General features: G+C 48.3%; 2 protein-coding genes and 1 long non-coding RNA gene across 9 annotated transcripts in view; 2 read left to right on the forward strand and 1 right to left on the reverse strand.

Moving 5' to 3' along the window:
* The window catches only part of LOC118167236, a 20,025-nt gene extending 7,168 nt beyond the window's left edge, over positions 1 to 12,857 (forward strand). Inside the window, exons 2-4 of the long non-coding RNA XR_004751039.1 lie at positions 10,741 to 10,846; positions 11,089 to 11,244; positions 11,406 to 12,857. This is a non-coding gene — a long non-coding RNA (uncharacterized LOC118167236). The remainder of the gene's footprint in view (positions 1 to 10,740; positions 10,847 to 11,088; positions 11,245 to 11,405) is intronic.
* A 4,152-nt stretch (positions 12,858 to 17,009) lies between these two features.
* On the forward strand, positions 17,010 to 34,072 carry LOC118166999 (probable G-protein coupled receptor 83). Of its 5 annotated transcripts, none has more exons than XM_035326178.1 (7): positions 17,010 to 17,388; positions 20,257 to 20,398; positions 20,876 to 21,126; positions 21,898 to 22,023; positions 23,135 to 23,268; positions 27,020 to 27,631; positions 33,614 to 34,072. In XM_035326178.1, exons 3-6 carry the CDS (start codon positions 20,989 to 20,991, stop codon positions 27,615 to 27,617), a joined length of 996 nt encoding a protein of 331 aa, XP_035182069.1. In that variant the 5' UTR covers positions 17,010 to 17,388; positions 20,257 to 20,398; positions 20,876 to 20,988; the 3' UTR covers positions 27,618 to 27,631; positions 33,614 to 34,072. The 5 variants fall into 5 exon arrangements, with proteins under 5 accessions (XP_035182069.1, XP_035182066.1, XP_035182065.1 ...); XM_035326175.1 differs by adding an exon at positions 18,642 to 18,831 and having other exon boundaries at positions 17,068 to 17,388; positions 20,257 to 21,126; XM_035326174.1 differs by having other exon boundaries at positions 17,071 to 17,388; positions 20,257 to 21,126.
* A 10,313-nt stretch (positions 34,073 to 44,385) lies between these two features.
* On the reverse strand, positions 44,386 to 55,465 carry EDA2R (ectodysplasin A2 receptor). 3 transcript variants are annotated; one of them, XM_035325757.1, is made up of 9 exons: positions 55,325 to 55,465; positions 50,208 to 50,317; positions 49,347 to 49,525; positions 48,366 to 48,451; positions 47,903 to 48,067; positions 47,222 to 47,368; positions 46,328 to 46,842; positions 45,505 to 45,553; positions 44,386 to 45,081 (listed from the first exon to the last, which is right to left on the reverse strand). In XM_035325757.1, the coding sequence occupies exons 2-9, from the start codon at positions 50,292 to 50,294 to the stop codon at positions 44,786 to 44,788; spliced, it is 1,524 nt and encodes a 507-aa protein (XP_035181648.1). In that variant the 5' UTR covers positions 50,295 to 50,317; positions 55,325 to 55,465; the 3' UTR covers positions 44,386 to 44,785. The 3 variants fall into 3 exon arrangements, with proteins under 3 accessions (XP_035181648.1, XP_035181649.1, XP_035181650.1); XM_035325758.1 differs by lacking the exon at positions 55,325 to 55,465 and adding an exon at positions 51,523 to 51,717; XM_035325759.1 differs by lacking the exon at positions 47,222 to 47,368.
* Positions 55,466 to 69,740: the final 14,275 nt, after the last annotated feature.

Below are 69,740 nucleotides of genomic sequence, written 5' to 3' on the forward strand. Positions count from 1 at the left end.
CACTTCAGTGTTTTCTGGGCCTGACTGTTATAGACTTGGACTGGGAACACGACCCCAGTCCAGTCTGCTCCTAGTCATTTATGAATCCTAAAGGCTGGAGCAGTCTCATTAAGAGTCCACTCAGCCTTCTGCAATCGGTTAGTCAAGTAACATCATCTTTATGGTGGAGATTTTTTAACTGGTAAAGTCATACCTCAGGCTATGACGAAATTCTTTTAATGGATGCATTTCTTAGAAAAATAAACACACCAAAAAGTGCAAAATTCATTAGAGAAATAAAATCCTCTCTTAAATAAAATGGGAGAAAAAGAAAAGAAAAACTAAGTGGCTTGCTTGTACAATGTGGTATTTTTTTTTTAAGTCTGAATAGAAATTTGTCATTAATGACAGAAGAAAGTGTATCCTAAACTGTTGTGTACACTCTTCTTTGCCGTTGGTTATATTTGCAGGCTGCAGCATCCTATGTGCGTGACAAAATCAATGTGTTGTACAAACAGTTTTTCAGGGTTATTGCACTTCACAGACTGATCTTGTCCAGAGCTTCAGAAATATCTTTACTGACACCTCCTCAAGCTGAGTTCTAGATCTTGGCAATCCAGTCTCCTGTGAGCTGAGATAGGAGTTTCCAGTATATGCAGCATTAAAAACGGATACATGCCAATTGCTGAGAAGCAGCACTTGTTTTGTTCCCGTGTCAAGCATTGTCGGCACGTTCTCTGCGACTCGGCTGCATGACAGCTGGGAACCAGCTAACTGCTCCTATTTGTCAAACATGTCACTCAGCAAAAATAAAAACAGCTGAGAAAGCTCTGGCTTCTGGGAAGCCGGCAGATACCATCTCTGCATGTCAGAGCCGTGACTGTGTCGGGGAACGACATTATCACTGCACCTTGGCATTGTGCACAGGGCTCGCACCAGCCCGCTCCCACAGCGCGCAAAACCCTCGGTGAAGGCAGAGCCACGCAGGTGCTGGGCAGCCCTGCACTGCTCAAGTTGCTCCTGCACCCATCCCGCTTCAGAGATGTCAGAGATGGAGCCTGACAGTGCAGACAGAGCGTGCTCTCACCAAGAAGGGGCATGGTGTCATTCGTCTTCAGACTGATGGAAAGGGGCATTGAATGCAGAAAGTCTCAAGACATTGCTGCCAGTCTGCATGATAGAAGAGGGAGAGAAGGAAGACTTCTCTTACTGTCTTAATGCCTGAAGAATCCCAGAATTTATTTTTAAAAGGGTTGTGTAGAATTATATATATATATGTATATATATATATATATATAAAATGTGAGCATAGTGTGGTGTGGGACTGTGTTGGCTACCTGGAGGACAGCTGGGGCTTGGGATGGTGGCAAGAGGCGGACCTTTGAGCTCATACTCCCATGTGGACTGATTCTCGCTCTTTGCCTTCAGCAAATCACTTTGTTTTTCCACTCTCCCCTTTCTGTAAAGTGAGGTTAACGATAGCAATTTTTGTGCTTCACAGGAGTGCTGGGTACAAATTAACATTTGCCAAATAATGAGACATAAAATACGTGATATTAATGCGGAATAAAATTGCTGCAGAGGAAATGCATTTTTTAAATTGTTGAGATCTCAGGAGTGAAATAGCTGGGCATGATGGGTCTAGACTGAGGAATAAGAATTAGATCTCAGAAACATTTGGGAGTTCATGTAGTCTGGACTGGAATGCCTTTGGCTAAAGCAGTAAGAGTGTGGGGTTGTCTTCAGGGTACAAAAAAATGTAAATTATTTCACTGGAAATAGAAAGGAAATCCTCAAGTTAATGGGATCCTTAGGTAAAGGATCCCAGCAATGAGTGCTTTTTTTGTCTTCCTTTTTGAGTTGGCAAGTTTAATATTAAACCTCATGATTTTAAGATAAAAAGTCATAGTAGCAGACAAAGGTGATCTCCCTTCATCTCTGCCCCCCAGCCATAATGTGGAAAGCCTTGTCCAATTTTTATAACAATGCCAGCACTAAGGAAGATAAAAGAGGAATTTGTATTGTTGGACTAGATTGTGTGTTTGTCAATAATTCCAAAGTAGTTCCTGAATTAGTCTATTACTAATAATCTATTTTCACCATAACTGGGAGGACAAGAAGTTCTAGCAGGCAGTGCATGAGACATACAGGAGAAACTGATTAAAACAAAGCCAGAAATATCATCATACTAGAGTTGTGAGTCAGATCCTGACCTTTCAAATAAGCACTGCAGCGAGACAGCTCATGCGGCTGGGACTCTGGTGACCCAGGTGACACTAACTGGACAGCTTGGCATGGCAAGCTTTTAACAGAGGGGGCAACTGGGAAGGTCACACAGTGACACCTGCATGGAGGAGGCACGAGGGGCTTTGGGGAAGGTTCTCCTGGCCCAGGGCCTGCCTCCTGCCAGGAGGCTCGCTATCCAGCTCCGAGACTGGCACTAGACCCTGCGGGTCCTCCTGTGGGGCTGGGGACCAGTGCCCTCCCCAGCCAGCCCTGGCTTGAGACTGGTCCATGCCTCCGGAGTGCTCGGTAGCAGTCCTACGGGGAAGAGCAGCCCGGGTCAGGCCAGTGCCAGGCACTGCGAGGGGCAGGATGTGTCCAGAGCCTGTCCCCTGTTCCAGCAACAAGTAGCAGAGGCATGCCACGGCAAAGTGTGCATTTGGTATTATCAAAATGCTGCTAATGCCCGTTTGGGTTCTCCTCCTAATTTTGGCTCAGGATCCAGACTTTCACCGAAGTCAGAACTGACTAGTCTGGCGTATGACTCAGGCCATAGGCAGCACAAACTACCAGCCCCTCAGCAAGCAAGGATGTAACCTAAGCCTAACCCTCAGCCTGTGTTTGTCTCAAACTTGTGCCTCTCTTTCATCTCTTTGTGTTTCGTGCCAGCCGTCACCACCAAAGTGCCCGACAGGAGCCAGGGCCAGTGTGTGCTGGGGGTTTTGCCATGCATGCCCTGCCAGGTCCCGCAGCCCCAGAGCAATGCAGCGAGCTCTGCTCCCGGTGCTGCGGCAGACGGGGAAGGAGATTCCAAGCATGTTAATCAGCTGAGCTGGTGACCTTATCCCTTCTGCTGCAGGAAAACATTTTCTATTGCTCCCTCTTAACAACGACGCACCACCTCCCTTGTTCAGTCACAGAGGCAGAGAAGAAAGCTCCATCTTCGCCATGAGCAGAGATCCGTGGGGTCCTGTACATGCTGTGCCGAGGCCTCATTCAGGGAAACTTTGTGGCGCTCGAGTCCCAGCTGCCGCTGCGGGATGCCGTGGGCGCGGGAGAGCTGCCAGCTCCGGCAGCCCTGGCTCTGGCCCCGGGCCCCGGGTGCTGCCCCAGCGTGACGCCCAGGCAGTGGAGGGGGACGCGCCAGCACGGCTGACCCAGCCTCCTGGGGAGTCGCTCGCCTGCCCGCCAGCAGCCCTGGCACGCGAAGAGGGCGAGAGTTTCCACGCCTTGGACCCAGGGCCCAAAGCTGTGTTATCCGTCGCCTCGTCTTCCTGTTCCCCTGGGAGCTGGGCAGAGAGCCGCCTGGCTTACGCACACAAAGCCTTTAAAACACACAGACAGCTGCTGGCAGGAAAACAGCGTTTGTCTGTATTAATTCACTGATAAAAAGCTAAGTCTTTTCTAAGGTCATGGGCAGCGGAGTTGTCATGTCACATCCTGCTGTTTATTCCTCCGCAGCAGCCCTTCACTTTCCGAACATGCAGAGCAGCAATGTCTTTCCAATAGATTAGCTCTGCTCACATCACTGCTTGGTAGCAGCAACAACCAGCAGGCCACACTCTGGCAGCAGGAGCACGAAGAGCAGCAGCACGTGATAAAATGGCGAGGTGGTACCCGGGCAGCCCGTGGTGCTTTGCTCCCCCTGGACTGGGGGAGTTGCTGCCTGTGCAGCTCAGCAGTCAGCAAAACCTAATCAAAAGCTAGGAGATGGAAAGAATAATTAGAAAATTGTCTTGATATTTAGTTTCCAAGCCCAGAGTTACTCACCTTGCCTGGAGTCTGTGGATGTTTGACAGGGATCATGAGTGTTTCATGGGATCATGAGCACATTTTTCTCCCTCCCAGGCAGAAAATAGCCAGATAAAACAAGCAAAAGATACCACTTGTGTTGATTCATGAGGAAACAATTTCCCTTCTATTTTAGCACCATACCAGCAGGAAACTGGAGGGCATATGCCACAGGGGCATAGAAAATGACACTAGGTACAGATTTTCTGGGTGTCAGATAATTCCTTGATGGCCCTAAAATCTGTAAGTAGGTTTACACTGAACAATATGATGTAGATTAAAGTGGCGTGTTATCTACACCACTGGAAAATGGGATGGGAAGGGTAGGGAACAGGAAGGGAAGTGAATCCCCTTGGTGCTCCCTGCTGTCAGCTGTGCTGGGATTTGTGCATGAGATTTCTCCAGGTTTGTATCCGCACCTTGCAAGTGGCTCTGATTTTGAGCCACTCAAGTTTCAGTCCCCACATCTTGAAGCACTTAAGAGTTTTAATAGCTGAGATTTCACTTTGCAACTAAAAGCCTTATTTGCTACCTGTATAATTGCCTATTATCTGCTTCTCAAAGTCACAAAGTGGTTTCTTCCTCCTGTGAATCTTTCTGTAATACCTCACTCCTCTGTCAGTGACAAGGCAGTTTGACAACTCCGTCTTCTCAGAGCATAGCTGCTGTACTCTGAGAATTCAATGGCATTTGGTTATGTTGTGGCAGCTGAAGCCACCCTTTTTGCCTCTGCTTGCCTCAGTAATTACCCCAATAAATGATGTGCAATGCTCAGAAAGGTGCTATGTATTGCTATGTATTTAAAGTGCTGGTTCTGAACTCATGAAAATTCAGCCCTTTGGGTTGAAGGCTCCCACCAGCTCCCATTCATGGAGACAAAGCCTTGTGTTTTCTGGGACTCCTGGTTGAGTCTGGAGTCTGTGGCTCTGGCTTTTAACAGCAGCTGCTCAAATAACCCTGTTCTGTGTTTTGTAAATATTCAGGAAGAAGACAAAAGGTTGTCTAAAAAAACTGAGCAATTTTGCTTTCTCTGAGAATTAAGTAGCTGCTAAACTGCTTTTCCAACAATTTTCCAACAGCTCCAAAATACTTTTCTCCCGTTATGATCTGTTGTCATTATTTCTGAGCTGCTGTGTGGCCAGGAGCATGATGATGCAGCGAGTTAGACCACCCATTTCCTGTTTTCTCCAGCGTTGGGGCCGTACTATTTTGAGTAGAGTGTAGCAGAATGTGTTGCTTTGGTCGTAAGAGTGGAGATAGCACAGGGAAAGGTAGCAGAGAACTATTCAAACTAATCCAACATTAAAGATGTTGATCTGCATTTTAAAAAAATCAATATAATTGTAGGTTGGTATTTGTTTCCTTGTTTCTGCTATGGTTTTGCTTCAGTAGTGAAACAGCTTGCAAACAGAGGTGCGAATTTAACAATTTATTACGCTCCATTGCCTACTGCCCTAAAAGACAATAAAAAATGCTGAGAATATCTTGTTTCTAGCAGCCCTCAAAGGAAATCATATATGGTCTGCAGTCTTGAAGGACATTCTGATGAATACACAGATTAGCTCTCCTGCAGTAACCCTCAATTTTGAAGTTTGAAGTTATGGTCATCAGTCTCTGTGAGCAGTAACTAAGAGAGCAGTAAAAGCAAAATGTGCTCAGACAGAGAAAAAAAATAATGATAAAGTTAGGTTAGAAGGCAAGAAGCATTCATGGCTAAGCTTGAAGGGAACTACCAAAGGATCTGCACTCCCCATCACCAGTAGTTTCCTCCTCCCTTTCCGCACCCTGTCCAGGATGTTCATGCCACTAACAATGCCCACTTGGTCATTGTTGTGAGCTTCTTGCGTATTTTTATAGATTTTTCAAGAAAGCTTTTATTCTTTCTCCTAGGTTGTGAAGAAATGGACAGTCCTTTTTTACAGTTCATGGATGAAACACACAGGAGCTGGGATAGGTTTTTTTTGGGCATTTTAGTGACATGAATATTCAGGCTATCCTGGGACATTCACTGGAAATCTCTTTTCTACCAAAGTTCTGAGCTTCCTAAGAACCCAGAAAGAGTTTACTAGCAGCAACTCAAAAAATGCTTTCATAGCCTTTGAAGAGCCACCTTGTATCCCCTTTTATGCTCGATACTTGTCAGAGCGTTTAGATGAGTATTAATTGCTGAGCCCTGTAGGAAATGGGGGTGTTATGATGTGGTCTATAAAGGAAGATCTCACATATTTCAAAGCACTTGAGAAACAGACAAACAAACCCAGATAACAACATCAAAGCTGACATTGTATTCTTCTGATATACAGCATTTGGTAGAGGAAGAAGATTTCATAATATAGTTGTGTTTCTGAAAGAGAATAAAATACCACTTTGTGAACATTTCTGAGCTGCAAGAGCTGCACTGTTCACAGCCCCCAAGCTCAGTCATCAATCAAAACTTTGGGAGACCAGTTCCAGCAGTCTGATGGGCAAGAGCAGAGAGCAATGAGGAATTACACCTGGGCCAGAGAGGGTAAGCTGGTTCAGCGGGCATTTGCCAGGTGTGTGGGAGGGGAGGAATTTGCAAATGGTTGCCAGGACTGGAGTTGACATTATCTTGAAATAACTTTAAAGTTCTTTGAAGTACAATTACACTTAACAGCTTTTCATTTTAATGCATTGATTTCTCAAAAGGAGGTATGAGCTAACATGGAGAAAAACTAGTGTTTTAGCTAGATTTGAAGTTTTGTCTCTTTATTGTCTATCTCCAGACCAGACCAGGGTCTCCATGATAACATCCAGTAGTGAGAGCTACAGATTGAGTCCCAGGTTTTATTAGAAAACTGGATATTTTGGGGAAAAAATAATAAAAAAAATAGCCTAACAAGTTTGAAGAGCAACCAGTAGAAAGACTCCGTCATGACCTGGCAGCTCATCTCCAGAAAGCAACTGTGTATTGATAGTGTTCATTAAATAAACATTATCCAGCTCTGGTGAAGAAGAAGCAGAAGTCCTGATGGAGAGATAGTACTGGATTACATAGATGAAGACTATCATGAAACAGACACATAAGCAGCATGGATTCATATAGCACGAGAAGTCTACTCTGGCATTACTGATTGCTGCGTCTTTGGCTGTGCAGTCCTAGCAAGCGCTCCACCAAGGCAGTTTTCCTGTGGGTGCAATTGCAGATGAGTCTGGAATAGCTTGGAGCCGGGGGTGAATGCAGTGCTCTGAAGCTGTGATGCTTTGCTGCAGGAAGCTAAGGACTGCTGGTAAGCCACAACTGACCGATAGCCACTCCCGGAGCACAGAGGGCTCTCTGTGTAGCAGATCAGCTGCCAGAAGGTCTGTGGCATCTGGTTCCGAAGCAAAGATAAACTAATATTTTTAAGCCGTAGAATTGTATTTATTTTGCTCTTTCTATTGCCCAAACATTCACTCATCACTCCCTTTCTTTTTGAAGTCTTCTTTTCAAGCTCTTTTTCAGTGTGTAGGATCCCAATCATATACTAAACAGAAAAGAAAGGAAATCACTTGCTGAGCAGCCTTGCAGAAGAATCTCGTGATCTAAGGTGCTCGTCCAGCTTGCAGCGGTAAGGGAAGTACCCAGGTGCCTCTGTGGGCCAATTCCATCACTTTATTGCAGTCCTGATGGTTGACTGAAGCAGAAAACTCTGGCTGGCAAGAGTAGGAGAGGTGAAGAGCTGCAGCTGCCTTGGAAGCTACCTGCAGGTTTAGAATATCTTTTCTGACAATGAGCTTCTCACACACGGAGAAGTTGTCAATTCACAATCACTTCAAATGCAGGCAAAGCAGAATATCAGCCGGTCTTTGTTCACAGCCCCATGCAACTGTAACAGCCATTTCTGCACCTTTTCTTTTTTGAAATAAACAAATACTAGTTCCTGAATCAGAACGGGAGAGCTTAGACTGTAAAAATAAGCAGATGGCAATAGCCCAGAGATTTATCTGTGCCCTCATATGAGGTCTCCAATGTTGACAAGAGATGACTATTTCATTACAGAAGGATTTTAGGGTTCAATTCCATAAATCAGTTTAGGCTGGTCTGAGTCAGACTTCCCTCCATCTCAGCAAGCCACATCAGTGACCAGAGTAACTTTTTTTTTCTTTTTTTTTTCTTTTTTTTTTTTTTTTTTCACTTAGATTATACCCTGTTCATTAGCACAAATGAACTGAATGGAAAGAGGAAAATTGCTCCCCAGGCCCTGCATTTGGCAGTGAATTTCCTATATAAAAAGGAAATGCCTGTCTCTTCAGCTTTAATTGTTCATATTCTTAAGCAAACAAAGAGAACATAGTAAAGAGAGGTTCACGGTATTCTTCCTCTGAAGCCATTCATGTGCCTCTGGGAAAGATTTGGCTTCTGTGCTTGCCAAGCTAATCACTGAAACAGAAAACACAGAACATTAATGTGCATTTTAATCCCAGGCACTGCATAGTCACACACACAAAAAAAAAAAAAAAAAAAAGAGAGAGAGAAAGTTTGAAAGATAAATCTACCTGATACCCACGGCCACTTGACACTAAACACCTCGGACTAGAGAGAGAAAAGCAGAAGGGACATTTCTCATTTTAGTACCAGCAAGGACAGGAATAAAAACTGGAAGAAGAATGGATAGGACTCAAGTTCCAGGTTGGACAAGCCCCAAATACCCAAATTAATCCATCATCCGGTGTAATTAAGCATCACTGACATGAGCAGTGGGTTGCCAGAGCGGCCAGATGAACAGACGATGTGGCAGGCTTTGCACAGGTCTCAGTGTTAGCCTTGGCTCTGCTTGAACCGTGGATAGCATAAAGCTTACCAAAGGCTTTGAAATCCTGCTCCACGTTTCCTCTTGGAAAAAGCCTTCATTAGCATCTGTATCTGAATCCTGACATGGCGTGGCTCTCCCTTGCTTTGACATAAAATATTCCGTAGCTGTGGGTTAGGTGTTTGCAGGCATGCACCGTGCAATGCAGCGCACGGCAGGGAAGGTCAGGTTGGAGTGTGGGGCAGCCTCCCCTCCCCAGCCCCTGCGTGTTTCACCCATGCCCCGGGCAGTTTCCCTGGAAATACGGCATGTGCCATGAGCAGCAGCAGAGCTGACTCGACTCTTCTGGTGAGCAGCTTGCAAACTGTTGCAGAAGCAAGAGTTTCCTAAGTTTTGTTCTCACATCTAGAAAAGGAGGAACCCTATAGGACTGATTTAGATCAGTCCCTCAAGTTAGAAAGAGAGATGGAAGCAGGAAATCAGCATTCCTGTGACATCTTTTTGTATCGAGGTTACTCAGCCTCAAACAAGACTAGCAGCCTCTCATTTGCCCAGCACAACACCCAGCAGTTGAGCAAAGCCCCCCCAAAATCCAGAGGAAGATCAGAGAGTTTTGAGAACAATTTTTAAGCTTCATTTGACATTTCCCTGGAGATAACAAATCTGCAGGTGCTGCATGCAGGATCATGCCCACAGTGTCCATCCAGGCTTGAGTGGCCAGGGGCTGGGGTTTGATCCCCAGGACACTCAGGTGTCACTGCAGGCACCCGTGGAGCCGCATGGCCCCAGCTCATGTCAACAGCCCTGGGCAAACTGAGACCGTGTCGGGAACTGGAGATCAGCAGCTGCTTCACCCCTGAAAGGTGGAGAAGCCTCAGCAGTTCTTCTGAGATGAAAGCACTGCGAACAGGTAACAGGCAGTAAACCTTCATGTATTTTCCTTCTGCTTTGCATTTGTTCCACAGTTGTGGTTCCGGAAGATTTAAGATTAACTCCACAGAAGCAGTATTTGAGTTTCCATTTGAGTAAGTTGTAGAATCTACTGCAGATAAAAGAGCCTAAATTTACACATGTAAACATGTTTTGCCCAGTAATTGAAACTTGGAACAGTCTTTACAGAGTATGCTGTCTGGCTACTCCATACAGCCACATGCTAGTTGGGTGGTTTGCCTATTTATTTGTTCCCTGGATTGTTTAGGACACTGGATGATTCTGCATCAGTAAGGAAAAAAAATGGAAAATTACTACTTTGACCACAAAGTATTACAGAAATCAGTCTCCAAATAGCTCTGGAAATCTTTCTGTATTGCTTGGACCAGGTCCAGAGGTCATTTTCCAGTGCTCTCATTTAGCTCCTTAGACCTGAGATTTTGAGGCTGTAATTTTCCCAAGCACTGCATTATGCAAACACACTCAAGCCCCTCGATTCTTTGCCTGCTTAAAGCTGTAGAGATGTGAGCGTGGTGCGGCATCGCTGTATGTCTGAAAGGCAGTATTTTTCAGCAGCTAAAAGCCAGCCCTTCAAGTAAATCCCAGCACTGCTCAGCAAACCTGAGGCTTTCCCTGACGTTGAAAAATGCCCCTCTTTGCTTTGATCAGTTAAGCCATTCCTTCTTTGCTGTACTCTCCTGGACTGCCCTGGAGAACATTGCGGCCTGCAGCCCTGCTGTCTGCCTGTGTCCTGCACACGCTCTCCTGCATCTTGCCCCGGAGCAGGCAAAGACTCCTGAATTCCTCGCTGCCAGGTTTTTCTGTCCCTGGGCTGGCCGGGCTGTCCTGGGCGCGCCGTCACACAACGGCTTCATTTCTTCAAGAGCCTTTGGTGAGAAATCCAGCACAAATCTTTCTGGGGACCCAATCTGGCTGTACGTAGTGGGTCCTCCTTGTGCACACTGCCTCCTTTAAGCAAGAATGTTTCTCCAAAACCAAGGCATCCAAACGTTTCCTCCAGTCAATCACCTTTCTCCACATGTGTGTTAATCTTGTTTTTCAGGCTGCCTGGAAGGGAAGGTGGATGTGCTGATCTGAGGTGACCAGGATTGCCCCTGGCTCTTGTTTTAGAAAGGATGCCACATTTGCCATTTTGTGTTCCCTTGGTGGTAAGACAGGTTTAATTTACAAGTTAAAAAGCACAATAATTAGTGTTTTTGTATTTGAGCACTTTAGACCTTCTGGGGAAGTACTGTTTGGAGTATGCTCTTCAGATTTCATTATTGTAACTTCATAACCTCTTTTGCCTGAATTAACTGAAAACTAAAAAATAGATGTGTCAGAGTGAGTGACTGACAAAAACAAATGTCCCTTTCTGGTTGTTTTTGCTTCTGCTGCCGCTCGTTTGCAGGCACAGAGAGCTGTACAACTCAGCCCCCCCCCGCTGAATTTCAGACCAGCAGGGGCTTTCAGCTGCCCGTTCTCCCCATGAGTTTGTGGCTGCTTCGGGCATCACCTCCTGTCCAAAGCCCTACTGAGCCACAGCTCCTTGCACAGCTGCCCACAGGTACACTTGTCACCATATTCAGGTACCCAGCTCAGGGGCCCGTGGGGTGCTTTTGCCCAAGCAGAGCTTGGAAGGACACTAATTGCTGCCAGCTTCTCCGTGGGACCATCCTTTGTAAGCTAATGCATTTCTTTCTTTGTCACCTCTCTTCCTTTTCTCAGAGCAGCACAAAGAGACAGAGACCTGAAAGGAGTGCACACTTGGCCACTCCAGCTCGAGCCTCATCTTCCTTCATTCCTCGCTTCCTCAGCATGCGAGTTATCCCAGCAAACCTATCACAACTTCAAATCAATCCAGGAGCAGAAATGATGAGCAAATGCAGGATGCCCTTGTTTAAAGGCAGGAAAATCTACAGCAAATGATAAGGTGCTACTGAAATTTTTCTCACCTTGTCAAATGCATCCAAATCCCAGTTAATCAATTTGACTTCCTAGATGATGAGTGGAGAGGTGTAAATGAGAGGTCTCTGCCGTGTCTCCCAGTCTCTAATGCTTTGAGAAGGGCTCAGGGTGGCAGGATTCCCGTTACAAAGTCTTGTCTGCAGAGTGTCAGCTCTCTGCCCTCAGATCCACAAGACACTTGTTGATAGGCTTGTTTTTAAGACTGAAAAGTGAACAAGTTTTGAACTTCTCATCAAAGGCAACACAACTCCATGTGAATGCAGAGAGAAGTGTGCTTCTAAATGCAGTTTCTGGATGGTCTCAGCTGGACTTGAGGGTCTCCTGCTTACGGTGTCTGTATTTTCACAGACAAAGAGCAATATGCACAGGTTGGTGCACCAAAGAGTAGGCTGCTTTCAGAGGTGAAGAAGCAAATGTGTGCAGTAACAGTATATGTACATGAGACATGAAAAATTGCTTATTTTCTCCATTCATTGACAAGTCATTTTTGTTAGCAGTGAGTTTTCAGTTAAGGAAAAGATAGTTTGGGTTTCTTTTTTCTGTCCTATATTCCAACACAGATTATGAAGAATGACCAGATTTAGCACCTACCAAAGAAGAAAACTTACCCTAAGGAGTGTTAAAGGCTTGGAGGCTTCTGGAGCCAAAAGTCTACCACAGCAAAGGAAACTGCATTCTTCAGAAATGTCAGGGTGGCTGCTCTTCCCAGAAGTGGGGCTGTTCCTGTGTGCTGCAGACTGCCCACCAGCGCAGTGAGCCGCGCTGGCGTACCAAGAGACTCCAACAGGACTTTGCTGTCTGCCAGTGTTATCTGCTGGATTCATACCACAATGGATATCATGTGGCCAGATGTCAGATGGGAACCGAACACACTGTCAGTGGCAGTCTGTGTGATTTTAAGGAGATAAAAAGGAAAAAAATAGAAAAAAGAAAAAAGAAAAAAAAAATAAGGCTCAAGATCCAGACCCAAGAGGACTAACTAAACAATACCCATCAGCTCAGGGAGAGGGAAGATTTACAATGTCATATTGGTTTTCTTTGTTCTGTCACCCAAATCTTTCAGCTGAAAATTCAAGGACTATCAAACCCATTTTAAAGCCTTTCTTTTCCAGCCACTCTGAAGTTCCATTATTAGTAGCTATTACGTACTTGCCATTTGTGTTTTGAATAATAAAGTCTAAATTGTAACAGTCCACAGAAAATCAAATGCAATTGCTATTGCATTGTTGGTCTTTTCTTGTTTTCTTTTTTCCCTTTTTTTTTTCTTTTTTTTTTTTTTCTTTTCCTATTGAAGCCCTTTTTATAAGACTTATCTCTCCACCCACTTGCTTATGATGAATGTAAGTGCTATTTAAAATATATGCTAATGGGAGATTTTAATCTGAAATAATGTGTATGAAAGCACTGTTCCCATTTATATGGACAGCTAATGCTGGATCATACTCTGACCCTGGGGAAACTGTGCCTGAATATCACTGGAAGTTAAATTACAGTTCCTGCCACCTGAATTTTAATTTGGCTTAAGACAGCAAATGAATTTAAAATTTGGTTATAGTTTCTGTTTTCAATTTGAAATATCGGTTGTTTAGATATCTGACATTTTTATCCCAGGTAGCCAAAGCCTCCAGACAGCTCCGTCTGGAGGGAGGCGTGAAGTCCCCGCTTTGTGAGTTGAGCTCAGATGGAATAGTAATTTGAAGAGAAGTGGTCTGGTGCAGAAGATCTTGTCCTGCAGTTCAGAATTTGTTAATTCCATCCCTGGCTATGCTGCTGTCACCTTATGTAAACCTGAACTGGCTTTTTAAATGCAAGTCTCATGAGAGAGAAGGGGTGAGTGACCTATGTGCTGCCCGTCTGTATACATTAAAAGGTGAATGTAGGTACCATGCATGGTGATAAATATTTCAGGGAATTGCCTATGCCATCCGTGCCTCAAAATATGACAATGATAACAGAGCAGACATCAATATTTGAGGGCAAAAGGAGTCTTCCTGAAGCTGGTAAGTTACAATGCCTCTGTACCTGTGTATCATTAATTCATTGGTCTAGAGGGCATCTAGCCCTCCAGGAGACACAATGACCTTCTGGCATTTAAAAGTAAGACACCAGAAGGAAAAATATTTAATGTCTTTAACATCTTCAGTCTGCAAAGTCTGCACAGAGACAGGCAGGTGACTTGAATTTTGCCCAAGAAAAAATGCAAAACACTCAAAGCAAATTTATTCCACAGCACTCCTGCTCCTAAAATATTTTCTGGTAGGCAAAGAAGCAGACTGGTGTCAGAATGACATGGAAGCAAAGGCTGGCTGCTCCACAGGGTGCCTGAGGGGCAGTGGGGCCAGCAGCTGGAGTGGAGAGGGTGGGCTGCTTCTGGCCAAACCCCTTCCTCTTCCCCCTTCACCAAGCAGGGGCAGTCATCCTGGGCAAGAGTGAAGCCCAGGGAGAGCAGCAAGCATCCTCCAGCTTCTTGCCCATCCTCAGCATAGAAAGCAAACAAGCAGGAAGGCAGAAGTAGAAAATAGCAGGGCCAGGTGCAAAGGGGAAAGTCAGTGTCCCCAGTCAGGAGGGCTAACAAGGATTACTGTTGTAATAGGAATACTGTTGTGCATCAGGTTTTCATTCTTCAGCAAATGAGTGCTAGACCGTTTCAAGAGGTTCTAGCACATACCTGTAATTAAAAAATTTGTACCGGAAGAAAAATAATACGCCTGGGATTCTGCTGGGAATTTGATTGAACTCATAGCTTTCATCTTTGAACACGTTTGCAGTTAGAAAGCAAGTAATAATATGTGTCAGGTAAGACAAGTATGAGAAGATAATGAAATGGCTCTTGAGATGCATGGGAATCCTGCAGTCCTGACAAGCATGATTTCTGTGAAAAAAAAAAAAAAAAGTACAAGGTCATCTTGTTTTAATGATAATAAGTGTACAGAAGGTCCTTTTTACACCCCTCAGGTAAGAAAATATAGTAAATAACAGTCTTCATCCAGCTTTAGCTATAAGCGACTGGGGTTTTGTTACAACCCTGGACTGGAGCAGCACTGAGGCCCTGGGAAGCAATAAATAATAAATTTTGAGCAAAGAGCTGGTTCCCTTCAAACACATACACCCAATATACACATTTTTCCTCTCACAGGAGGAATTCCTATTTTAGCCTAGTGTCTCTCTCTTTTTCTTCTATTTACTAGGAAATTCTTCACCGGTTTCTCAGAAAGTCTCTCAAAAGTCTGCTGCAGCACAAGCTGGCATGCTCACTCTACTTCCCAACAAACAGACATCCAAACTGCAAACAATGTTAAACTTTTTAAATGATCGCCTCTGTTTACTTGCTTTGACAGCTGGCAGTGAGTTAGGTATCATGTCCATGGCCATCTTCCATTGTGTGGTAACACGGAGAAAGCCTGACTTTAGGAAGAGAAAAAGACTGCACTTGGTGCTGGCAGCCTGAGGAGAGGAAGGTCCCTGGAGGGGAAGCAGCAGCCCTGTGGCCAGGGCACCGAGGTGCCATCACCAGCGAAGGACCACAGCGTTGCTAACAACCGCGTAATGCAGACCCCAAGGGGCTTGTCAGGCCTGGCTGGTGTTTGCCTTGTGTTGGGATTATTTCAGCTTCCTTCAGCTGAGACAGCAAAGTTCACCTACAGTTAGGTGGCTGACATCTAACTTAATTTTAGTTTTTGTGTATCTTTATATAACTGAGTGTTTTTTTAACCTAAAGCCATTACACTGTGTATGATAAAAGTCTATTGCAATAGACTTTTGATAAAAGTCTAGTGCAATCAAGGAGGTGTGTCATAATTAAACTTCTGGACCAGAAAGAAAGATGTGTTAACCACAAAATGGTCAGTGATAGCACTAAGGAAACCAAGATGGGAGGAATAGGGAGGTGGACTATGGAAAGGAAAACAGCACAGGTAAGAGGCAAAAGTTGTGCAGAGGGAAAGGAGGGAAAGCAGCCATGGACAGAATCAGATCATAGGGGGGACTGGAAGTGGATAGAAAACTAAACCTTCTTTTTTTCTTTCTTTCTTTCTTTCTTTCTTTCTTTCTTTCTTTCTTTCTTTCTTTCTTTCTTTCTTTCTTTCTTTCTTTCTTTCTTTCTTTTTTTAATAAGATGTGAGCTACACACATATACACAGGGTGGAAAATGAGAAAGTAATCTCTACTTCAGAGATATGTCTTCTAAAATCTTTAACTGAAACCTAAGCTGCCTTTGTGTTTTTGCAAATCTGTGTCAAAATCTGTTAAGAGGGATCCAGGCATGGGAATAAGCACTTACTAAGAAGAATGCATCAGTGCTGCAAATCCACTAAGAGCCCCACTTCAAAAATTGAGACTTGGAGATTTTTGTGATTTTTTTCCCCTTTCCCGTTAATTACTTTACCAGCATTTCTGCACAGCCAGATGCTCCATACTGAAAGGTCAGTGAAGGACCCTGCCCGTGTTCAATGCCCACCCAGGGGCCCCATGCCCACCGCCTCAGCCCGCTGCCAGCAGCCTGGCCGCAGGACCTGCAGTGTCCTCGCCGGGACTGCACGCAGCCTGGCTCCGCGCTTCCCAGCCTGGGGACTTGATCCAGAGCCCCGTGAAGACAACACAAAGATCTTCATTGAGCTCAATGATCTTCCAGTCGAGCTTCTCGGCAATTTCCTTTCAGAAAGGTGCCATAGGCACTAACTTTCTGTGCCAGCTGGTCTGGGAATTAACGTGTGGAGGAGACCAGGCTTTATCCTTGGCATCAGGGTGTGTGTGTGTTCTGGCAGCCCACACAGAGGAGAAACCAAGGCACCATTCTAGCTCCTGTAAATGACTTTTGAGACTGACCAAATCTCTTGGAGTTAGAAGAAAAGAATCTTGTTCTTTTTTTTCCACAAGAACTGATGAATAGCTTCTGTTCAAAAGGAAGTGACAATTTTACTACACGTATCAAGCATCCTATCTGCTTTTTCTTACGCCTTCAAAGTGAAAGAATAGCATGAACCTTGTAAAGCACTCTTCACTCTTCTAAAATGTCATAGAGAAACATGTGAGTTATGATTCCCATAGAGCTCTCTCTATAGGAAACTTCTGTCTTTGGACCTCTCCTTTATGTGCCTGTAAAGCATACGCGAAGCCACAGCATGGAATAAATCAAAGAATCGCTGATCCCCGGCGTTGCTCTCTAACTCCACTGGTACATGCCGGGAGATGGACCGTGTGCCTTGGCGCTCGGGTCCTCCTGGCAGCCACGCTCTGCAGAGCCGGGGGCTGCCGTCAGGGCAAACCTTCGGTAAAAGCTCCGGGAGCGGGGGCAGGGAGCCCCCCAGCTCACGCCCGCTCAGGGAATGGCCGTGGCCGAGGGAGCTGCCCTCGGGCCGCTCCGGGGGGCGTCTCCGAGCCCCATCCAGCCCGGGCACCCCCCGGGCCCCCCCCTGCGCCCCAGGGCTGCGGCCCGGCGGGGCCGGGGAGGGGCCGGGCCGTGGCGGTGGCTGCCCGCGGTGGGGGAGCACCGCCCCCCGCCTGCCGCCGGGGCGGGGGCTCCGGGGCTTCGGCAGCGCCCCCCGCAGCAGCGCCGCGGCTCGCAGCCGGCCCCGCTTCACCTCCAGCCCTCCGCGGCTGCTCGGGGGTGGAGCGGAGCCCCCGGGCCGGCCCAGCCCGCGCCCACCGCGCTCCGGGGGCCGGCAGCAGGACCCCGAGGGGCGCCTGCCGAGCCCCGGGGGCTTCCCGAGGAAAGGATGCGAGCGGGCGGATGGCACGAGGGGAAGTAAGTGGCGGCGAGTTTTATTTTTTTTCCTCCCTGTTGTTTGGGTTTTGTGGGGGAACTGTGCATAACTTGTGCTTGCAACGTGCATGCTCTTCTTTAAAGATTTATCCGGTGCAGGGAGTGAGGCGTTGATTTATATGGAGAATTCAAGTAATTTGACAGACTGTGGTTGGAAAGATGTATTTAAATTCTTTGGAATGAAAGGTTAATGCTTCTGCATCAGGAAAAAATTACTGCTAAAACAGGTAGGTGTATTCAGCCAGCCTCTTGCAGCCAGATAGTAGAAGAGCCAGGAAGAGTTGAACCGAGGTGGGATCTTCCTCTCCAGTCCTTCAGATTATATTAAGTTATATAATTGTATAACTTTGAGTTGAAAGCTGAACTCTCATATTGCATGGAGCCATAGTGTTCCACCTCATCAGGGTAATCTGCATTTAAACACTTTCTCAGGAAGATGGGATGGCCGCCTCTGCTGCACCTGTGGTCTAAAGCAACAGCCAGTGCTGACAGCTTCAACAGTCACCTCAAGTAACATTTTAGTGGATACAGAAAGATCTGAGGAGAAAATTCTATGTCAGAAAATCAAGTTGTAGCTCCATCATCATCTTAAGCTCTACCATTCCCCTTGTCCATTTGTTCCTAGAGCCTTCCTTGGAAAAAATAAGGTTCAGCTATGGAATGGGCCAGGCCAGAAGGCTGATCTGGCTGGAAAAGCTGCTTACCTTATTTTTAGCTAGAACAGCTTCTTGATTTCATTGTACAGGGACCTAGATGTAGGCACAAAAGAAAAGAAGTAACAAAGTCCCCCTTCATAACCCACATTTAAGGCTGTGGCACCTTGATCACTGTGAACTACCTAGAGTGCAAGTCCTGCAGGTAGTCCATGAGAAACAGGGTTCTCAGTCACACGGGCACTTCAGAAAACCTATTTGCACATTTTTAAAATTAAATAATCAGTCCTGAGATTTGTATTGATCTGATTTGACCCATGCGTTGTAGTAGTGTCTTGAAACTCAGCCTCCATTAAAAATCTCTCTCTCTCTTGGTACCAAAGACAATTGTACACATGAGATGCAGGGAAAGCAGTAGATGTTTTCATCTGTCATACCACAGCATCATCTCCGAGGCTCAGTGATGGCATTTCAGTGCAGCATGAATATCCCAGATGTGCTTGTTCAAAGATGAAAGCGGTTCTGCTGGAGCTGACTAAAATTGTCTGTCTTTGTTACACGTACACTGCGCTACCCTTACAGATCACCGTGGCTTCGTTTCATTGCCCAGCCGTGCACTATAAAGAACGATCGCCTCAGCGTATACCACAGCAGACACCAAAGAGGCATGGAGAACCATGTGCACCTTTCCCAGGCGTGATAAACCTCACAGGTCTTTTAACGCCCCAAGTGGAGCAGAGAGGCTGTCTGCTCCCCCCTTGCAGAAGTCCAGGTGAATGTAGTCCTGGACACTCTCGTTTCTGCTGTGAGCATCAAGTCCTTTCTGAGTTGTGCCAAGCTCCTAGTCTCAGAGATGTGTCGCTGCAATGACTCCCCTCTGCCAGCCATCTTCTTCAAACAGGATGAATGATCCCTTTCCTCACTTGCAGCTCTCATTTCAGCTTCATAGCAGCACCCCAGCACCAGGTCTTGTGAGAAAGTCAGATTAGGACCTGCTCTAGGGTTGGGCAGATTCTGAAACAGAGAATAATGAGGTCAGGTATGGAGACTGTGATTTTCTGCCTGTTGCATTAGAGCTGCTTTGCTCTAGCAGAGTCCACGAGCATTTGTCATGCTTCCTGTCCTTTCAGGGTTATTTCATGCATAAATTTGCCAAGGAAAATGCCACTGCCTGTATTCAAAATTTCTTCTTCTCTTTGTCTCCTGAATAATTCCACCCTCCTCCCACCCCAAGTTGTTTCACATCCACTGCTTTTGAGTGCCATCCTCTCGTAGGTCCTCCGTATTCCCAACACTCACCAGCATAAGCAGACAAGCCAAAGGAGAAGTTATTATGGGAATGTATGGGTATGAACACACATGCAGCCCCCTGCAGCTTACTTCTGTAAGAAAACTGTTGATCCCTGATTCTTGCTCGGTGGTATTTGCAGCCAAGGTCCGGAGGCATGAGCAGGCGGTGTGTTAGAGCTCAGGATCTGCTGAAAGCCTGCTTCAGGCCCACCACCTGCTACGCAGTGAGTTCGCTGCCCTCGGCAGCCTGGCAGTTTGCTGTGTGGGGAGGTATTTCAGGGAGCTTTTAGAGATCTGAAAGCACTGATTATTAATCCTGCACTCCATATGAGGTCCATTGATTTGTGCACACAGTCGTGGAGCTTGACGGGAATTGCATGTACCAAACAAACTGGCTCTCCTCTCTGAGAACCTGAAAGAGTTTCTAAACAACTTTCTCCTCCTGTATGCAGCATACCCAGAAATACTGGTGTGTGTGCTTCGTAAGTTCCACCCCACGGCAACAGATCAATGCAATCTAAAATCATCAGAAACGTAAAAACAGTAAAAGGAGGCCTGAAGGTGAGTAAGCAGAGACTTTTTTGTTCAGTGAATTGTTCTGGTGCATGTAGCATTATGTACTGGTTTGTATATGGTATAAGTATGTAGCCTGAGACCTGCATGCCACTTTTATTGCTAAGTCTCACCTTTTGCAGGAGAGACCATTTTCTCACTGAAAATGAAATGCTGTAAGCAGAATTCAGCTGTTGTTTAGAAGAGAAAATGTGAAATAGACCAAAGTCAACTTCTGATGTGATTTCCATATTCTGAACCACTTTGGGATAATTTCTGGGGTTAGATGCAGACAAAAGCTTCTTGTGCTCTTAAAAATGGTATCCCAAATGGCTCTGTCTTTATGTTTCAACAGAAAAGAACCAGGTGTTTTGAAGTAGAGGATGAAAGAACCAACTGAGCAGCCTTCTCTGAAAGTTGGAGGAAAAGTGGACTCAGCTGAGAACAAATTAAAACAAGCTGACATGGAATTAAAGCAACTTCAAGCTCCATCTGAGGTTTTCCTACATTTTCTTCATGTAATAACTAATTATTCTTTTCAGCCAACCTGTGGAGCTATTACTGTTCTTGATACATGAAGGGGTTGAGGGTATGCAGCGCCAAACCAGCCCCTTTCCAGTGTGCCTGTTGAAAATGCTCCCCAGTGCTGCCTCTGCCTCAAGGAACCCATCACACCTTAGAGACTCCCTTTGGCTTTGCACTTAGAGATGTTGTTCATAACGCCAGCTGCATCTTCATCAGCTTCCTAGAGAACCGAGCAGTTGAAGCTGAATAATCACTTGCTATGTCAGCTAGAGCTGTGGTCCCAGCTGCCCTGAGTGATCAGTCTGGCTAACCCGCCATGCCTCGCTCCCTGCTTCGGTCGTACAGGCCACAGATGAGGGGTTTTCTTGAGGAGTTTGACCACTACTCTTCCTTGGTCAAGCTCATGTCAATCTACCAAGCAACTAACAGGACTGCCTTCAATTGGACAGACAGCCGCATTGTGGAGTGGGAGAAATTTGCTGAGCTGGCTAAATATGAGCCAGAGTCCCAGAAGCCAACAGTGAAGGCTCTCCTCATCGTGGCGTACTCGGTGATAATCATCATGTCTCTCTTTGGGAACATGCTGGTGTGCCACGTGGTGCTGAAGAACAAGAGGATGCACTCAGCCACCAGCCTTTTCATCGTCAACCTTGCGGTCTCTGACATTATGATCACGCTGCTCAACACACCTTTTACCTTGGTAAGTGGCATGCTGTGCTGTCCTTTCAGCCAGGAGGGGAGTCTCGTGGAAAGGCTCTGCCTGGTGGTCGCAGGCTCTCTGCGCACACTATTCTAGGACTGAGGCATGAACACAACAGAAATAAGTCTGGTAGCCAGCTCTGCCAGGCAAGTAAAACTCTGGTCATCAAATTGTGCTCCCCTTGCTCTTCTAGACTCTGTATTTCCTAAAACACTCTGAAGTCTCTCCAGGTATGCTGCTGAACTGACACAAATCAGAAGAGCTTGGGGAATGGAGAATAGGTGTCTGGATATGTACGTGATGTTAACATACATACTGGGGAATTACAAGGTCAAAATTAAGACTTACTGGGTCAAAAAAACTTGAGTGCTGGTTGTACGTAGGTAACTGGAAGAAAGAAGGCAAATTCTTCAGATCTACCAGCTGGGTAAAGTCTTTACTGAAAGCTCTTCAGACCTGCAGGGGTGGTTGTGTGAGCAAACCATGGTCCGCTTTTTCCAAATATAATTGTTAGTATAATCAAAAAGTTATTACCTTTGCTCACAAATGATGTTTATGTGATTAAACCAGGAGGGCTGCAACAGGACCACTCATTTCAACTATGTTTTTTAACCTTGTAAACTCTTCTGTAAAGTGTTGGAAATCCAGCATAGCTAGTTGGGTTTCAGGTGAGGCTGCCCAGACAGCCACCCAAAAAGCATGAGCTGGCTCGTGTGCAGTCCAGGGGGTTTCTCTACGGATTTGCTTACTGATGGCTTGCTTTCCCCTCAGGTTCGGTTTGTGAACAGCACGTGGATCTTTGGGAAGGCCATGTGCCACATCAGCCGCTTCGTGCAGTACTGCTCGCTCCACGTTTCCACGCTGACTCTAACAGCCATCGCCCTGGACAGGCACCAGGTGAGGCACTGCTTGTCTGCGCTTCCCTTGCAAGGCTCCTCCCAAGCCCCTGCCAGCCTCCGCTGAGCCGGTGGTTCAGGCTTTATTTTAAATGGGGGCCTTGAAAGACAGCACAGCCTGCCGAATGCAATGCATTTGCTTAGCTATACAGGGACTTTTTTCAAGCGTTTCAGCTTTCTATCCCCAAAACCATAAAACACTGGTCTGTATCATCCTGAGCTTAAATTCTGACCTTGTCACCAGTTTGTTCTTTTGTTCTTCCTTTCCCACTGGGCATTTGCTGCATCATCAAGCTGCAGGGCAGATCGAGTTGGTAGCAGTTCTCATCTCACTGTAGCAGTGAGTAAAAAGCAATTCTGATGTTAAAACTCTAAAGCAGAGGATTAAAATGTAACTGTGGGACTGATGCTGGACCATAAAGGGGAGTGGCAGAGTGAGAAACTTCTGTTGGAAACATTGGGAGGACACGTTGGAGCTGTGGGAAGACTTTACCTGCCACCTGCCTACAGCCAAGCTGCATCAGTTGCTTACTTACTGTAATAAATACTCAATGTACTGCAAGTAGACAAAAGAGGAGGTAGACTGGGCCAGTGCTTATTTCTGGCAGTCACTCTCCTTTCCTGTATTATACATACACCTATCAGGCAAAATGATATTCTTCGGACTTTGAGCTTTTGTAAGCTCATTATCTTTTTTTAATCTAACTCAGGAAATTTCGTAAAAGGTGAGTTAATCCCTCAAAACATGGGAGAAGGGCTCAGCTTGATAGGTTTAGCTAGTACAGAAGACATTTCATTATGTAATTCATATAGAATAAATGAACGTACTCATTACTGAAGAGACTTGTGTAGATTTTTTTTAAAGTAACCTACAATTTAAAGAAAATTAGTCTCACAGAAGAAAATAGAGAAAAAGTTTATTTGAAAGCACTTCTGAAAAGTTGAAGGGTTGCCATTTTCTAGGTCACTCTAATAAGCAGGACATTTTCCTAATCATGGATGTTATTTTCTTAATAGCATTAGATCATGTGAAAAATACCTCTGCTGTGTATACTGGTGGAGGGACTTTGCTTTCCCATGAGATAAGAGTCACTGTGAAGTCTTTATTACAGGTCATTCTGAACCCACTAAAGCAAAGGATGTCACTAACAAAAGGAGCGCTGAGCATTTCTGTTATCTGGCTGATGGCAACCTGTTTCTCCCTGCCACATGCCATCTATCAAAAGCTTTTCCAGTATAACTACAGGTGAGTTCCTCCCTGGCACATCTGACCCCTTCCAAGCAAGAAGTCCTGCAGCCTTCAGCTGCAGTGGTGGTGGCTCTTAGCAGGCAGAGCTCCTGGAGGGGCTCCCAGGTTCGGGGGGGAAGGCAAGAACTTGGTGGAATCAGCGGGAATTTGTGTGTGAATAAAATCTAACTTCCTACAGCAGCGGTGGCTGCTGTGAAGAGCCTCTTGGCTCACTTCAGTGCACGTATGTGCTCAGGACCTCGGCTTGTTTTCATCTCCCCAGAATCAGGACGAGCGGGCTAGCCTCACCTGTGCAGCCTCGTGCTGGTGGTAGGCTGTAGGGCGCGGGTGGGCAGGCGGTGCGGCTCTGCTGGGGCACGGCAGCTTGGTGCCTCCTTGAGTTTCATCACACCTTCAGGGTGGGGTCTGTCCCCGGTCTTTCCCGAGGGCCTTTCCTCTTCCCTCCTCACTCAGCTTTTCGGTCCCAAGAAGACCACGTCTATGCAGCTTGCCCAGTACCCAGACAGGGAGGAAGTGGAGAGCAGGTGCAGGAGTTTGAAAAAGAAAGAAAATAAAACTTATCACGTAAACATCTGGTACTTACTTTAGCAAGACTATACAGAAAACCACCCAAATAACTGTTTCTAGTATGCTTGTCTTCCCTAGCAATGAAGAGGGCTCTTTGCTCGGCTGAACACAACAATAAAAACTATTTAAAGAAGATAAAGTGGAATTTCACACCCACGTGAAGACTTCTGAAGTATCAGAAGAAAGTGAAGGTTCTGCTCTGGAGAAAAAAAAAATAAAAAAAATACGCTTATCTTCTCATCTACCTGTTAGTCTAGTGAGGGCTTTCATTACTAGGAAGTCACCCTTTCTACTAGGGAGAAATAAAGAATCAGAAGTCTTGTTTGGGTTTGCCCTTGCAATCTGTGGTTCCTCCACATTATCTAATCCACTGCGGTCCTCTTGTCCTCACGAGCCTCAAGAGTGCCAAGCTTTAGCCCTGGGTGCGCAACATAGGTCAGGAGAACCCACAACCCACAGCCCGCCTGTGGTGTCACTGCAACCTCCCGGCCACCACGTAGGCCGTAATGCTACCCTGCGTGTGGTTTTCGTGGTGCTGCTTCATTCTGCTGGTGCCTGCGTTTTGCAGGAATGCTGGGCTCGAGGCCAAGGGACTGGAATTTTCAGCTTGAGAGCTGAGTACCTGGGAGCAGAGTGAGAAGACAGCAGGAGAAAGATTTTTATTGTAGATATTGAGCTTCTGTATAAAGGACAAATGTCTTTCTTACCCACAGTACGGCCACTTCTATCAATGTGACAGGGAGACCATTCAACTATTTGCGCAGGCTTTTTATAGCTGTTTGCGTACAGGAGGTTACACGAAATAGGAGAGTAATCAGGGCTTTCACAGCTCTTCCTTGCTTGTGCTTATGATTTATTTGCTGAGAGATGCCTTATGGGGGAACATAAGATCTTCAACTGCTTAGACTTTGTAAACAAAGTGCTGGGTTACTCCAGTGCTTGCATTGCTTCGCAGCTGCGCTCAGGCTATTACTGAACAAATTGCTTATGAATGAACAAATGCCGCTATCTCTTTCACTGCACCTGTCTCTGCTCGTCCTTTAGTGTGCCCAGAGGAAACCTAGCCTCAAGCTGGCATGAGGCAGCTCAGCGATATAAGGACTTCCAGGACATGTTATTCTCATCGCAGTTTTCCATTGAATAAAAATCCCGGTTGTAATATCGCCCATAATAGGCCCTGTGGGGCAGGAGCCCCTGCGACATCCGAGCGGGGAGCTGTTCCTCCCGTGGGAACAGGGATGGGCTCCAGCAGCACCGGACCCCGCTGGCTGCGGCGTGCGGTGGCGCGGCCAAATCCGTGGTGACCCCGGGCTCCACCAACACGCGGCGGCCTCTCCGGCCTCGCTCTCTGCCAGCCGCTGTCCTTGAGCAGGCGGGAGCTGCTTCTCACGCCTGCACCATCTGCAGGCCAGCCGGCAGCCCCAGGGCACGGCCTGGCCTCCCCGTGCCCCCCAGGAGGAAGCGCGGCTGCCCTCCTCTCCCGTGAGCATCCTCGGAGCCCCTCGTGGCTCTGCTCCCCTGCCCCTCGTACTGCCTCTTCGCAGGCACAGCTCCACTCACTGAAGTCCTTTTCCAAGCAATCTTCTATTTGCGGTACAAAAGCCAACTCCGAGGGCTGAAAACAGGATATTAAAGATATTAATCAATACTACAGCAAATAATGTGGCTTGATGGAGGCTAACAAGTGAACAGAGGACAAGGTTTGAAGAGAAAAGGGCAAAATGGAGTAAAAGAAAAAAAGCAGGGAAAAAAAAAAAAAGAAAAGGAGAGAACATCCACAGGAAATAAATTTCTGAGTGCCCCTTCCTCTTAAGGTGTTATTGTTTCCAGTCATCTGCTGTGCAATGTGGAGGAACACTTGGTTCTCTGCAGGAGCTGTTGAGGTTCGTGTGCTGAGAGCAGCAATGCAGTGAGAGAAATGCTAACAGAGCGTGTGTCTGTTGTGCTGAATTTGGCAGGTTAGTTAATTTCTGTTGAATTAAGCTATCGGATGTAGTTAAACTATTTTTAAAAAAATATTTATTTTTTTAATTATTGTTTTTATTTATTTATTTATTTTTGTTAGTTAGCCACCAGAAGCTAAACTGTGGTGTTGAAGTTAAACCCGAGTTAAGCAATCTGATTGTCCAATAATTGTGCCTGTTTTACGAGGCAGCGGCAAGGTCCCCCGGAGGAAACACGACGGGCAGGACGCGAAGCCGTGCTGTCGGGGTGCAGGTGGCTCTGCAGGGGGCACCGGAGCGCTCCCTGGCACAGCCCTTGGCCTCCGGCCCCGGCTGCCCGCAGTGGGGTCCTGGACAGGAGGGCGGCTCAGAGGGGTGGTGGGGCCCTCAGGGTGCCCTGGGCAGCGGCTGCAGGTCCAGTGTGGCAAAGACAAGTGAGAGCTAGGGCAAGCAGGCTGCAGTGATGACCCCTGCGTGTCCTGAAGCTCTGCTGCGTCCCAGGAGTATTGGGTTGGTTGTGCGTGGCCAGACAGCTGTTTGAACAGGCCATCCACAGCAGCAGTAACGCATCCTGGGCTGGATTTCTGGGTGGACAGGTTTAGGGAAACCTGGGCGTCATATGTCCTTTACCTGGGTGTGTAGGAATCACATACAAGCCGGGAGAAGAGCAGGGAGTTCAGTGGTGCTCCCTCACTATCCCCTCTCCTCCTGCATTGGGATTTTCAGGAAGAGAAAGGTGACACTGCTGTGTCTGTGCCCAGGCACACGCAGGGAGGGCGCAGATCTGATCAGTTCAGCGCTTCTTCCACAGGAGCCCATTTTGTAAAAAGGGGCCTTCAGGAGCAACTTCTTGCCATGTTAAGGGGACTCATTCAATTAAAATCCACTGCAGCATCAAAGAAGAAACTCCACATTGTCTTTCTAAGACTTTCGTGTATCAGACAACAGGACAGTTTAGGAGGGAAGGTGATACAAATACACAGTAGCCAGTCTTAGCCTCAGTGAGAAAGATGTGGAGAACATCATGAGAGAAGGCTTTCTGGGGAACAGAAAATAAACAATTTTGAATAAGCTTTGTTTGGTTGAGATTAGCAATATCTGGCCCTCCTCTGTCTGCACTACAAGCCTGAGGATGTGGTTGTGGGTGGTGTGAAAGCCCCACTATGGTTTGCCAAATTAGCAGCAGCCGTTTACAAAGCAATGCCCACATGCTATATACATAATTCTTTGTTTTCAAGGGAAGCCACTGTCCGGAGCTTGTGCGTCCCCGATTTTCCTGAGCCTGCAGAACTGGTCTGGAAGTATCTGGACCTGTCTACCTTTCTCCTCCTCTACCTCCTGCCCCTGCTCATCATCACTGTCACCTACACACGCCTGGCTAAGAAGCTGTGGCTCCGCAATGCCATTGGAGACATCACCACGCAGCAGTATATCACCCACCACAAGAACAAGAAGAAGAGCATCAAGATGCTGGTGCTGGTGGTGGTGGTCTTCGCCGTCTGCTGGTTCCCTCTCAACTGCTACGTGGTGCTCATCTCCAGCCTAGGCATCAAGACGAAGAACTCCCTCTATTTTGCCCTGCACTGGTTTGCCATGAGCAGCACCTGCTACAATCCTTTCATCTACTGCTGGCTGAACGAGAGCTTCCGCTCGGAGCTCAAGTCCTTGCTCTGCATGTGCCAGAAGGTGCCTCCGCCTCGGGACAATGTGCTGCTGCCGCCTGTTATCACGTCCTGCCGGGAGGCATGGATGGAGCAGGCCAGGTGCAGGAAGGGACCTTCCTCCCAGACCATTTGCTCCACTGTCAACGTCCAGACAGCCAACACCGATCTGTGAGCCGAAGGGCAGAGGTGAGTTGGTTGGTGGACATCAAAGGGCATCTCCCTGTTTCTTCTCAGGAATCCGTGTTGCTGCTCTGGTTTATTATTACTGCTTTTTACATATTACTTACTGGTATCACAGTAGTACCCGCTTTACTCGGTGCTGTGGAAACACAGCCTTTTAAACACCCTCCCTCCAAGCCCGCAATTGAAACTGGTCCAAGGAGCAGGCAAGCATGCAGGGGACATGGGAGAACATGGATGGGGTGGTTGCTTTCAGGGGGACTCCCATCATTTTCACAGCACGGGCTGTGGGACCCCAGCTTCCTGCCTTGCTGGTCTGTGTCAGAGCCTGTAATGTGTGCCGTGATACCAGCAGGGCTTTGCAGAGATGCACAAGTGTGCAGGTTTTGACTGTTTGAAGGAAGGACTTTGACATCCAGGTAGACTTTGTCCATAGATGATTTCTCCAGATAATTTATACCAAAGCCTCCCAGCAGAGTCAAGGGTAAGGTAAGTCAGCAGTGGTTTCCATGTGAGGTACAGCTGCTCTTCCTCCCCTTGCTCTTTCCTCCCTGGCACTGTCCTACCCCCTTGCTGCTTTGGGATCTGCAGAGCAAACAGCTGGAAACTGCCCAGGAGTGCTGGTGGAGCTGGGAGCACGCGGCGGTGTGAGCAGGCAGCGGGAGCAGCGCGGGATGGCGCTGCCGGCACTCCCGGGGGCGTAGAGCTCCAGCAGGGCTATGTGGGTAAAGGTAAGGGAAGAACTTAATTTGGCTGCTAGAGCCACGTGAATAACTGTGTTGGAAGGCAGGGCATGGATGCAGGCAACACTGGCTCCGTGGGATTTACAGAGGAACAAGTGGATGGAGCGACGTGCTGTGCCCAGCACACGGAGCTCTGAGCAACCAAACCTCCATCCTCGGCGGCACCAAGGGAGCAGAGCCGGTGAGCAGGAAGAGATTGTCCCCACAACGCGGCTTAGACTGGAGCTGTGCTTCATAATTAGACACAATTTTATTTAGTCCAGTGGGAATTCCTTCTAATTTCTATTATAAATCCATTAATTCATCAAATAAACCTACGCAGGAACTAAAGGCCATTAAATACTGCATCAGGGCTGTAGCATTCACTAACTGAAGAATGAAATTATTCTACATAATTACTAATTGTTGTAAGAGAAATTCATTTAGACAGCTGAATTGACTCAGAGTAAGAGGGAAAGTTTTGTTTACAATCCTGGGGAAAATACAGTTTAATTTAGTTGTGCTTGGGAGGTAGATGAAGAAAATAAGATGGAACAAAGGAAAGAGAGAGGAAAAAAAGAAAAAGACAAGGACAAGAGACAAAGAGGCAGACAGAAACCACATTTGCTATGTGATTTTGTAAGCAGTGTTGAGCAGTGGTTGGGAATTGAGAACAGGATCTGCTTCTGACCTAGCCAGAGCTATCCCCTCCCCATCATGCCACCCCTGTAATAAATTGCACCAAGACTGGAGATCAAGAAAGACTGAAATTGTCCCACAAAATGCACTGCTCTAAAGCAGAGAACCCTTAAACCAAGCCTAAAAATGTGTTCATTGTGCTCTTCGCAAGTTGTTCTCAGGCTGTCTTTTCACAGTCCACTTTACACGTGCACACAAAACACATGGTTTCGAAGAGATCCATCTTTCTACATTTTCTTTCAACGTGCACTTTATATCTCAGGCTTCTATGAAATAACGATAGCAACAATATTAACATGATATATTCCATGAGAAACATGGCTCTCACTGTAATGCTGTATTTTCTTGTGATGTTTGTCCAAGAGTGCTGGTACAGACTGGCTACCCATTTCCCTAGAAAGAACCATGCTTCTGGGGAGCAGCGAGCCAGCCCTGGGGTTGTACCTGCCTGGCATCTTCGCAGTACAAGAAGTGGTCTGGGAGCACCTGTCACTTCTGTTGGCTATGGGAGTATCAGAAGTCTCTCAGAAATCTCTTAAGCTTGTCTCAAGTCCATCTTTAAGATTTATTAGTTTTTTTTTTTTTTTTTTTTTTTTTCTTCTTTCTATCTTTAAATGGCTTCATGATCTTTTTCTGGAGGAATCAAAGACCTCAGTCCAAAGTAGGTCTCTGTTCATGCCTTGGTTTCCTGCCAGTCCCCTGCCACGCATGTAGCTGTCTCTTGCTATGAAAAGTAACTTAGCTTTTTTCCTTAGATCTGTAAACTGTAGCATGTCTTTATTGCTGAGATTCTTCTCCCCTAAATGGGCATGATGTAAGAGCTGTCTGTATTGCATCTTTGTAATGACTTTGCTATCTGGACTGACAATTATCAATGACTGAATGAGATTCAAAACCTCACACACTTTACTCATTACCTAGGGGCTCTCATATCACTCGAGGATGGATGCACTGGCTAATCAGCTTGCAAGCAAAGGTTAGGATGCATGACTTGAAAAAAAAAAAAATAGGAAAAAAAAAAAAGGAGGAAAGCTGAGCTATGTTGTTTGACTTGGGAAGGTACAGTGACTGAGGGGCAAGAGGGTGCACCTCTGCTGAAATGCAGGCACCAGGCTTGCTCCTACCATTAGAAGGTTTACCTGGCCAATGTCCAGAAGAAAAAACTTAAGAAATCTGCTTTTGCTAAAATGCATCAGGGTCTGAGCTTACTCAGCAGGTAAATAGATGCTGAAGTGCTTAACACTTTGTCCTCAGACACACGCTCACACGTGGAATGGCTTCCTGAACGCCCCAGGCAGCTGTGTATCCTGCATCACGGCTGTGGCCAGCCCTTCCCCTGGGTGCTTCTGTCCCCCCCACTGCCCCAGCAGGCTGCCGGGGGGTGGTGGTGGCTGCTGCGGGCACCTGGACGGTACGGTGCTGTGTCCTGTGCCATCAGTTCCCCACAGCCCTTCTGGCCCTGGACGCCCTCAGAGCTGGGGTGGTGGGGTGAGCTGCTGTGGGGTGGGCAGAGCGGTCCCAGGCAGCCTGACTGCCGCACAAGCCCTTGTCCTGTCCCTTGCCAGGCTGAACCGGCCTCTGCCGCCCCGGCTGTGGCCCTTGGCAGCACGCAGGTGCCTCAGACTTATCGCCGCGGGAGGCAGGATCCCGAGGGTGAGCCTGGAGGACACAGTCCTAAGACGGCGACTTACCGGAGCCTGCTCCACAGGAACTACCCGAGCACACGCAAATCAGTATGCAAAGATTCAACGGGGAAATGTCTGGGTGATTAACAACCCAGATTTACTCATGTTAGCTCATGCCAAATGTATCCAACTGCCTTCAGCAGAGTTGCTGATGAAGGCGATAACAGAGAACACAGTGCAGAGGATACCTGAATTCCAGAGACAAATCCCCTTATATAGCCCCACCACATAATGAACAAAGAAACCACAAAATGCCAACTAGATGAGGAAAAGCGAAGCAGAAAAAAAATTGCAATGAGTCAGAAAATTAGCTCAGGAAAGAGAAGCAGAACAGAATTATTAACTGTTAGCTCTTCAAGTTGAAAACTATACAGAAAGTCTGTTCAAAGGAATAAATGGAAATGTTCTCAGTTAGATCCACATCAAGCCCTGAGAAGTGGGAATGCAGCTGGGCCAGCATCAGAGACCATCCTCTTACACTACTATAAAAATTAGCAGATTTGTTCATGCTGATACCCAGAGGGAGAAGAGGGAGAAAAGCCCCCAAACCTCACACAGGAAGTTTGGATGCAAAGTGCACACCTAGAGTTAATTATCAGCCAGAAAATAACGAACAGACAGCTGCTGCCATGGCCAGCAGAGAAGAGTTTCTCCTGCAAGTCAGGGAAGATTGCTCTACCCTCTTACCGACTGAAAAGCAAACACGCCCATTTCCCTCAAGCTATCACCTCCTACATTGCGGTGGGGAGAAAAATTCGTCTGATCTCCCCAGATTTTGGATGAAGCCCAAGCAGGAATACTAAAAGGATAAGGACAGGGTTCTTATGCCCAGCATAGCGCTGCAGCCAGCTCTCATTTTAAAGATTCAAGGCTTTTCACAAAGCTGTCCTGCCCAGCTGCTGCTCAGCAGTAGCCCCTACCCAAATTCCCTGGATGTTTCTGCGTCCTGAGTTCAATCTCCAAGCACTCCCAAAGGCACACACCTTTCCAGTAACAGCTGCTCCATGTAGCTTGTCCTGAGCAGCTTCTGTGCAAAGCAGGTTCACCAGAGGCAATTTCGCTGTTGGCCATTCCGCGTTTCATGTGTCTGCGCAGAACAGAACTGCAGTCCCTGGGGTTGTCAGGATGAGCAGGCGTGCAGGAGCAGATCCCTGGGTGCTGCTGAAGCCCTGGTGAGGGTCTGCCCGAAGCACCAAGCTGCACGAGGAGATGGGGTGGCATGGGGTCAGTGCGGAGGCGGTCACCGTGCCCAGAGGAAGGCGTGCGGGCGGCTGTGCCTGATGTGCTGCACTGCAGCAAGCCCTTCCTAAGGGGCTGCTGGATGTCTCCCTCCAGATCAAAGCCAAAGCATTTCTTGCTTCACCTCCTGTCTGCATTTACTCCTTTGCCCCCAGCAATAGGGGTTAAAGGAACACCTCTGGTCTACACAAAAAAGGTTTTTTTCTCCTGTGAGTCAAGAGTGGCTAATAACGCCTTGTTTGGCAACGCTAACCTGTGTGATGATGCTGCTCGCTGCAACGAGCCGCCGGTGAAGAGCAGCTGTCACTTATCGGAGGTGACAGGGAAAAATATAATAATAATAATAATCAACAGGCTGAAACCCGCAGAAACCAAGTGCTTGGTTTTATAACACAATAGTCTGTCACTTGGAGAGGCCTTTTTTTGTTGTTTCTATGACAGCCCTCATAAAAATCTCCTTGGCAGATACGAACAGACAAATTGCTTTATAAAATTGGATTGATGGACCATCTAATTTGTCTGCTGGAGACAAAAACAATTTATTTATGGGGTACCATAAGAGACAATCATAGGGAGTGTCCCGTTTGATGAAATTCCTGCTTATTGACTTGAAATTAATGCTGCTTTAGTGTATATAAGTTTATATCCTCACCAAGTGTCTTGTCCATCTGACCTATCTGCATGCTTTCCTGGTGCACGTAAGTAGCTAATCCATATCATGTCCTGGCAGGCTGTCGAACCTTGACGATCTCTTGCAGAAAGGATTTCTACTCTGTCAAGGAGCTCCGCTGGGTACTTGTAGCTGAAATCTACAGTGATTTTCGACATTATGGTTGACAGCTTCATGCCGTTCTAGCAGAACTGCACCAGATGCTTCTGCCAGATCTACGAAGTCTTGTGGCTTCTTCTTCTTCTTTTTGATTGGTTGGAAACAGGAGTGATGAGATACTAACAGGCGGACTCCCGTTCTTACCCCTGCCCTCAGAGTGGTTCCAGAGAATGTTTTTCAATGTGGTGATAGGCGCTTTATGTACATAAATGAATTTATATATATAGACTTTTTCCAAATCCCCACTTGTAGCCAGCTTTAGTATGGTAATCAGTGTAATTGCAAGGTTGCCAGACTTTGGATGTTGTTAAGGGGATAATTTATGGTACATTGCAAAAATGATGGTGGGCAAGTGTTTGAGCAACAGATCTTATTCCTTTTCTCAAGACAGAAATGATTGCTGGCTGCCACATCTTGTCCTGGGCAATTTCAAACAGGAGTTAAGTGACCAATGGCCTAAACCTTTTGCAAATTCTTTCTTCCTTCATTGCTCTCAAATCCTGTTTGCCTTGGTTCTGAAGGGGAACAGGGGGGAGTGTGTTGGAGAGGCTTGTCCCCAGCCGCCGTGGCTTTCCTTTGTGCTTTTGCAGGCGTGGCGACACCGAGCTCTGGCAGAGCAGCGTGAGCAGCAGTACGGCCGGCAGCAGCACGTGCTCCTTTCCCTCTTCCAGTCACTGAGGAAGACAAAGACTGAACAAAATAAAATACACTGCAGATGGAAGAGATGTACAAAGCAAGCAAGAAAGAAGTTTCGGTAAAACTTTTTCGCCTTATGAAACAATTTATTTTCTAATTTTCTCCCCCAAGTCTCCAGATAACCATCTAGAATACTGCTGAAGCCTCCCATGGAAGCAGCTCGAGAAAGGATGCTGACAGCTCCTGTGGTCTCCTGAAAAGAGATTTTCTTCCTTCTCCTGCTGCTGTGACTGTGCGTGGTGTTTTCAGGTTATCTGCTAACTCGAGGCACGTGGCGGGGTGGAGCTGCTGTCACAGCAAACATCCACTGCTCCTCAGCCTGCCTGAAATACATCTTCATTGTTACTTCAGGACTTGTGTTTGATTAACCAGCTCTGGTTGCTGCCCGTTGCAGAGAACGTGTAGTAAAACGGGAGCGAGGCAGCCCTGTGCCCCCGCCTGCCTGCTGGCCTCTGCCACCAAACCCTCTCACGAGCCGAGCAGCTCCACTGGGATGGGCACGTTTCCTCCTGATGTTCCCCGGTTTTGCTTTTGGAAATGGGGGTGGATAGGGATTTTGAAATAAACGAGTGCTTATAACTCCTTGTGGCACAGCTCAGTACATGTTTCAGGGGCAGCCCCTGATGAACCCCACAGAGAGCAAACACCCCCTGCCATGGGAAGGCCAGCCTGAACCAAGGCAGCCTTTCCCTCCCCATGATAACAGCTGCGAGACAAATGAAATACTGGGCTGTAACCCTCCTTTACGCGTTGGTTCATTTGGATAACACATTTTTAAGTTCAGAGAAATGGCTGATTCTCAGCTGCACGAGTTGCCCATGGCAAAGCACCTGCTGAAGCGGCAGCAAAGGGAAGCGCCCTTGGCTGCTGCCCGGCTGCTGCTCAGGCAGCCTGGGCTTGGGGACCCCTGCCATCAAGTCCCCCCCCCCAGCACATCCAGAGCACCTGTAGGGAGAAGGAGAGATTTTTAAGTGGGGCTGAGAAAAGGCAGCCACAGGCACTGCAGAGCAGGCAAGCTGCCACTGGGCGCCAGAGGACAAAGGTACCCTCTGAAACTTGGCTTATTTGCAACACCCCTACTCTGCCTGAGCTGCTTGAGCAAAGCAAACAAACCTGAAGTCTATTACATCTGCACTAGTGGGATTTAAAGCTACCTGCACAACACAGTAGAGTTAGCTGCACTGATAGCCTAAGATTCATGTTCTGTAGCCTTAGTCCATCACTCCAAGTAACTTGCCTGCAACAGACACTCTTCAGGCTTGACTCAGTCAAGCATCACTCAGCATGGTTTGTCCTCCCACAGGGAGTACAGGGCGATTTCCTTTTCCCTTGCAGCTGAAATCACTGTTGAAATCGCTCTACAACTGCTGCCAACACTTTTCCCATTGCAAGAAAAATAAGGAAGATAACCCCACACCTCCTGAACCTGCTTGGTGAGCTTGCTTCTGATTGCTAAGCACATTTTATTCCAGCACTTCCCATTTGTTATTTGATTCCAAACTGAAAAACTAGAGCAGGACATCAAATTCAAAAATAAGAAGTAAGAACGGCACCAACCTAAAACCTGGCATCACACGCTTTACCAAGCTGTTGTTTAAAAAGCTCGTTTCCCTACTGGGTACCAGTCTCCCCACCTTCAGTATGTTTACCAGGGGCCAGCACCAGCCTTTGCTGCTCGGCTGAGCTGCCGCCCACAGCCCAGCAGCAGCTCATGCTCAGACGAACAGAGCAGGTGCTCAAGCAGCAGCAGTGGTGTTGTTGGGCTAGCCAGGTGTAGGCAATTACTTGAACAGTGATAAACTGTCAGAAACCTGGAAAAGAGAGAACAACCTTACTACTCCAGCATGGGAGAAAACATGGGTGTTGTGGTGACTGTCCCTGCAGGCTCTGCCCAGGGGGAACCTCGGGGAGCTCCAGTGCCTTCCTTCCCCTCCCAGCCCTGCCTGCTGGCCTCACCCCCCTGCCGCCAGCTCTCTGCCCGGCGGTTGTTGCTGTCCTCCGGGGCCACTCTGCCTGTGCAAGATGAGGGACAGCTGCTGGGGGCAGGCAGGAGGTGATTTACCAACGTTTCCTGAAGCTAAGTTGTCAGTGATTTTCTTTCACCCTTGCATTTCCTCTGTCATTGTGAAGGAAGGAGAGGCTGAGGGTGAAGGTAGGAGGACCTCCAGTGTTTTCCTACTTTTTGCTTTAAGCTTTGATAAAGCATTCTCTGCCCCCCCTCCTGCTATGAACTGGAGGATACGAACCATTCCTCCACTACATTTTATATAATTTTGTTTACATTTTTGTATATACACACACAGTGCCGATGCTGGGCCGACCTCCTCCTTCCTAAACCCACTCCCCAGTGCGTGTGCCAGGACCGGGCACTGTCCGGGCAGCCCCTGGGCACGGCCGGGGCGGGGGGCTGGCGGCAGGGGCCGGCGCTGCTCGCTGCAGCCCTGCTGGGGACCCCGCTCCTGCTCCGTGCTGGGGTGGCTTTTGCCATGGGTGGCCTCTGGGCTCTCAGATGCGGTGTGTGCTTGCTCCTCCTGCTTGCTTCAAATTAACTACAGGAGGTAAGAAATTCTGAAAGCTGGGCCTATTGTTACTGCGTTTGATTGGGGTATTTATTTGTAATCCGGTAATTTCTTAAAAGCAGCTCAGGGGATGAGGTGAGGGGGAGTTTGAAGAGGTACTGAATGGGTTGCAAAAGCACATTATTTATTTTCTAAAACTGTGCTCCCCAACACAGCTGCATTCAGATCCAAAATCAGCCCATTATCCCATCTATTGGCTCCTGTTAAGGTAATAACTCTTGCACAGAAATAGGCTGGCCAGTCTCAAAAAGACTCATTTACCACCAGGACTCGGAGAAGGAATACAGGAATTTCACTGGGATAATAATGTATTTTTTATGAAGAGTAATAATTACTGGCATCGGGCTGTCTCTGAAGAAAAACAGCGTTTATTTTTAATGAGCAGCGCTTTCTGATTGGAGCAGCGATGCTTTCCCCTAAAAATTCACTTCTGCTGCCAACAAAAGGCAGCGTGCCCTCATTTTTAATCTGTTGCTCCCAGCTGGGTTCCAGTGGGGAGGCTTTGCTCTCAGAGCTGTCCCCTGGTGCTCTGAGCCCCCTTCAGACCAGGCTCAGCCCCAGGCCTGCCTGGGGCTTCCCCTGCCCCATGAAGCACCAGCGCTGTGGCTGCGCTCCCGGCCCGGGCAGCACAAAACATCTGGAGAAGCTGCGCCCCAAACACGTAAATCATGAAGCTTTTTGGCTGCCCTTGGAAAGCAGCGTCTGGAGAGTCCCTGTGAGCCAGCCCAGGGGGTTGCAAGGTGAGTTTACCTGAAGCAGAAGAAAAAAGATTTTCTATCTCCTGGCAAGCACAGTCAATAATCCAATAATATGCTATAAAATGTGTGTTTTCATTCACATATAATTGTCCTTATGTCCTGCGGAGAAGTAATGAGAACCACACACACGGGGAAAACTGTGGAAAATATAAAATGGAAAAATCAGAGAATGAACAACAAAAAAATCATCTGCCGGGAAGGAGAGAAAGGAAAGAAACTTGGCCCTGGAAATTCGGTTCTCTCTAATGGGTTTAAGTCTTCATTTTTAGCAACCAAAATTTAACTAACTGTTCTCTAACCTCCCCTGTAGAGAAGACAGGAACACAGAGAAAATGGTGCAGGGTGCATTTGAGAGATTCAGTGCCACAATTACTCTGTCAAGGAGAGCACGGACACGCACAGCTGTGAAAGATGAGCCCAGCAGGAGAAGTGGTTTGTTACTGTGCTAAGTGAGACCAATTCCTACCAGGATGAGTAATTCACATGCAAGGAGTATCGGCAGACAAGAAGAGATGACGAGCATCACTAAGGCCCTGTCCTTCCTGAAATTTAAAAGCACAAGCTGAAATTTAATTACTGGCTTTCTGAATGACTTTTCCCTGTATGAATGCACTGCCCCCCCCACCGTTGCACCCTCACGGCTGGGGAGCGCACAAGCAGCGGGGCCGGCTGCTGCCTCCCCCCTGTGCCCCCCGGGGCCAAGCAGCAGCTCAGTGCTAACGCAGCGATGCTTCACGGGGACATGGGGCTGGCACGGAGGCAGCTGGAGGTGTGTGCCCACCTTCAGGGCTACAGCCAGCCTGGCACGGAGGTCGGAGGGAAACTTCTGCTGGAAGGTGAGCATCTGAGCTCAGGTGTGGTTGGGTGCCCAGCTGCCACGCTTAGTTCTGCCAAATTATCCATGCTCCCTAAGTTGATGCTAATGACTTGGCTGAAGGTGCCTTCAATAGGCATAAAAATCTGATGGACCACTTTTCACTGCCTGAATGTCGGCCAAGCAGGATGGTGCTGCTGTGGTTTGAGCCTAACCGGCACCCACGCGGCGATGGAGGGCACTGGACAATGAGGAATCAGACATGCTAATGGCCAGGACTTGAGGGTCTTGAGAAATACGCTCTGATCATTTATGAAAGCTTGTCGTGACTGTCACATAATTGTGTGTAATCAGGCATCATTGTGTGCTAATGAACAGCTGTGCCATGTTAAACCCCTGCGGAGCCACTGTTCTGCGTACCATGGGTGGTTTTGCTGCTTCTTGTTTGTGCATGCTCCAACAGCTTTGGGAGGCCCCATGTTGCTCCTTGTCCACTTCTACCGCATTTTATAAGCTCCAGCAAGCTAATGGCCTGATACTACTCTTCTACCTGGTCCTATGGTCCCTTTTCCTGCCCTCTCCTCCGTTTGAGCACGGGTTTTTGGTCTGTACTTTCAAGTAGCGTTGTTTTTAATCCAGATCCTCTCAGACCAAAAATGGACAAGCAAACACAGTGTTTGAGGGGCAAAAATTTATTATAAAAGTACTTGCTGGGTGCATGTAGACTGTACACAAGAGAAAACCTTAGGAAGCTCATCTGCCATTACCATTCATAGGCTGGGCAGTCATTGTTCACACCGTAACAACAGGGCTCACTGTGGCTGTAGCTGTATGCTGCCAAGCAGGATCCCAGCACAAGCATTTTGCTGATGGTAACACCTCCTTCAGCCTGACCTGGCCGCTCCCATCAGCAATCCTGTGCCACTCGGCACTTGCTGGGCAGAAGGTTGTGCCCTCAGATACGAGTTCCCTGTGAGAAAGATGCAAAGACACACTCGACTGGCAGGGCCACCTCAGTAGTTCCTAGGTGAAGCACGTTCAGGGTTCCCAGGCCTACACAAGGATGCTGAGAGCCTCTGATCTCCGTGTCTGCAGTTACTTCATCAGAGGATGCAAGTGATGTTTCAACACCCCACGTCTTTCAGCTGGGCTCTCTAAAGCAAACCCCCCTTGGTAAGGAATATTCAGCTGGCAGGATCACTAGCTGTGCACTGGGGCTGTCAGACACAGGATGCACTTTTGCATTCCTGCTTGAGACCAGCTCTGGAGACTGCCCAGTGCACGTGCCTCGCGTGGGTCAAAGGGCATTTACTGGCATCCTCCTCTGGAACTGGAGGCTTGTCAAGCAGTTGGCCCATGCGATTTGAATGCCTTCACAGCAGCTTTGCATCCCAGCCGGAGATGTTCCTCCCAGAGGCAGCTGAGGTGAGGACCCTGTGTACCCCAGCATCTTGATATGCTGCCAGATTCTGCAAGTCACGGCTGATGGGGCACCAGAAAGGCAAAGGTAGGACTCTGTCTTATTCTGAACACCTACCTAGGGGCTGGTTTTCAACCCCCCACTTCTTACACGGAATATTTTCCTCCTGCCCATGCTCATCCTCAGATGTCAACTATTATCACAGTGCTGAGAACAAGAATCCCAAGTACTTAGAGGGGAATGTGGCTTTGCATCACTCCTTAAACATGGCCAGGCATGCTGACTGCCTTTACTGATTCTGTACTTCTGCATTCAGTGTTCTCCTGTGCCTTGATTTCAGAGGCTTCTTTATTGACACCTATTGTACTGCTTCAGTGGTACAGGCTCACGGGACTGCACACGGGTACAATGCGCATGGGTATTCCTTACACCTCAAAGGAGCTGTGCTAGTACAAGACCCTACAAAGCATGAGAGGGTCTGAGCAAGTATAATAGCTTTAAATAGAACAGAAAATCATATCCTACACTCTAGTAATTTTTTTAAAAAACAGACCGAGTTCAGGGGCGTGAACAGACGTAATAAGGACTGTAATTACAAGCTGACAAAACAACTGCTCCTTGTTGAAGCTGCAGGAACAGGGGGCTCCTTGGGCAGCATTTATAGGGTCTCTGCCTCCCCCCCACACCCAGGAGCTGGGTCCACAGACAAACCCCACCCAGGATTTGGCCCTTCTGAGGGAGACCAGGCCTGCAGAACAAGTAACAGCTGCTCTGTGCCACCGAACACAGAAAGGATATGGGCATACATCTCTGCTTCTGCTCCTAGCCTGTGTTTCAGCAGTGTGGGCACTGGGTCAGGCTCCTCCACACCCAGACTGGGACCCATGGGCAGGAAGGACAGAATTGAAACTCATGGCACATCACCTCCAACTCTGGAATTTATTTAACTACAAGCACACAGCATTCAACAGCACTATGTCTGGGTGGAATGTGGGGAACTCAGACACCCCTTGTTTAACAAAACTTAGGAGTTTCAGCCACTGTTTTATTTGAATACAAACTTCACCCCCAAAAAACAATGGAAACAAACTTCAGAATTACAATGCTAATGACACAGGTTTTACAAAAATATAAATAACCTATTCATAACCTTAAAGAACACAGAACATCCACCATAAAAAGTATCATGCATTCCCAGCAGTAAATTATGACTACAGAAAATTTTTAGTTTTAGAAAAGCACCAGAATTCGCATTGTTAAGTAATCTAAAACACATAGGGCATCTCTCCCTAGCACTTGCAGACTTTTCAGAGTGTGCACGTATTGTAAAAAGTTTTCTTCAGTATTGCCTACTCGTGTAAGAGTGTAGTGAATTCTTATAAGCACCCTGTTCAATAATAGCACCCAAGGATGTACAAATTACTTCTTGGTGATTTAAATATATGCCTATTTTTAAGTGTATGCTTAGGAGCTTTCAGAACAGGGCTGGACTGAAACTCATCACAAGTTCTTCTGTAAATCAGACTTCCAGACAGGACTGGTGTCAAAACAATTGCTTGTGAAAAAAAAATATTAAAAAAATCTCACCACCCAAGAGCATTTCCATTGTTCAGTCACAGCTGAAGTTTGCATAGATACTGGATTATTTTATTTCTTTCAACTCTTTTTGAACCATGCCAGCTTGGCTTTGGTGGCTTCCTGAAGCTGAAATGTGAGATCCAGCGCTATGAGAATTTCCTTCCCTTACATTCCATTTATTGTGCTGAAAATACCATTAAGAAAAGGCAGAAAAGTCAAGTACCAAGTCTATTGATTCCCAGCTAAAGAAACTGAAGCTCGCCCACCTGCCCAGTGATGGCCACCGTTTGCCAGTGTCCAAATCGCAGCGCCAGAGCCTGTCTTTCAGACTCTTGTGGTCCCCTTTCTTCTGAGGACTTCAGCTAGACTTCTGAAAAATCAGCCCAAAGGGCCTTGAGCTGGCTAAATTAAAGGCCATGTAAACACAGCTGATTCTGAGACTGCTGACAGCACAGCTGGATGGCGGCTGCTGGCCACGGACATCAGCACGGGTGGGAGCAGCCCTGGGACATGAGCTGCGGTGCCCATTGTCATTAAAAAGCCCACTCCACAATACTACAGTGTGGGACTGAGCACCCATGAAGCACCATCCACAGAAGCTCACACTGAGACTGTGTAAAAGGCTCCGAGCAGGCTTGAGACTTCTCAAGAACAGTTAAAACAGTTAAAACACAGCTACCCACAGACCTGCTGCAGAGGCGGCTGCCCCAGCGCTCCCAGTGCGCCAGGCAGGGCTGGCGGAGCAGCCCCACGTGCCGCCTCCTCAGCACCACGGCGAGGTAGGTTTTGAATGTGAACAACGTTGCTCAAACAGCTAAAATATAAAGTTTCCGTTAAAAACTGTTAGGGGAATGGGGCTGATTCCTTAAAGGAACAACAACAACAAAAAAACAGAACAAATGCAGACCCCACCTACATCAACAGGAACACCCAGCAAGTGCAGGAAGGACAGAGACCACTGGCCCCCAGCGAGGCTCTGCAGCACACAAGTGATGACATCCTTTTTATTCACTCCATTTCTAGTTTACCAGGCTGTTGCTAGCCATTGTTTGCTCACAGTCCCACGGCGTTGCACTGGACAGGAGGAGCCTGCTCTGCCATCCCGCACCCCACTCGATGACGGGCAGGGACACGCAGGACAATCCACCTACACCTGCTTCAAGTTCAAAGCCATACCTGATTAGTTAAGCTGCATGAATGTTTCTACTTATACATCTGTAGGTGAATTAATCTTCATTCCCCTTGGAAGTGTGTCCATAAAGAGATTAAATATTTGATTTTGTTACATGCTTAGTCCAAACACACACACTCTCCCTGCCACAGATAAGCCTCAGATGGAAAAACTTTATCCCCAGGCTGCATTTACACTAGAAATACTTTTTCTGACTGCTCTGTAACAGACCAAGTACATCACCCCAGCCAAAAATGGGTACAAGGTCTAATGTTTCTGGCTCTCACAAAGCAAAGAGCAATAAAACAACCATGACTCTGAAAGAAACAAACAGCGGAGGAGATAAAGTGTCACATCCAGTTGAAGCTGTCCATGCCTCCTGTTATCTGACCACATCCTGAGTGTGTTCAAGTCTTAACAGAATTTAGCAGGAGAAAAGGGGGGGAAAAAAAAACAGAGCAGCTATTAATACTGCTGTTTGGGCAGATCTGAGGAAAGGGCTGTGTTCCCAGAAGGTCGCTTGTTTTTTCCAAGCACTGTGGTCAGATAAAAGGCAAAGCCTGGGGATGCCCTGGTGGCGGTGGGCAGGGTAACAGTGCCGCTTGCTGGCGGCCACCATGCCGCCAGGGTCGGGGACAGCACGGCCAGCCCCGGCGCAGGAGGAAGAAGTGCTCAGAGCCAGAAGAAGTGCTCAGAGCCAGCCGTCAGCTGCAGCCTTTGGTAGGGACACACACACAGCAAGCACCGTAGCTCAAACCCCCTGCAGGTCCTGGGGCACAGGCACTCAGAGCCCGCAGCCACCCAGGGCACCGAGCCCTGCGGGAGCCGCGCTGCATACAGGGGCTGTGTGTGGAGGCCACGAGGGAACAGCAGCACCAGGGAAGGGTGGAAGTGGCATGAGATGTCCAACAGACCCCAAGGACAGGGCAGAAAAAGTTGGGCAGTGAAACTAACTCAGCAGGCACAAAACGGTGTAGAAAGAGGGGAAGAAACAAGACAGGCTTGTTCTCCATGGCACATAGCAGAGGCAGAAACCTGCTCCCGCTGTCCTAAAGGCATCTTTGACTGATGTTCAGTGGGATCAGGCACTGTCCTGGTTGAGTAAGCACTGTGGGTCCATTCCAATGCTCATCTGAGCTCCTCAGAGGAGGGTGTAAAAGGCTTTGGCAGTCCTGGTGCAACAGGCAGGGACAAAGCTGGGGGCTGACGCCTCCTGCCTTCCTCGGCAAGCAACCAGCTCGCACCAGGCCTCCTGCCCCGGCTGCAGAGAGGCAGCAAACACCCGCTGGAGCCAGGCACAGGGCAAAGACGGCTCAGCTGCTCCGCGCCATGACCTCAGTGGGACAGGCATCCCCGTCCCGGGCACGGGAGGCGGCGGCGCAGCGGGGCCAGGCGCGTGCCGGGCGGCCGGGGCAGCTTCCCCAGCTGACGGCAGCCCCGCATTCCCATCCGCCCCCGCAAGGCCGCTCCCTGCGCCTCGCCTGCCGCCCAAGGATTCGCCCCCGACAAAAATCCTGGAGCGGGAGGCTTGCACAGACACTGCTGCCAGCAGGCAGGGCACAGCTTCCCACTGCCAGGTGTTCTCCAGCCTCACGAGCCACTCCACCATGGACCCGCAAGCCCCACTTGTCAGACCACCTGGCAAAACCCTGTGTGACACGGGGAGGCCCTGAAGCTGGTGGCAGGCAGAGGAGAACAACAGCACAGCAGCCACCAGCCCTGCAAGCTGCCCTGCAGCTCCACAACAAAAACTGAGGGGAGCCTCACGCAGGCGAAACTGCTGCAAGCTCTGACAAATCCTCCAGGAACAAATTAAATGCAGAAGGGTGTTCCCTCCATAACAGCTACTCCCCAAAATGAGTAAATTAGCTTGTTTTTAGGCAGGAATAATAATAATAATAAAAAAATCTAAAGCAAGCCTGCTCTGCCACAGGGACTTCAACACTCGCTGCTGCACAGTTGCAGTCTTCAGTGTCCAGCTAACCCCTGTATGCCTGGCACTGGCAGGGCATCAGCTGTTCCCTGCAGAAGGCAGAGGAGGGTCCCTGCCTCTGGCACCCCGTGCTGCACCTCACATCAGCCTGCAATGCCTGGCGCACACCGGGGAGGCTGTCAGGGGATGTACCAACACAGCTGAGTAGAGGCAGTCACCAGCAGACTGGGGAGCAAAAGCTGCCCTGGGCAGGGAGCAACACAGCACTGCACCTAACACAGCTGTACATCAAAGTACCCTGGTGATCAACTTGGAACTTCTTTAAGAAAACTGTACCATTTCAAGTAAAGGAAATGAATTTAAACATGCCACGTGCTGCACTGGCACTGAGACTGACTGCTCAGCTCTCCCTGCCACAGCAGCAATGGTCACAGGTCCTCCTTCAGGAAGAGTGCCTCCAGTACACAGGGAGGAGCAAACAAAATTTCAACTCAAAGTGGCAACAGGAACCCAGAAAAAAACAACACAGTATTGGCCAAAGGAAAATGTTCTGAAAAGCTGGAATGGGAGAGAAGTGATTGTTGGCCCTGTAAGAGAGCGGCACACAACCAAGCCCAAGCCCCTGCACAGCGTGTGGCCAGGGACCTCACAGAATTCATCCCAACGCCAGCAACTCGCAAAGGACAGGGCTTATTACACAGACAGGCAGCACAGCGATTGCGACACCACTCTGCTGCTGGACATGGGTGTAAGTAAAGATGAAGAAAGATGAACTCAGAGGTGCTGAGCACAACCTGCCCCAAAGGGGCAGGAGTGACAGCTGTGAGGATACACAGTACTGTCACCTCCCCAGCTCCTCCACTCTTCTCCAAGGAGGGAGACTCCTCCTCATGTGCTTCTATTCCACAATGCAAAGACCATCTCCACATACTCCCCACATGAATCTTAGAGAAATTGTGTGACCACAGGGCTACCAGATCCTCTCCCGTACCAGTACACACAATGCTTGAAGTTTCCTCCGTCCCTTCCATCTCATCCTAGCACTGGTGGCCCTGAATCTGGCTGAGAGCAAAGTGGTCACACAGCAGGAGCAAGGCGTCAAACCGCTGCAGTTGCTGCAGAGCCTGGGCCAGATGAGGGATTGTGACCGAGTCTCCTGAGTATGTGAGGTGAGCGACGAGCTGCTCAAATCCAGATATCCGTCCCAGCAACTGGGGTGCAACCCCCAGCTCCAGTGCCACGTGGCTGAAGTTCTTCACACCGTTCAAGGACGGGTCTAACAAAAAGGCAAGTGACTGCACCAAGGAATGGGGCAGCTCTGCAACAGGGAGACCTGGGGGTAGCAATACAGCAAAGTGGGGTTAGAAACCATGTCCAGCTGGGGTGAGAATAAACAGTAGCTAGATTCAGCCCCCCATCCCTGCCAAGCTGGTGAAACATCTACTTGTCATGGCAGGGATCTCTTCCAATATTGCTTTCAGAGCTCAGCAACACAGAACTGGATCAGTCCTGAGGAGGCTGCCAACAGGCGATAACTAGGGGTCCATTCACCACCCACCCTCAAGCCACTTAGAGCAGTACTGCAGGAAATCTAACCTGGAAACTAGCACCAAAGGCAGTGAAAGTCACCACATCCCTGTAACGAGTGGCACCTCCACACAGCCAAGGTAGGCTTTTGGAGGAGCTCCTTTTCAAAATCTGCATCTCTGTTACCCCAATACATGGTGAACAAAAATGAGGCTGGGAAGACACTTACCCTTCATCGTGTTACTGATCTGAGTCACGAGGCTCTGGGAATCATTCACCTGGCAAGATAAAGACACCAAGGTTGGGGACTGTCTGACAGCAACGATAGCTGTCAGTCCTCCCAGGGCCACCACAGAGGTTCAAAGCAATGGCACTTGTCATTCCAGCATTACTATCCCAGGAGTTAACCTCCTAGGGCCTCCCAGCAAACTGCTTCCCCGAACAGTGACCTGGAGCTAAGTTAATATATATTATTATTTTACCAGGCATGTTCTGAACCTCAATTATGTTAATGGCTAGGCTCATTATAAGCTAACCTGGGCGGGAGTAGGAATCACTGCCTCCTGGTGCCAGGTCAGCTTTCTAGATGAGCAAGAGTCTAAGAAACACCCGCAGAGTAGCTAAAGGTGGGTTTATATGCTGAATAAACGGACTCCAGTCTCTTTAGCATTTTAAACCATCCCAGCAGGTCCTGTCTGTGGCTGATGGCCCTCTGAGGGCTGGTGACCTTATGCCACCTGCAGTGATGGCCAAATCCTCTTCAAAAAGACACCTCGAGGAAGAGCACTAACCCTTTCCTCTGGGAGATACACTGGACTTGTGCTGGCTCACCAGCTGCTCCAGGGCTCTGACATGACCTATGGAAAATGATCCTCACCTACTCCCACCAAACATGCCATGAAACATCTGGCAAATCATTTTTGGTAGTTACCAGGTCACCCTGGACATTAATGACCCTAACTCTTAGGAATCCGTGTCCTTAGCCTACTAGCCTTCTGTGCCCAAGGCCCAGGACATGCGATGGTGTGTCGGAGCAGCGATGTGAAACTTACCGGCCGCTCGCCGCTCTCAGCAGTGGGCTTCTGGACGGTGGGGGACAGGCCCCTCGCTGGATCCACCACAAGGCTGCTCCCAGCCTCCAGCACCGCGCTGCCCCCCTCCCTGGAGACTCCTCGCACTGCCTGGCTCCCCACCTCCTCCGACCTCTCGCTGCCCACAAACTCCACCTGGGAGGAGAACTTCTGCAGGTCGAGCTCAGTGCACTCCACTGGGGCATGGGGCCACTTGTGCTGCATCTCGGAGGCACAGGAGGAGAGAGGGGCCAGCGCCTCCACCACTCCCCGCTGGCCTGGCCTGAGGTCGGAGGGGGCCACGGCAGTGGCCAGGCGGTCGCTGCAGCCCGAGCTCCTGACCAGGGGCTGGCTCTCCAGGACGCTCCTCACCAGCTGGCCTTTGGAGGCAGGGCTGACCGCCACAGCCGACGGCAGCTCCAGCTCCGGCTGCGTGGGCGGCAGCTGGAGGCTGATGGCTTCTCCCTCTGAAATGAACTGAACCGCTTCCACCGGCCCTGGAATAGGAAAGGGCCACAACTCAGTGCAATGTGGGCCTTGCCCCGTCCCACCTCCCACAGCCTTCTGCCCTTGTCCCAACACCAAGACTCCACAACCCCTCTGCAAAGCTTTGAGTCCCGTCTGTGCCACCCCCACCACAGCAACAGCTAGGACACGGCTGGATGGAGGCTTGAGCCACCAGAGCTGAGTGCAAGTGTTTCTGGTACAAAATCTGCAAGCAGTTGGTAACAGAAGACCCCAAATTTCATTTTGGTGGAACCTGACACTCTCCATCTTCCCTCCTCAGAAAGTCTCAGATTATCTTCAGACTGTGTGAACTGGAGCCCAGCATTGTCCTCCCTTCCCCCCCAAGAGGAAAGTGAGAGGAACGGGTACCTTCCGCCTGCCTGTAGCAGGGGCTCAGGTTCTTCACGCCCAGGCAGCAGGGACCAGACATCTGCTCTTCACACAGAAACCTGCCAGGTGCAGCCGACGTGGGGAACATCGCTCGCTGGCCTGAGAAATTCTGAGTCCTCAGGAAGACTTGGAGGATAGAGAAGAACCAGTCTGAGCAAAGGCTTGGCTTGTGTCCCTAGCATGGCCTCAGCTGCATGGTATGTCTGCTGGCGAGGAGCTGGGAGACAGCAGCTCCTTGGCCTACCGTCTGGTGGATGCCAACGTGAATGCACCCCAGCCCGGGCCATCAAACATACTCCTTCCTACCTCTGCACTTCCAGACCCACTGGTCCTGCACTGCAAAAAGCCACTTAACATCTGCCTGCCCTTGAGAAAACCCAGCAAGAGAGAATGCCAACTTTGACAGCAAAATGACATTCTCCTCCTACTAATTACGGTACTAAGGAGGGGGAGGCTCCTCTGTGTCTTCGTGCAGATACAAAAAAGCAAGAGAAGTCCTGCAGATGTAAAAAGCAGGACAAACCATCTATTCTCTACGAATAGAGGAATGTTTGTTTGACTTTCAATGCTCAGGACAGTGCTCTACCCAGCAACAGAGGGAGCAGAAACGTGTAAATAGCAAAGGGAGAACAGAGAGAAATGCTGCATGCACTGACTCACCTCGCTGGCACTGGCTCTTCCAGAACCGCTTGCAGTAGATGATGGAGAGGGCCAGAAGCACCAGCACAATGATGACTAGGGCACTGCTGGTCAGTGCGAGAAGGGCTGTGTCCTGTGGAGGTACCGTGGGGACTGCTACTTTCACCAGGTTTGTTCTGGATCGACCTGCACACACACAAGACAAAAAGTGTTGGAACGTGACCCAAAGGCCTTGGGCCACCCCTTCCCTGCCCTTTCTCCCTTCACATATAACAAACAAGCTTCTTCCAGCAGGACAGGGGTTCAGCGCTGTGGAGAGAACAAGCAGCAATGGCTGAAGGATGGTGCAACTGCACATCCGAGCACACATCTTTGACACGGTCACAACTTCACACTCACGCCATGAAGCTGCCCTGCCCCATCCCCCGGCTCCCTGCACCCAAGGGCCACGCCACCCGCAGGAGGTGGGCTGTGGGGCACCTACACTGGGGCTCAGAGGAGGGCGTCTGCTTGGTGCACGGGATACACTCCCAGCCCAGCTGCCCGCTGATCCGTGCCTTGCGGTAAAACCTGCAAGAGAGCAGAGAGGGTTCTCAGCAGCGCGGGGCCAGGAGCCAGCCCGCGCCCACCCCGCCGCGATGAGAGGCGCCCGCCTCCCTCAGCCGGCGGCAGCGCAGAGGCAGCCGAGCCTCCTTCGTGCCACAGCACGCCGAGAAGGCACGAGGCACCACGTCTCTCCCAGATGCCGGCTCACGCAGTGCTCAGAGCTACTTTTTCACTTCAGTAGCTGCTTTTGCCAAGGAGTGACATCACCCAGAGGCAGCCTCCCGCCTCCCTCCTCCCCCTTCCCCGGGTCTTGCTAAAGGAGGGCGATGGTGATTAATAGCTCCACAAAACCACAGAAAAACTCCAGCTAGCAACTTGGTCTGGGAAGAGATTCAAAAACCAGAGCTCTGACATTCCTCTGTCACAAACCACACTGCTTGCTAAGAAATGGTCTGCAGCTCTCAGGCATTTCATGGGCTGTATGTAGCAGTCTTCACTTCAGGAACTCCTTAAAAAATAGCTAAAAATCAACAGTTAAAGAAACCACAGCTTCCTCCACATGACTGTGCTTGGAAAGAGGCACCCATCACTCGAGGTATAGTCTCTACCCTCCTCTTCAGGGACTGCTAATTGTAATGGTCTACAGATACTCCTCCTCTGGGGCTTGGCGACCCTGGCGTCCACAGGAAGACCTCAGGCCTGGAAGTCTTCCACTGCTCATTCGTGGGAGCTTTCAGGTTCCCTTCTGATGGCTCTGATTTGTGTTTCCTCAAAGAGGCAGCTCTGGACCACCAGGGCTCATCCTAAGCACCGTGTGAGAAGCGGCCTCAGACGAAGGTCCCTGTAGCCAACCCCTCCCCGCACGCTCCCAGGGGTAACCACCACTGCTGGCCTGGAGCAAGGACCCGGCCCCACTCACCCCGGCAGGCACTCCCCACAGACCGCGTTGGTCGTCGCTGTGCAGTTGGACTTCTGGATGCGGTTGATGAGAGCGCAAGACAGGCAGGGCTTGCAGCTGTGATGGCCCCAGCTATCCTTAAACTTCCTGGGTGGGCAAGGAACGCACTGTGCATCCCCCCCTGTACCATCACCACATTCCTGCAAGACACAAGGTTGGGCTGTGGTGAGAAGCCACTTCAGACTCCGAGGCTATACTGAAAGAAATGACATCTCTTCTTTGGAGGCAAGCAGTGAAAAGGTCCTCCAAACACAGCCAAAAGCAGAGAACCTTAGACCTGACCTCACGAGGAAGCCCTGTTTTGCCCAGCAGCAGCCCACAGGCTGCCTCAGCTGCTGGAGCACATTTTAGATAGGAGACCCCCTGCAGGGCTGTGCTCCAGGAGGGACCACTGGAGATGGGGACCAAGCATGACTGCCATGGCCAAGGCTGGGAAAGACCCAGGTGCTGCAGGAGTGTCCTGTTTGTGCTCGCCCAGCCTGCAGCTTGGCCTGCACAGAGAGCTCAGGAAGGAAAAAAGCTTTCTCAGAAAGGCTACAGTGCTGCAGCTTTACCTAGGGCTACTGACTGGGAGGAAATTCAGATTTCTTTTGGCAAAAAGAGAACTACCTGGGCAGAAACCTGGAATTCCTCCCCACTTTTTACTTCTGTCTTCTCACCCTCCTATGCAAGGTGAGTGAAATCGCTTATCTTCCCTTCCCAATGAGGATCAGCTCTTTCTAATGTACGGGGATCATCCTTAATGACAATTAGCAGAGGATCCATCAAGCACTGTAAAAGCCTTGGTGCTTGATGATTCCTAGTCCTTCCAGAGCAATTTACCTTGGAAAGCTCCTGCCCAGGCATGCAGTTTCTACATGGGGTGCATTTCCTGTGCTCATATGGGTCCTCGCTCTCTTTGCAGTCCATCGAGGCTGGGGAGGTGCCGGAACCTGAAGAAGGAAGACAAAGCACAGAGGTCATAAGTCCCAATACTTAAGAGGAGCAACGTGCCCTTTTCTGGGCAAAAGTTTCCACACTGGCCAGGAAGACAGCCTGCACTTCTTATGCACCAAGAATGTCACTTTGGCAGGAGCCAGACTGCCTGCTCTCACCCACGCGGCAGCCTGTACAGAGAGCTCAGGAAGGAAAGAAGATGCTTTCTCAGAAAGGCTGCAGACAAAGTACCTGATTTTACTGCCATAGAGCAGCCCTCAAGGTGGAAGAAATATTAAGCTAGACACAGCGACCACTCAAGCCACTGGTTCAGTGGGCAGGCAGGGGGTTTTGCTGGCTCCAGCTGTATTTTGGGGCACCCCAGACTGTCAGCCAGAGGGATGAGTCCCAGCTCAGGGATCTGGCAGCCAAGCTCTGGCCAGCACCACGACAGGCAGTCCCAGGCAGGCAGGACATGCGCCCACACCCCACAGCCACAGCCCAGGGCTGTGCGGGCTGCGCGAGCTCCTGCTGCACTGAGCTTCCAGCACGACACGGATTCACTCACAGCTGCCTCGGAGGGCTGGCAAGACAAACACATCTCCCTGCAAAACACCATCCAGAGCCTTTCCGAGGGGAATGAATGGCTCAGCTGAAATTAATGGCAGAACTGCCCCTAGCCTCAGTGGAAACACAATTTCCACCTTTGGTGAGTGTGGCTCATGAGAGAACACAAGACTGAAGATTCACCAAGAACAAGCAACAAAACCCAAAGCTACAAAACCAAGCAACTTGTTTACAGTTTCAGGGTTGTCTGTGCTTTTCTGTATATTCTAGGTGGGTTCTTATCATGACAGAAATGGAATAAAATCCACCCCCACTGCACCACTTCTACTTCTCTCTGAACCTTCTGCAGCCGGCCAGTAGAGAAACAGCATTCATCCTGCCTTGACAGCAAGACCTGTTAACTTCTGAACACCCACCAGGAGCAGGAAACACTTGGAAATGCTCTTTTGAAGAGCACCACTCTGAACAGTCTGAAACACCTGGGAAACTTGGCATTTGAGCCAGAGCTGTCCTGTTCAGGGCCGCAGGAGAAGGCCGGCTCAGCCGGGAGGACAGCACCCTGCCAGACCCCCACGCAGACCAGGGGGACAAGAGGACTGCACAGCCACCGAGCTCTCCCCACCACCCCCTCCTCCGACAGCCCCTCAGAGCCTACCTGCTCCACCAGCAGGCGCGGACACAAGCGTCCCGCAGCACACGCTCGAGTCTCTGCGGGCTTTCTCTGGACTTTGTCTAATCCCCTACCACTCCCATGCAGACTGCCTTTAGGAAGCAGACGTTTGGCCAGGCTCCCCAGTCTCTGAACCATCAGGATTCATTTGAGATGAAGTCTGCCCCGGACAAGCTTAGAAGGTGAGTCACTCACTGCTCACTGCAGCTCACGCACATGGCCAGCAGCTCACTTGCTACAAGGAAAGGCAGCAAAAGCTAGAGAGGATTGGACGTGAAGACATACGGCAATGAGAAGCTAAGGGAGCTAAATTTATCTTGCAAGCATCTCGGGAGGGGCACGATCACAGCCTATTAATAACGTAAAGGTTACTGACACTATAGAATAAATAAAGGAAATTTGTCACCATCTCAGAAGGTGGTGAAGAGGGACCTCTGTGCCATTGTCAAAGGACAAACATTCAAGTTCAGCATTAGGCTCTTGCTACGGGCTGAATGAAGGAGGAGAAATTAAAAGCCAGGAGATGGGCTGAGCACGGGTGATAGCCATCACTTCAGCAGGCTGGCAGGGTGCTGCTCCGGGCTCCAGACCCCCAAGCCTTGGTAGGATCCCACCACACCGGGCTGCCCAGCCAGTGCTGCCGATACTCTGGGGCTGAACTCAGAGAAAAGGAAGCAAGACTTCAGGCTGCCTGCCTATCAGCTCTCTAAAGTGTCCTCGTAACACAAGAAAGAAATACAGGTGACAAAGCAAGTCTTGGTGAAACTGTAGTGCAAACAACTTCTGCTGGCATGACCTCTTTCTCCTGTGAATTTACAGACTTTTCTGCATGTCAGAAGGGTTTGCAGATACGGACACATCCCTTACAGACTGTCTCCCCAGGAGGGGCACAGCTTAAACCAGTTTGCCAAATAGAGAAAGTTACACAGGCAAAAGGAATCTTATGCCAGTGCAAGTACGCGTACATTAGGACACCTGCCAGCATGACGGTATCGCTGAGGGATGGTGGGGGAAACATCACACCACAACCACGCCAGCAGAACTGTGAAGCATAGACCAGGCCTGCGGTTTCTCAAGCCACAATATAATGATAAGTGGAATGAAAGCTTTCTTGAATATCTGGCATGAAATTCAAAGTGATGGTACTGCTTAAACTTTTTATTTTAACAATACCAGAACACCAAGATATTTAATTTGTAAATGAAGCACACATCAAAAACCACATAGCACTGCCCTGGTAAAGCAGCAATTTCTGATTGTCTAATAAACAACGAAAACGACTAGTCCTAATTAGCTGAAGGTAAAAAAAAAACAAAAACAAACAACAAAATCCTCCCACCTCTCTGAAAACTACACAGGATCTTAAGGTGACTGCTAAAGAGGAATATAAACACTGTATGGTATCAACGTCCTTGTCAGCTGGAAGGCAGCAAAACGTACTGCCATTGTTTAAAGATGTGCGAAATCTTCTAACTTAAAAGTCACAACTCATTAATGTACTTTTTTATTGTCTTAACAGGGTAACTTGCCTGAGTTGGGTGAGCAGGGTGTGCTCCCTGCTGTGTTATTACTGAGACAGCAAAAACATGAATTGCTGAATGAGTTTCATCAGATCATCATCATCAGATGAGAAAACACTTCATCAAAGCTACAGTGCGAGTCCCAGATCATTTACCTCAGTGACAGCTCTGGAGCTCTGATTGATTCTCTTTTTCCTATGAAAACTAAGTTTTCAAAAAAATTAATCTATATGGGAATCTGAACTATTTATACACTCCCTTTTATGTCCAGCTAGCAGATTGTGGTAGGGAATAAAAAGGAGAAGGAAATAAATGAAAGGGTACCAAAAAAAGTCAGTGCAAACGATGTTGCTCCTGGTCCCTGCCATGTCACCACCGCGGCAGGTACACAGGGTGGGCACGGCAGGACCTTCAGCGGGAGGTCAGCCCCACGAGACCCCGCCCTGGGCCACCCCTACATGGGCCCACAACACCCTCCCCCCCGAGGCAGGGGTGGGGGTCTCTGCCTGCCCCTGCTGCTGGGAGAGCCCCAGCCAAGACCTCTCCTTTGGGTGCCCTTGTGGCTGTTCACAGGGAACAGCTCCTGGGCACCGCTGCTCGAGCCAAGGGGCCGGCCAAGCAGATCCCTACGGGCAGCTTCATGAATGAAGTTACAGCCTGGCAGAGCCAGGAGGCACCAACAGGACCTCGAAAGGAATGCTGGTATGTACTGAAAAACAAAACTAGAGAACAAATATCCCAAATAAAAACTGCAAATGAAAAGGAGGGAGGAAAAAAGGTTATTTGGAAAATGTGACTGCATGTCTTGCATATGGCAACACCTAACCCCAGCCTCTTGCTCAGTTATTCCTCCACTCCCATTCAGTAACCAGGAATCCTTTTCACCAGGCAGCATTTCTGTGTGACTTCCTACACCAACCAGCATGCGGGGAGTGACCTGCCACCCCTGGGGGACGCCTGGTGGACCAGAAGACTGCTCAGAGAGACAAAATAGGGGGAAAAAAGGACTTATTCTGGATCTTTCCATGCTCTTTTTGGAAATCAGCAGGTTTTCCAACACATCTCTAAGTTCTGCTCACCAGATTGTCCACTAATTACTTGGTGTGGAGTGGCTGGAAACTTCTATTTGCTTTAGGGGAAAGCATCCCAATGGCAGACGAGAACGGGAGGTACTCTAGGAGAAGCTGCATCTCTCTTTACTGCCCTGCAGTGAGTCCCAGGGCAGCAGTGTTCCCTTTTCTGCTCCTTGTATTCCAAGTGCAAAGGGAGATATTTGTAACTCTACCAAAATCACCCACAATAGAGGACACGGTGCATCACTCCTGCTTCTGCTGCTGTTCCCATTCAGTTTTAAGAGTCCCATGAAACACCCACCTGGCCACAGCCTCATCCCTGCCCACAGTGGCTGCTCACCAAAGGCCCCAAGGAAGGGCTGCCCACACCAGCAGGAGCTGCATGAGAAACTGTAGTGGGCAAACGGGGCTTGGAAAAGGAGAATAGAGCATCCTGGAGGAGCAGACACCCCCAGTACCAGGATACCTTCAGTCAAAGGGCCCCCACGTACATATACATAGGTTCATATAAACTGAATGAAATTCTGGTCATCCTTCTTGTGTGCCTGTGACTCATGAGATATCTCAACTAAGACTTCCAAAACTCCTACCGATTTACATGAAACCTTTAATTTTTATCTTTTTTACCCCCCCCCCCCCATCTATTCATTCGTAACTGCTACTGTCTTGCTTGCAATAACAACTCCGCTGATCTATTTTTTCCTCCAATTCTTACTACAATGATGAACACCCTCACACAGGTACAGTGAGAAGGAGAAGGGGCACATAACCCGAGTAACAACTGCTGTGAACTATGCAGTTTGCCATCGGTACTTAATCGCCCACGCGCGGCCGCCCCGACCCGTCCCGAAGACGGGCCCCGCCGGCGCCCCCCGCCGCCCACCCTGGGGAAGGCGGCAGGGCGCGGGGATATGCCCGGGCACGCCTCACCGAGGGGCCCGACAGCTCGCCCCCGGCCCGCCACCGGCTCCCCCCGGCCCGCCACCCCCGCACCAGCCCCCACGGCTGCGGCACCCCCGGCCACGGCCCCACGCGCCCGGGCACGGCACCGTGGGCGGCTGCAACCGCGCGCTGCGCCGCTCCCGGCGCCGCCACCCGCCGGCGGCCCCCGCCCGGCGGTGACACCGGCACCAACGGAGCGCCGGGAGCCGCTGCCGCAGGTGGGCGGGCGGCTGCGTGGGCTCCGCCACTCACCTGTGTCCCGGCGCGCGTGGGGCAGGGCTCCGGGGGCAGGCTGCGAGGCTCCGGGGGCAGGACGCGCAGTGTTCCGCAGGCAGCGCGGGCAAAGCTGCGCGGGCAGAGCTCCGCAGACGGGACACGCTGCGGGCACGGTGCGCGGCGCCGCGGGCGGAACACGCGTGGCTCCCGGACAGGGCGCGCGGCGCCGCGTGGACCGAGGCGCGTCGCGGGCAGCGCGGGGGATCGGCACCCGGCCGGCCCCGCCCCGCCGCCTCCCATTGGCCGCGCGGGCCGCCTGGGCGGGGCTATGCAAATCGCAGATCCCACAAATTCAGGCGCTGTCTTGTGCGGGGACCCTGCCTCCATCCCTCCGCCTCTCCATCCCGAAATTCAGGCGGTCTCTTGTTCCGGGACCCTGCCTCCATCCCTCCGCCTCTCCATCCCGCAGTTCAGGCGATCCCTTGTTCCGGAACCCTTCCTCCGCCTCTCCATCCCGAAATTCAGGCGGTCTCTCTCCAGCGAATGCTTTTGCTGATCTCAGAACTCCCCCCAGGAGGGTGTAAGGAGACTTCAGGCTGGGACAGCCCGAAGGGTTTGTGTGAGATCCCACGCAGCAGCCACCTTCCCCGCTGCGTATTTCCCAGGCCCTCTGATATCCCACAGCTTTGTCCTTCAGCCCGCTTCAAGTTACACTCTCCACAGGGAGAAAGCTCGGCTGTTTTTTTCTGCCGAGAGGTAGGGCTGGCTTCCCTGCTCACGCGGGCAGTTTGCCTCTCGCCGGTCCGTGGCTGTGCAGCCGTCCCGCACCGTGCGGCTGCTGCTGCTCCTCCTGCTGCTCCTGCATCGGTCAGGCAGCAGCGGAGTGCGAGCGGGGTGCTCGGCTGGAGGGGCTGCCTTGCAGCGCGGCTGAAAAACTAAGCAGAGGTCATCCGTAGAATTATTTTCTGCTCAGGAGCTGATTGAATCGAGATGGAAGCTTTGCAGGCAGAGCATCCAGCACACCGCACTGTGCCGAAGGGGTGGGTTATCCGAACAAACCGCTCCTCCTAGTCAGAGCTTCCCGAGCCCACGGGGTTCGTAGTGGTCCTGCCGGCAGCCAACGCACAGCGCTGCTGAGGCGCGGGGAAGGTGCATTTCAGTGGTCAGCGTGGGCCCAGCAGAGCTGGGGCTGAGACTGAAGCATCCCTGTCTCCCAGCTCCTTTCAGTGAGATTATGCTGTCCCCTTTGTGGCCTTATGTGTGCCAGAGCAGAGCGCTGAGAGATCTGGAAATGTTATTACCGTGTTTAACTTTTTCCCCGTTCAGATCACCAACTCGATCCACCTCACAGCCACAGGCACAAGCAGCAGTGCTGCCCCACGCGTCTGCAGAAGCTAACAGCCAGCTGGAGCGGTGCAGCACTGGCCGTCGGGCGGCAGCACAGACTTCGTCTGGCTTTAGTGGCTTATGAAACTGCACACGGGAGTGACTGGCTGTGTGCTGTTGGCCAGACACCTGATATTCCACATGAAGGGATCTGTTGGGTAGGTAAAGCGCTGTACATCCAACAGATTTGGGTGTATTTTGCAGCCTAAGGCCTTTCAGATGTTAGCTTCAGCCTACAGAAACATGTCCTGAGACATTTAGTGTTGTGACTGTAATTACCTGGTATGTTCTGGGTCACGTTCTCTTCATTGAGTTATAGTTATGAAACATAATTGGCAGCATTACTGTATAACAAGTTATCATAACCATGAATCCCGAAGAAGGGAATCTGTTTAACAAGCTTTTCTGATACACTGGGATATTTACAAGAGTAGAGGGCCCTGACTCCAGGCACGAATATATTGTGCGGGCAGTTGCAGACCATAAACACCCCACCTGCATGCGGACACACACAAACACACAACCCCCCAACTGAAACAGCTTAATCATGCACTTGGCACATGATGTGGTGAAGAAATCACAGTCATTTGGACACCTTACACCTTTCCCTCCATTTCAGATCAGCACTCTGCCCAACCCCACCTAAAACTTCACAAATCATATTTTAACCGCACGGTGAGGTCATGAAATGCGATGGGAGCGGCGCAGAATTCCCCTCTTTGCAAATGCTCTGGTGCACCTGGCATCCAGCTGAAACCTGGAGGAGGTGCTCCAAGGGAAATGCCCAGCGCCCAGCCAGCACAGTGTTCAGGTGAAATCTCATCCCTGCCAGGCCAACGTTTCTCCAGTTTTAGTTCTTGTTTCATGGGCAAAGCCACCTTTTCAGAAGCATCTTTGGTTGCTTACCTTGTGAGAGAAGCTGCTTTGGGCTGAGATCTATGACTTTTCTCTATGAGAAATTTTGTGATTGCATAAGATACAGCTGAGCAGTAGAGTTTTGAGGTGATTTGTGACTTATATGTTCTTTGATTCAATGCCTTGTCCATTTACAGTGCTCAAAATAATAGAGCACGTATTCAAAGGAACTTACTCTCTTGCCTGGCTGTGTGCTGTTTCCTGCATCTATCCATCTAGCTCAGTGAGAATGGTTTCTTTTCTCCAAGGCCATTACATGAACTGGGTTTTTTATGTGATCACCCCATGCATGCTATGACTTCTCTGTATGCGTCAGTTACGATTTGTTGCTGGCATTTTTTAAAGGTGCTTAGAAGGCATTTGGATTCTATAATATATGGCATTTTGATTCTCTGGGGCTTGAGTCAGGAAACTAGGTGAGACTTTTTCAAGACATGACTGTGCTTCCCAGCGCTCACAACATGTTCCTAAACCTGGGACACTGTGAGCTGCAAGTCTAACATGAGATGGAAGCTACCTGTGATGTACAAGCCAGAACACAGGTTTCAGGATTCCACCTGAATTCAAGTTCCTCCAAAAGAGACCTATGCCTCCAAACCCACCCAGACTGCCCTGTCTGCATGGGTTGACAATGACAGCTTGACAATGCTTTAACAACTTTGTACCACTCTCAACCCCAATGTAAGCATCCAGCAACCAGGCTTTCTCCTCTTCACATCCGTGGGATTCAACCTCATGGGTGTGCACTGAACCCACCTTACCCATGTGGACGGGTTAGCGTTAGGGTTAGAGGTAGAGGCAGCCATGCTCACTTTCTGCACACAGCCTGAGGGAAAGGGGTTGATGGCACCTGCTTTTACACAAGCACCCGTTGACTAAGTGACTTTCCTGGGAAGCAGAAGAGTCAATTCCCCTCCCAGCATGAGAGGTCACAAAATGCCCTGGGAGCAAGTCTGGCTGGCCAGGAGTCAGCTGGCTGACAGCCTGCCTCTGACAGTGACCACAAGCATAAGGACAAAGCTAACATGATACCTCTCCAAAATAGCCTCTCAGTGAACTGTGGTTCAGGGACAAGAGGTGTATTTGCACTAAACAGTGCAAATAGCTTATTTTCCTTGTGAATTTGTCCAGCACATAAGAGCCATGCAGGTTTTTTATCCCCAACCTACCCAGGAACAGAACCCAAACTCAGCTCGTGGCAGACAGTCAGCTCTCCTTTTGAATCTCTTAGGTATGGGCCAGTAAAAAGTAATATTGCATCTCATTTGCCAATGCTTTAAGTTTTTTCTGTACCCATACCAAATGTCTTTCCAGGGCATTAAAATGTTCACAATCTGTTCATCTTTACATTTGGAAAACAAGCAAGCAAACCAAACCAAAACAAAAACAAACCAAATAACAGCCTCCAAGATAACTAGTGTCATTTCTGTGCCTGAAAATTCATTTGTTTGTTTTTCCCCAGCTATCTTAGACTAACAAAGCAGGGCTTTCTGTAAGCCCTGCCTTTTGTAACCCTCTTATATGACGGTTTCCTTTCCAGTCTCGTGAGGCTGGCTCAGGGTATTTCCACGTGCTCTGGGAGCTGAGGATGCATGTTCACAGGCAGGCACGGGCAGGAAAGAGGAGATTGCCCGCAAGCACTTCGGGGAGGGTCGGACCAGCTTTTATTTCAGCGTTTCTCCAGAGGGCTCCGAGAGTTGGGTTTTCTTGCTGCCAAGGGAATTAAGAGCTTGGGAAGTTGCCGTGCGTTTGCTGCGCTGCCTGCTGCCGAAAGCTCCGGGCTCGCTGCACCAGGCTGGGGTTGCCAGCAGAGGGTGGTCAATGCCTTCCGATCAATCACAGCCGGCATGGGCTGCTCACCTCTGCTGCTCGGAGCAAGTTGAGAGTAAATTATGCTCTCGTTTCCAAGTTTAGTTGATGAAGGTCACGCAACCACAGGCACAGATTTAATTTCACTTTGCCTTAAGTTTTCCATTCCTTTCCTTTTACTCTCTGACCCAGTTTTGCTCACTACCTCCAGCTTTTCCTTACCACTGCTCTGCTACGTTTCTTCCCAGCCATAAAACACAGGGCTTTCTGAGCAGCTGAGGCCCCCTTCCCGGGACTCCACTGACCAGGATTTCACCCCTTTCGGTCCAAGCAGCTTGCCCATGCCATAGCCAGCATGACAGGCTGCTCTGGACCTCCCTGTTTCCTACAGTTACATGCAAAACCCTGCAGTGTTAACTATAAAATAGAAACCAGCAGTACTCCTGACAGAAGAGATGGAGTGTTTGAACTCAGTATTGTGCAACCAAGTGGATCTTGCTTTCAGGCTCTACTTTCAACAGTGAGACAGACCCAAATGAGTTGTGCTCTGCCTCATCCCACTGTTTCCCCTGCATCTCATTGCTGAGTGCCTCGTTTCTCCCAGCAGGTTTGCACCCTTCAGACAGTTAAAAATGATACAAACACCCGTACTTAAAGTCAGTCTGAGGCAAGAAGGGGGACTAAAACCCCTCTGTCCCTACTTGGTTTCACTCATAAGGCAGCATAGAGGAGGCCTGGGGCATGGTCTTGGTCTCACAGATGGAAGACACAGGTTGGACTTTTCCAAAACATTACATATGGTGAGAAGACTGCTGCATCTTCTGGAGAGGGGCTGGGGAGGCTTTGGAGCTCTGGGTGACCCAGGGATGCTGCAGATCTCTCCCCCTACTCCTTCTGAATTCACAGCTCTCCAAGTGGCCCAAGAGAAAAGAGACTGGGATCCCTCTGGGGGACATGGCACTGCCCCTGCAGCCATCCTGCTATTTGAAGTGGGACCCTATCCTGAAAATGTCATCTTTACCTTCTGCCCCTTCATCCCAGTGGCTCCATTTCTAATTTGTTCAGGTTTGGGAGCAAGGGGATCATTTTGGGCTCTGCCTTAGTGCAGGTCACTGCAAAATCATTGTAAGGCCTCAATCATATGGATTACTCTTACCTTGCAGTCACTTTCTGAGCAGCGTAACTTTGCACAGTTTTTCAGTTTGATCCAATTCCAGTGACAACAGTGGAGGTAGGATCAGACCTCTCTGGAACAACGGGAAGGTCTGGATTGTCTTCATGGGCTGAATATATCTGTCCCAGAGCAACACACATGAGCCAATTTCTTGCGTAGAGGTGGTAAGATGAAAATGAACACTCTCAGATGTGAAAGCACTCCTATATGACCCTATTGCCCATGTGAGTCTTGCTGGAATTATGTGCTTGCCTTTGGCTCTTTCCAGTGCTCTTCAGGTGGTCGTTCTTAAAGGAAAGAAGTTAGGAGTACCCAGTGAAGTATTGTACTTTTTTTCATATTATTACAGCCTACAGCAAAACTGAATCTACAGCTGCATAAGAGAAAAAATCACAAATATATGGGCAGTGCACCAACACTGTTTTGGGTGGAATTATTCTTATTTTCATCAGTTGTCTGCCACTCTCCCAAAACAGCAGCATGCTCTGCACCTCCCTGCACTGCCCAGGCTGGAAAAGCCAAGAGGCAGCCAGTCATCCTCGGACATCTCAGCCTCCTCCTGTGCCTCTGCTGCCTTTGTCTGGGGGAACACCATCCTGCAGAGCATGGACAGAGCTGCAGGGGGGCCTGGAGATCTTTGGCAGCAGGGAAGGGAACAAAAAGATACTCTAATTTGAGAGAAAAAGGACAAAAGATGATTTTAGCTTTTTTCACATTGCCAATGGAGAATTGAAGAGCTCTAAAAAGTAGAGATGGCACAACAGCAAGTCAGAGCTCCAGCGAGCTGCATCATGGACCAGCCACAGTGATTAGGAGCGTTAAACATTCAGCTTTTAAACCTGTGCTGCAATTAAGTCTGGAGTTCAGATTCTGAGTCCTCTATTAGCAGCTGACATTTACTTAGGGACCACAGCAAATAAGGGCTCATTCCAGCTACTACTATAAAAGTGCTTGTGCACAGAAAACATGTCTGCAGTTATATTCCCTGAGCATCTCTGGTGGGTCATTGCCAGGATACTCTCAACTATCCAGAATCATAACTGCCTCAGCAGAGGAAAATGTCTAAATAAAAAAACAAATGCAGTGAGTGATCAAAATGAATCAGTGAGCAAGCCCCAAGAAAGAACTTTAACCTGGTGAAACAAGAAGCACAAAATATTCCTTCAACAGGGGATAACTATTCTCACACTGTCTTTCTTTCTTACTTTCTTTATTTCTTTGGTTTTACTTATTTCTTTCTGCTGGGGGTGTGTGGGAGGGCTGTGTATTTTACGTGGCTGCCTGATGTCTGTAATGGAGGAATGCTGTGGAGACTGACTCCCTGCTGGCATACAGAAACAGGGCTTCAGATGGGGATAGGGAGCACCAAAGGACCCTCTAGCCCAGTACCCTGATTCTGATAATAGCCAGATGCGAGGATGGGGAAGGGAATTAAAACAAAGCACATTTCCTTATGAAAACTTGATGGAGTTCTCTTCCTTGAACTCTCTAGTTTGCTCCCAAACCCATGCATAAATGTGGCATCCACAGATTCTTTTGACAAGGGGTTTCACAGCTCATCACCTGTTGTGTAAGGGAGCACTTCCTTTTATTTGCTCAGAACTGGAAATCTATAACTTATTTTACAACAGCCAGTTTTGCATTATAGGGGAAAGTGAGCAATCCATCCCTGGGCATCCTGACCAAAATAAGGAACAAGGAGGAAGAGATTACTTCTTCAGGTACACTTCAGCCTAGCCCCATTTATTTTTCTCGATGTATGACTGGTGCTGCTAGATCGCAGCTGCAAAAACAATATTGCTTTTTATATATGTCTGCTCACAGTAAGAAGAGCTTAAGTTTTCTGCAAGGAAAGATTTCACGTGTTGCCACTGAGTCCATTTGACTCCATCTGTGTAGATGTGTTCAACTCCTCTGGCTTCAGTAACATGCAGTCCATTTGCAGCTGAACAGCAGTCAACCCTAAATGTGTCTATACATCAGGTGCCAAAGCTGGCCGTCCAGAATAAATAAATAAGCAGGAACTCAGCACTGGCAGTAGCAACCTACTGCCAAAAGTACATTTGTAGGCATTAATGCAAATCACATTTTCTTAACTACCTGGTAATAACTATGACTGATAAATAACTAAATATCACGTCAGCCTCTGACAAATGAATATTGCAAAGAACTGTTTCAGAAGGCCAGTCATGGCATGAAGTCAGCTGAAATCAGTCTGATCTTTTAATATATCAACGTCTTTGGGCAACCTTTTGCTTTCACTCGCACACACAACATCATTCTGTATCAATTGATTATATTCTTTGAATTAATTCTTCAAACTTACTTTCAGATCCATGACAAAGCTTTCTCTGTGCAAGAGACTTTGTGGTGTTCCAGGTCTGCAGGCACTACATATTACTGTTTTCCACTAAAATTTAAGTCCTGAGCTTGCATATTAATGTTGACCAATGGAAGATGACCATCTCATTTATGTGTCTTTTCTTTCTCATTTAAAAAGGCACATCCCAGCATGAACATGCCATTTATACTGACCTATAGTACTGGCACACAGACAAAGTACTGCAAGAAGCAGGGGTACATACAGCTGGACATTTTTTGCGAAGGCAGGAAGGGATGGGAGACTCTCCAGTTGGGTGGTATGGGTCAAGCCGCTTCATTACAGAAGACTACGAGTCCACACAAGTAAACAGAAAGCCACCTACAAGCTTTGTTTTTACCAAGCAGCTTTGAGTCATTCTAACGCAGGTATCAGTACTGGTGCTGCCATTCACTGACTGCTCATGGCAGAGATCACTGTTCACCATTTTTCTGAAGGCAGAGATGTTTTGATGAGCTATCTTTAAAATACAACATTTAAGTCAAGAAACACCAAAGCAAGGGCCCTACGAAGTCCACGTTTCCCAGAGAAAAGGAAAATGTGCATAAGGCATCAAAGCTTCCGAGTACAAGAGCTAGTTATAGAGGCAAGCAATTTCAGGGGCTTGGGGAAGGGTCTCTGATTGTAACTTGCATGGATTGCAGATTCCAGTGACGCCCTGCAGTAAGCGCATTCAGCTCCCACTGAGCAAGAGTATTCATTCTCCACCAATGAAAAATTAGACAACATACAGAAAAAAAAAAAAAAAAAAAAAGGTAAAACAGCAGCCAGGCTGAGATTTGCAAACGAGTCTCCTGACTCCAGCTCGTTCCCATATATACCAAGCAATTGCCTTGCAGGAGGACAACCAAAACTCGTGTACAGTAGCACTGGATATAGCACTTCATTTAAGGGTCAGCAGGAGTGCAAGAATTAAGCCCTTTTTTTCTGCTCTTCTTTGTGTTATGCTTCTTAAACAGCTTTGCTGACATTTTTGAACCCAGATGGGTTTGCAGTCTTGACAGCAGTTCTGCTCTTCAGCCCCACATCTGCTGCTGCTGGGACACAGCGGCTGTGCTGAAGCTTCACTGCCCGGGAGCCACAGCTGAATAAAGGATTTATGAAAAGTGAGCTGTGGGTCACCCTCAGGAAGGGGGCCACCAGCACAACAGATGGGTGGTGTAAATCAGCAGCTTTTAGAAGCCACAGTGAGGGGCAAACCTTTTCGTTCTGGACTTAGAGCACAACTGGAGAAAGATTTCCAGAAATGAGATAAAGATCTTCAAAACATCCACAGTCACAACAAGACCTCCTTTCCAAGTTGGATACCATGTGCATGAGAGAAAGCCCGTGGTTATCTACCATCCATCTGCACATTTATAGCCTTTATTTACGGCTGTGTTGTTTGGTGGCCTTTTGTCTTTTTTTGGCAGTGACAATGACTTTTCTGCTGCAATATAAACCAGGAGCTGTGTCCATGAGAGAATTCCAGGTCATTTTCACAGCACAGTGGTCATGAACACTGGGCAGACTGCCTGCCAGGATGTCTCTGCTGGCCCACGGAGGGGCAGGCAGCTCCAGTGCTGCCACGCATGCTGACATCCACGTCTTCAAACACAGAAAGCTGTTCCAAGGATGGGCCTGGGCCATAACTTCTCTCAATGTAGGAAGCTGGAAGAGCACCACTCTCCTCTGAAGGCTGGTGGAGAGTGCTGAAGGGAGACATTTGCACCAGTATCTGGTATACTCACAGCTTAAAATATCTCTCGGTCAGGCTGTCGGAGCTCCCAGAAAAGCTGCATAGGAATCCAGGCAATTTGACATTTTAATTTGTTTCTTCCTGGTCTCATTTTTGTTTGAAAGACAGAAGCAAACCCAACAATCCCCTTTCCCTTCTGCCTCCAGCCTCTCCTCTTGCTAGCTTAAATTCAGTCATTTTTGACACACCTCCTTTTTTTGCTCACTTAACCGCAAAATTCAGCTTTTCCAAGTTCTCTGTTTTCCCCAGAGGATGAAGTCCATCCTTGCACAGCCATGACCTCAAAGACTAGAGCACAAGGATTTGGACAAACCCAGTAAAGCAGAGGCCAGTGGCCAGTGCTGAAAGACTCAGGTGTGTCTAGTTTGGTCCCCATTTTCCAGACCCCATTTTCCTGCCTGAATCACCATGCCAGGGCTGGGGTGGGACCCACATCAGAAGACTCACAGGGAACAGGAACGTAAAGGAAGGAGAGTGCCGGCATTGTCCAGCTCCGCGGGGATGAGCGCGGGGTCCAAAGGAGGGAGCACCGCGACCCGGCGGGAAGGGCGCCGTGGCCCTCGCAGTCCTGGTGCCGGCACGGCTCTGCTGCACGCCGCGGCTCTGCGCTGCAGGAAGGCAGCACTGCGCTTGGCATGTGGAGCAGATGCAGGGGACGTCGGCCTGGGACCCTCGTGCCCAGCTCTGAGGGCTTGTTGCTGGCCACGCAGAGGGAGGCATCCTTCCCTAGCCGGCTTGCATGATCCTGGGCCCTGCCGCCATAAGAGAAAACAATGGATGAATCCATCATGTCATTCATTACAGTCGTTTTTGCCCTTGACTCTGTTGATCTTTTCAAGGCAAATATCAAATAAAACCATTTGGGCCTTTCAGCTGTGGTGAAAACAAACTGCCACAGATTTATGACTTCAGTTCTTAATTGAAGTACTCTTTTGTTACTGCTCACTCACATGCAACATTCCTGGCTCCGAGGTGAACGTAGAGGAAAGTAATAAAAACAGCCTTGCTCTCCTGAAGGGGAATTCTCCCTTCTGGCTATACATAAATAGATATATAAGTATATATACATATATATATATATGTATTGTTTTCTGCTAGAAGGATAAAAGGATAACAGAGGCCATACTGTTCACGACTGCTACTAAGAGTCAGCAGGGTATTTTTAGTCCTTTGATCCTCACTCAGCTGCAGCTCAAGGTTTTCTAGCTTGTTTTGACCTGTGCTACCAAGTGAGTCATGACAGGGAGTCACTGGATGACATCTGTTCAAATGAAGGATATACCCCTTTGCACAACAAATGCCCTCAGCATAAAACTTGCTGGCAAGAAAAGGCAGTCTGGTAGGGACTCTTGTCCAACATGAAGCATTTCTGGTCTCACTAGACTGCATTCAGTTTTAGGAGAAGCACAATTATGAGGTAGTTCAGAGGACACTTGTGGAGCAGCTGTTCACGCCACATTTAATCTGGGTTTTAGCTTTGCACATTTCCTACATGCATTACAAGAAAAAAAATAAAGAATGCCTATGGCCAGACTGCCTTGTCCTGTCACCCTGAAGAGCAGCTCATAGGAGCTTGAGTAACAAGCACAGCAGAGAAAGAAAGAAGTGCAAGCACATTTTTCTTGTCAGCTGCTGCAGAACAAGATCCGGGGCAGACTCAGAATAAATGCCCCAAAGAAATGGAGAAGAACGTAATAGATTCTGAGGGAACAATTCTGACCACCAAATAATTTTTTTCTGTAGAAGTACTCCAAAGTGCTCATAGCTGGGACTGTGTTTTATGACTTGGATATTTCTGTGGTTGAATCTCCTCCCTTTTGTGATTCTAGGCACAGTTTCTCTCCAAGTGGAAACCTCTCAGCATCCCTGAGAACTCCAGCTATTTTCTACACACAGAGATAGCATTGGAGCAGCTAGCTAGCTGGATGAGAAATAAGAAAATGACTTTTGGAGGATAATACATGTTGAAACTGGTTTGATTTCTATGGGTACAACATCATTTAAAAATGACCTCTGTCAATTTTTCACAAAACTCCAGACCATGTATTTCCATAAATGTTCGTGAATCCAAATTTTAATGAGGTGTTTTGTCTTAAAAAAAAATAAAACAAATGACAGCAAAAAACACATAATTACTCATATGTTTAGAGTAATAAACTTTATCTGTGAATTAGTAAAATAATAAATGGAATAAGGAATTTTGAAAAAAAATGTATTTTCAAAGAAAATTTAACAAAATAGGAAAATGCTGTATGCAATACCGCAAACTCCTTTAAGGTAAACAATACCTAAAATATCTGCATTAAAAATGATTTTTCATCCAAAGGAAAAAAAAAAAAAAAAAAAAGGTGTGGAAAAACAGCAACTGCTTCCTATGAGAAGTGTGTTACTGCCTCTTTTTATTGTGATATAGCAACTGAAAATCAGCAGAAAAGATAGCAAAGAAGGAATTTCTCCTTGACATCTATTTTCCCCTGCTATAGGATACACCAAAAGCATATTTTACTTGGTCAAGATTTTCTCTGTTGCCATGATAGTATCTTTTCAGGCTCCTGACTTCATACCTGTATTACTTCAATGCCTCAAAACAGATGCCCTTGCACAGCTGTCCGAAATGCTCTTACCCATATGCAGCACTATTGCGGTTGGAGCGCTTTGGTCCCAGGGTAGTGCAATTATCCTGGTTTACTGTCTGCAAAGGACAACATGCACATCTTGCATTATGCATTGGCTACATTTTGAAGTTCTGCTGCACAGGGAACGGAGGGGAAAAAAATAAGAGGGAAAAGTGCTCAACATGTCTATGTGCAAGATCAAAATGATGTACACAGACATTCACGGAAACATGGAGATGCTGATAGCATTTAGTGGCAGATAATTATTTCAGGTCTATCCTAGCTAGTACCTCGCTAGTCAGGATTTCCATCACGCTTATGATCTTATCCCAGGTTATTTGGTAGTTCATTTCCCCTTCACTATTTCATCTGGCTTGTGTTGACAGCAGCATTCAAATGTATAAGATTATTTTTTTCAGATTAAGAAACCCAGCAAAATAAAATTTCTTTTCTAGAAACCCTTAAGTGCTGGTATCTTTCATTTTTCCACTCTGTCCTGCCTCACACCAGGGAGTATGTGTGGAAAGCAAAGTATGATTTATTAAAGAGAAAAGGAAACAAACCACTGTGTTTGTATAACTAGCAACTAATCTTCATCCCCCTGTAGAGTTTTTCACTGCAGTTCCCCAGCTGTCAGCATAATCCACAAGTAATTAATATCTTTCAAAGGCCACTTTAAATGGCACTCCCTCTCCCCCCATCACACTACAGATTTTCTTGTAGGAAACACAACTTTGCTCAAAGGATGTACCTGGTCTGATAAAATGCTGCCTGCTTTCTCAAAAACCAACCCTACACTGATCCCATTGCCCAGGCAGCATCCAACACCCTGCCCAGCCCACTCAAGAGCGAGGAGCTGCCAGTACAGCCCTCTAATCATCTAGCAGTGTGGCAAGAGCTGTGGCATTGTGCTATCCTCATGCAACAAACTGAAACGAAGCATTACCAGAATGGTCCCTCCGGGAGGGAAGCTGTCAGTCATGCAAAGGAAGGTCTGTTTCTTTCTTTTTATTTCTGCTCTTTAGGTGAGCAATAGCTGGTGATAGGAAGCATGTTCCCTTAAATACTTCTGCCAACTTGTTCTGGCAATGATAACATCTGCATAACAGCAGCAGTTATAGGAGGAAGGTTAAATTGATTTCCCTCTGCATTTAGTCAATTAAAAACAATAATAAATCACTCCTGTTTATGATAATTCCTTTGAAGACAAATGTTGCTGTTTCCAGTTCCACCTATTATTTTTCTCTTCTATTTCCTCGGTAAATTTACTGAAGACATGCATATTACTACAGCACTATCAGTTGTATCTGTGTTTGTGTTCTAAACTCCTCAGTTTTCCTTCCATTATTTTCTCTGAAGAAAAAAAAAAAAAAAAAAAAATGAATTGTTTTGAAAATAAGAAACTGCATGTAATGAGTTTGATTTTCTAAATAAATGTGCATAAAAAGAGTGGGCCAAGATTGTAGCTGTCTTAATGTCAGCAGAATCTCTATGAAGTGTAAGTGCTGTTTCCTTTTGTAGGAGACTAAGCTAAATTTTTCTATGTTTCGTATTAGTGGTAAGAGTCATACAAGAAAATATACCAAAGCATGAAGCATAACTGGCATCAAAATATGTTAAGTGAACAAAACACAAGAGCTGAGATACTTGGGGTATGCATTTAATCAGAAGACCTTTTTTGGTCATACCTAGCCCATTAAATAGGAAAGTCTGAGACTGATGATGCACAGTGTGCCTTCTACAGAAAAGCTTTAAATGATCCAAATGGCAGGTTTTGCCAAGGTATGCTTTAAGTAGAGGTTGCTGACTGTGTATTCAGATCATTTACTTTCATAATCAGTTCATTTTTCTTCTATCCACCCTTTTGCTTGCATGTTTTAATCTACAGGTTGTACCCAAAATAAATTAAATTGACAAATAGAACTTGACCCAAGTATTCAGTTAGTGCAACATTTTTTTTTTTTATTATTAAGGAACAAAAAGTGAAAATTTAGAACAAATTTGGCAGATAAGTATCAGAAAAGTTAAAGCTAATCAGATCTCAGGACACAACTGCCTGGTCAAGTGAGAGTCTGGCACAGAATGCAGTCTCAGTGGACCAAAATATCATACTTCTTTGCAAGTTTCCATCCTTTTCCTTCTTCTTTATACCAGTTAAGGATCATGATTGCTCTTGGAAATAATGAGACACTTTATATTTTCTAGTTGAGAATACCACTGCTAGTACTTAATCAGGTATTTAGCTCAAAAGCTAAACTCTGGCTTCAGGGGAGCTCATCTGTTGAAACCACAGCTGAGGGATCTGTGCACCATGTGTGAAAGCAGAGGGAAACTCACCAACCACAAGGGTGATTTGCTTATACCATATATAACACGACAATACGAAGATTTTAGAAAACGGCCCAATTAAATGTAACAGAACATCCTAGCAGTGT

Source organism: Oxyura jamaicensis, chromosome 4 (assembly GCF_011077185.1).
Source record: "Oxyura jamaicensis isolate SHBP4307 breed ruddy duck chromosome 4, BPBGC_Ojam_1.0, whole genome shotgun sequence".
NCBI classification, from domain to species: Eukaryota; Metazoa; Chordata; class Aves; order Anseriformes; family Anatidae; genus Oxyura; species Oxyura jamaicensis.

What these genes read in the sequence shown, in the direction of transcription:
- LOC118166999 (XM_035326175.1), top strand. Translation starts at nt 20,743, where the DNA reads ATGCCTCGCTCCCTGCTTCGGTCGTACAGGCCACAGATGAGGGGTTTT. An exon ending in TCAACACACCTTTTACCTTG is followed by an intron (nt 21,127 to 21,897) that starts GTAAGTGGCATG and finishes CTTTCCCCTCAG; the next exon opens with GTTCGGTTTGTGAACAGCAC. An exon ending in CTTTTCCAGTATAACTACAG is followed by an intron (nt 23,269 to 27,019) that starts GTGAGTTCCTCC and finishes TTTGTTTTCAAG; the next exon opens with GGAAGCCACTGTCCGGAGCT.
- EDA2R (XM_035325757.1), bottom strand. Translation starts at nt 50,294, where the DNA reads ATGGACTGCAAAGAGAGCGAGGACCCATATGAGCACAGGAAATGCACC. An exon ending in CTGGGCAGGAGCTTTCCAAG is followed by an intron (nt 49,526 to 50,207) that starts GTAAATTGCTCT and finishes TGTGTCTTGCAG; the next exon opens with GAATGTGGTGATGGTACAGG. An exon ending in TGTGGGGAGTGCCTGCCGGG is followed by an intron (nt 48,452 to 49,346) that starts GTGAGTGGGGCC and finishes GCTCTCTTGCAG; the next exon opens with GTTTTACCGCAAGGCACGGA.